This window comes from Somniosus microcephalus, chromosome 31 (genome assembly GCF_052327205.1).
Source record: "Somniosus microcephalus isolate GS21.2 chromosome 31, FLI_Smic_1.0, whole genome shotgun sequence".
Lineage (NCBI taxonomy): Eukaryota > Metazoa > Chordata > Chondrichthyes > Squaliformes > Somniosidae > Somniosus > Somniosus microcephalus.
In genome coordinates, this window is record NC_141017.1 from 5,540,419 (window position 1) to 5,612,507 (window position 72,089).

Consider the following 72,089-nt stretch of genomic DNA (forward strand, 5'->3'; position numbering starts at 1 on the left):
AAGCAAAATATGCGGGAAATCTGAAATAAAAACAGAAGATGCTGGAGACACTTAGCAAGTCAGGCAGCATCTGTGGAGAGAGAAACCGAGTTAACGTTTCAGGTCGATGACCCTTCGTCAGAACTGCCTGACCTGCATCTGCATATTTTGTTCCAGCCTTTTCTGTTTTTACCTCCAATTTAACATTCTCATCCTTGTGTTTAAATCCATTTATGACTTTCTTCTCCCTCTCTATGTATCCTCCTCCAGCCCTACAGCCTCTTCCCTACCCGAACTCTCCGTTACTCTGATTCTGGCATTTTATTCATCCCCTTCCTCTTTGCCCCACCATTGGAAGCTATGCCTTTACCTGCCTGGGCTCCATGCACTGAAAACCCACCTCTTTGACCAAGCTTTTGGTCACCCCCCATCCTAATATCTCTTTCTCTGGCAGGACCCATTTTTTTCTGATTAGACCTTTGTGCAGCACCTTGGGATGTTTATCTACATTAAAAGCACTATGTAAATGCAAGCACACACATTAAGAAGAGTACTATTTAATTTAACAATTTCATCGAAAAAAATAAAATAGTCACCAGAATTTTGCCTGTTGTTTTGGTAAAGATACTTATTTTATTATCCTCATGAAGAGGGTCCTTCCCTGGCAGAGCTGCCATTGACAGGGAGTATCCTGTGCTCCTCTGTAGGAAACATCAGAAGCCACAACTTCAGACTAACTTGGGAGCCGCCAGATCTCAAAGATGCATCTATAAACTGTACCAGGCCCATATGGCAGTGGGCAGCTCTCAGGCTGGTTTAACGTTGCACCTCTTCCCCCAGGGTTTTCTTTGTCAGTGAGGTTACCACCCAGCCTAACAAGGAGCGATCTTCAACCTGAGGTCTCCAGGCGTATAATAAAAGCGAGAGAAATTTCTGCTGAAACGTAGAAAGGCCATTTGACCCATCGCGCCCATTCCTTCCACAGCCCACTTACAATCTGCCCAATCATGGACTGCACCACAGCAGGTTAACCTTCTGCGGAGTTGATTCGGCACAATTACTCCCAGATTCATAAAAGTGATCAGGTGAAACTCCAGAATGTTTATCTATCCTCCAATATCAACTCCTCAATCCTGACCTGCTGCCCTCTCAACCAACAATACTCCCCGGTTCCCCAAGCCCAGCTCCAACAGCAGAAGATCTATACGTATCTCATGGAGAATTTGCTCATCTCAGTTCACCACCAGACGTTTTTCCAATTCTTTTTTGGAGGACTGATTAACACAGCCGCCTCTGTGTTTTCTGGGAGTCTTTCTGTGGGGCAGAAAGAAAACCACCAAAGGGGGAAAAAAAATGACCATTGCCTCTGTCTCATATGTATTTGCACAGGCTGTTTTTAATGCCATTCCAAATCAACAGCAAGAATAGATGGCAGGAAGGATGCGGTTGACAGGACAGTGGGTTGTCTGTACAGGGCAGGATGTGGCATCAGATGCTGACAAAATCCAGCAGCAAGTTTGCCAGCAGTTTACACTGGCACATGGCTGCTATGGGACTAGGGGCTGGCGCTGATTAGTGCCAACTTAGAATATGTAATTCAGGCAATTTATACTGGTAAACCCAGGGTAGATTTCAGTAAGACGGACTCAACTCCATTTACCATTATTAACATACTGTAAATTGCTCTGCGAATACAGTTAAACTCCAGTCTCAGTACCGTAGTCACTACAACAACAACTTGTATTTATATAGCGCCTTTAAAGTAGTAAAACATCCCAAGGTGCTTCACAGAAGCGTTATAAAACAACATCTGACTAAAGCACCAGAGTTTCCCAGATTGTTTATCTTTATGGTCTTTTTAGCTTTCAGGATTCCTGAATTAACGTCAATTCATAGAATCATAGAATAGTACAGCACAGAAGGAGGCCATTCGGCCCATCGAGTCTGCGCCAAGCAGATTTGCTGACAAGTCAGTGCTGTGGGCTGATAGGTTGAAATGCTCTGAAACTCATTTTATAAGACACCTGGCAGCTATTAGAGGGAAGAGTTTTGACCCGTTTGCCTGGACTGGATTGAAATCCATTCTGATCTAACGCACTCCCTATACGGTTCCTTTTAAGTGGTGAAGGAATATGGTGGAGGACGTGCAAATGAAAAATTGGCAATTGAAAATAAGAAATTAAACAAATTGTTAATGTTTACATTCAGGAACAGTAAAGCAGTGATTAATTGGGTTCCTTTTGTTTGATGTCAGCTGAAGTGATGATGTTGAGAGCTCGCTGATAGGGGTGTAAGGTCAGGGGTTGATCAGGTACATTTGAAAGGAGACAGGCGGCAAAACAGCATCCCTATAAGAATGGACAGTAATGGAATGATACAAAAATACAAAATGATTGCGTGCGACCAGCAGGTGGAAACGGTGGGACCTTGAGGAATGGGGAACATGAGGAGCAACAGAGGGAGCAGTAGAAGGGGACAAAAGAGAACAGAAAGGTTACCACACAAGGGGTGGACATTCTGAGACTGGTCAGAAGGTGGAAAAATGGGTGTCCTCAACGCATATGGTCTTCAGTCATATGGACTAGGAAGCACCCAGGTTCAGTACCTGGTCTGTGCTGAGTTAACGGATTTCAGCCAGGTTGGTCTCAGTACCACCAGACTGAGGAGAGGAAATACAGCCAGGTTTCCCCCACTTCAATGCTTTCCACTTGTCCCGGCTAGGAAGTGCGCATGTATGTATGTTGCTCGAAGACAGGATCGAGCTTGCGTGTGTTGTCCCGCACAGTAAAATAGCCTGATGCTACACACTGCCCAGGCTTGTACTCGGGCGATGTAAAGGACAATAGTCGATAAGGTTTTCCCTCATGAGCTAACATCTTCAGTAGAGGAGGGGAGAAATTGGGGGTGGAATATGGAAAGCAGAGGGAAGAAAAGTAAAAAGAAGCATAAAATTACAAAGCGATATTAACCGATTAAGTGAATGGGCAAAACTGTGGTAAATGGATTTCAATATAGGCAAGTGTAAGGTCCTTTGGACCTAAAAAGTATAGATTAGAGTACTTTCTAAATGGTGAAAGGCTAGAAGCAGTGGCGGTTAAAGAGACTTGGGGGTCCATGTATGTAGATCATCAACAGGTCATGGACAGGTACAAAAAATACTCAAAAAGGCTAATGGAATGCTGGTCTTTATATCTCGAGGACTAGAAAACAAGGGGTTAGAGGTCATGCCACAGCTATACAAAGCCCTGGAGCACTATGTTCAGTTCTGGGTACCACACTTTAGGAAGGATATATTGGCCTTGGAGGGAGTGCAGTGTAGATTTACCAGAATGATACCTGGACTCCAAGGGCTTATGTTACGAGGAGAGTTTACACAAATTAGGGTTGTATTTCCTAGAAATAAGAAGATTAAATAACAATTTGATCATAGTTTTCAAGATATTAAGAGGAACTGATCGGGTAGATCGAGAGAAACTATTTCCACTGGTTGGGGAATCTAGGACTAGGGGATAGAGCCTAAAAATTAGAACAAGATCTTTCAGGAGTGAAGTTAGGAAACACTTCTACACACAAAGAATGGTAGCAGTTTGGAACTCTCCTCCACAAATGACAGTTGATGCTGGGTCAATTATTAATTTAAAATCTGAGATTGATAGATTTCTGATAACCAGGGTATTAAGGGATATGGGGCAAAGGCGGGTATGAAGAGCTAGGTCACAGATCAGCCATGATCTCATTGAATGGAGGAACAGGTTCGAGGGGCTGAATGGCCTACTCCTGTTCCTATGTTCCTAGAAGAGAAAGAGAGAACAGGAAGAAACCTGCTGATAGAAAAGTGGTCAGGCGATCTGAGTCAGGAAGGACCTGTCAAAGGAACAGAAAAAAAAGAATTACAGCCGGCCTGTGGAAGATGAGGAAAGAATATTTCCAGCAAAAGTGCAAACTGAGGTGTCCTCAGCCACTGTCTTAAACATCCACTCCCTCTACCTCCAGCACACTGTGGCTGCAGTGCGCAGCCATCTACAGGATGCACTGCAGAAAGTCGCCAAGGCTTCTTCGACAGCACCTCCCAAACCTGTGACCTCCACCACCAAGAAGGACATGGGCAGCAGGCGCATGGGAACACCACCACCTCCAGGAAAGACTGGCATTTATTGCCCATTCCTAGTTGCCTTTGAAAGGGTGGTGGTGAGCCTTCTTCTTGAACCGTTGCAGTCAGTGTGGTGAAAGTTCTAACACAGTGCTGTTAGGTAGAGAGTTCCAGGAATTTGACCGAGTAATGATGAAGGAACAATGACATATGTGCAAGTCAGGATGGTGTGTGACTTGGAAGGGAACTTGAAGGTGTTGGTGTTCCCATGCGCCTGCTGCCCTTGTCCTTCTAGCTGGTAGAGGTCGTGTGTTTGGGAGGTGCTGTCGAAGAAGCCTTGGCGAGTTGCTGTAGTGCATCCTGTAGATGGTACACACTGCAACCATGGTACGCCATTAGTGGAAGGAGTGAATGTTTAAGGTGGTGGATGAGGTGCCAATCAAGCGGGCTGCTTTGTCCTCAATAGTGTCGAGCTTCTTGAGTGTTGTTGGAGCTGCACTCATCCAGGTAAGTGGAGAGTATTCCATCACACTCCTGATTTGTGCCTTGTAGATGGTGGAAAGGTTTTGGGGAGACAGGTGGTGAGTCACTCGCCGCAGAATATCCAGCCTCTGACCTGCTCTTGTAGCCACAGTATTTATGTGTCTGGTCCAGTTAAATTTCTGGTCAATGGTGACCCCCAGGATGTTGATGGTGGGGGATTCGACGATGGTAAAGCTGTTGAAAGTCAAGGGGCGGTGGTTAGACTCTCGCTTATTGGAGACAGTCATTGCCTGGCACTTGTGTGGCGCGAATGTTACTTGCCACTTATCAGCCCAAGCCTGAATGTTGTCCAGGTCTTGCTGCATGCGGGCACAGACTGTTTCAGTATCTGAGTAGTTGGAGCTGAACACTGTGCAATCATCAGCGAACATCCCCACTTCTGACTTATGATGGAGGGAAGGTCATTGATGAAGTAACTGAAGATGTTTGGGCTTAGGACACTGCTCTGAGGAACACCTGCAGTGATGTCCTGGGGCTGAGATGATTGGCCTCCAACAACCACAGCCATCTTCCTTTGTGCTAGGTATGACTCCAGCCAGTGGAGACTTCCCCCCCCCACCCGCCCCCCCAGTTCCCATTGACTTCAATTTTACTCGGGCTTCTTGATGCCACACTCAGACAAATGATGCCTTGATGTCAAGGGCAGTCAACTCACTTCTGGAATTCAACTCTTTTGTCCATGTTTGGACCAAGGCTGTAATGAGGTCTGAAGCCGAGTGGTCCTGGCAGAACACAAACTAAGCATCGGTGAGCAGGTTATTGGTGAGTAAGTGCCGTTTGATAGCACTGTCGATGACACCTTCTAACACTTTGCTGATGATTGAGCATAGACTGATGGGGCAGTAATTGGCCGGATTGGATTTGTCCTGCATTTTGTGGACAGGACATACCTGGGCAATTTTCCACTTTGTTGAATAGATGCCAGTGCTGTAGCTGTACTGGAACAGCTTGGCTAGAGGCATGGTTTGTTCTGGAGCACAAGTCTTCAGCATGACAGCTGGGATGTTGTTGGGGCCCATAGCATTTGTTGTATCTAATGTGCTCAGCAGTTTCTTGATATCACATGGAGTGAATTGAATTGGCTGAAGACTGGCGTCTGTGATGGTGGGGACTTCAGGGGGAGGCTGATATGGATCATCCACTCGGCACTTCTGGCTGAAGATGGTTGCAAATGCTTCTGCCTTGTCTTTTGAACTCACATGCTGGGCTCCACCATCATTGAGGATGGAGATGTTCATGGAGCCTCCTCCTCCCGTTAGTTGTTTAATGGTCCACCACCATTCATGACTGGATGTGGTAGGACTGCAGAGCTTTGATCTGATCCATTGGTTGTGGGATCACGTAGCCCTGTCTATAGTATGCTGCTTCTACTTTTTAGCATGCATGTATCCTGTGTTGCAGCTTCACCAGGTTGGCACCTCATTTTTAGGTACACCTGGTGCTGCTCCTGGCATGCCCTTCTACATTCCTCATTGAACCAGGGTTGGTCCCCTGGCTTGATGGTAATGGTAGGGTGAGGGATATGCCAGGGCATGAGGTCACAGATTGTGGTAGAATACAATTCTGCTGCTGCTGATGGCCCTCAGCACCTTCATGGATGCCCAGTTTGAGCAGCTAGATCTGTTCTGAATCTATCCCATTTAGCACGGTGGTTGTGCCACACAACACGATGGAGGGTGTCCTCAGTGTGAAGACGGGACTTCGTCTCCACAAGGACTGTGCAGTGGTCACTCCATGGACAGATACATCTGCGACAGGTAGACTGCTGAGGATTAGTCAAGTAGGTTTTTCCCTCATGTTGGTTCTCTCACCACCTGTCGCAGGCCCAGACTGCCAGCTATGTCCTTCAGGAATCGGCCAACTCGGTCAGTAGTGGTGTTACCGAGCCACTCTTGGCGATGGATATTGAAGTCCTCCACCCAGAGTACATTCTCTGCCCTTCCTACCCTCAGTGCTTCTTCCAAGTGGTGTTCAACATGGAAGAGTACTGATTCATCAGCTGAGGGAGGGCGGTAGGTGGTAATCAGCAGGAGGTTTCCTTGTCCATGTTTGACCTCATGCCATGAGACTTCATGGGGTCCAGAGTCAATGTTGAGAACTCCCAGGGCCACTCCCCACCGTGTCAGCACCTCTATTGAGTCTGTCCTACTGGTGGGACAGGACATACCCAGGGATGGAGATGGAAGAGTCTGGAAGGTATGATTCTGTGAGTATGACTATGTCAGGCTGTTTCTTGACTAGTCTGTGGGACAGCTCTCCCAATTTTGACACAAGTCCCCAGATGTTAGTGAGGAGGACTTTGCAGAGTCGACTAGGCTGGGTGCGCCTTTGTCGTGTCCGGTGCCTAGGTCGATGCCGGGTGGTCCATCCGGCTTTATTATTAATATACTTCTTTGTCGGGGTTTGGTATAACTGAATGGCTTGCTAGGTCATGTCAGAGGGCAGTTAAGAGTCAACCACATTGCTCTGGGTCTGGAGTCACTTATAGGCCAGACCAGGTAAGGGCGGCAGATTTCCTTCCCTAAAGGGCATTAGTGAACCAGATGGGTTTTTATGACAATCCGGTAGTTCCATGGTCACCATTACTGATACTAGCTTTTTATTCCAGATTTATTGAATTAACTGAATTTAAATTCCCCAGTTGCCGGGGTGGGATTTGAACTCATGTCTCCGGATCATTAGTCCAGGCCTCGGGATTACTAGTCCAGCAACATAAAAACCAAAGACTTGCATTTCTATAGCGCCTTTCACGACCCCAGGATGTCCCAAAGTGCTTTACAGCCAATGTGGGAAACGTGGCAGCCAATTGCGCACAGCAAGCTCCCACAAACAGCAGTGTGAGAATGACCAGATAACCGCTATGCTACCGTACCCCTATTGTAGCTGTGTACTATATATACACACACACACATTAAAAACTAACTCACATTGGCATCTTCAGCATTTGAGGTTTAATTGCAACAGCCAGCTCTTCTCTGAAGCTCACAAGCATTTCTATAAATCGGATTATTGCAGAGCTAACAGGACCAGCAGTGTTTATATCCGAGGCCTTTGAACCGCTCTACATTGGCCATTATACAGTAACAGCTGGAAGAAACACCGCATGTCCTTCAAAGTCATTAAACGAACAGATTTTAATGTCTGCAGTGCATTCTGCATGAAATGTTGTACTTATTAGATTTGTTCAAACGCACTTTAGCGCATACATCACATCAATGAGATTTTCTCGGGGAACAACTTTCAGCGACATCAGAGACCTGAGAGCCCCCCCATCCCTGTCCCCTGCAGATTATTGATTCTACAATTTACTCACGTTTCTTACCGATAAACTATTTTTCCTTTTCTCTCACAGCAACCTGCAGCACAGCAGTAAAAACAGAGGTTGCTACTTGCCTGCGAAGCCTGTGACGGGTAAAGGCAGGAGAGGACCAGGTACAGAAAAAGGCTGTACTGAATCCCAGGAACCATATCGCCTCTGCTCCTTTACTCTTAGGGAATGCCTTCAAGATCTGCACGTGTGTGGGTTTTTTCTCCCCCCTACACCGGGAAAACTCCTAGTTTTCACTGGCAGGTGCATTCACATTGGGCTCATTGTGGAGTCAGTCGGTTTCACTCCCTGGACAGGATGACGACAAGTGGGAGTTCAGCAAAGTCTTTCAAGGGAGCTTCTTTTCCAGACTCGACTGAATTCACATACTCAGGTTTGTTCCCTTGCTGCGGGACGGGAGTTGATCTCCACTGGACTGTGTGCTCAGGGTGAAGGATTGCTTTGGTCTCAGGTTCCTGTCAGAATGATATTGTCCCGCCCCTTTAAGGAGCTGGAGGGCTGGTGGAATTGAGACAAAAACAATTGCTTCAACTTTGCAGCTATTATTATCTTAAGGTAGCAAATCGCGCTTTAAACAATTACCTTGATGATACACGTTAGTGACAAGGGCTACATCATAACAACAACATAATAAGTATGTTGTCAAATAAGGACTGATTTACAATTGGTTTATATGCGCACACATACATGTAAATGTAAAAACAGAATATTGTAAGGGTTCTATGTACACTGTGGATTTATACATCAAACGATTTATGTTGCTTTCAGATTTCAAAATTGAGCCCCACAGACTGAGAATGTTAACAATAAAAGTTTACATCAACTGCATTCGTGCTTTTAAAACACTATCAAAATGGTCAGTGATAAGGTATCTTTTTAGCGTCAACAGGGATTAGAAAAATATTTTGATGTGAATCCTGTCAAATGGCATCATTTCCCTGCTTAGCTTTTAAATTCCAATTACTATGCACTTATAATAAATAATAAAATGATGTAGCAAAATATATGTAATGATACAGCACCTTATCACATGCAAAGCGTTTGACGACCAATGCAACACTTTTCAAGTGCAGTTTCACACACATCAAATGAGATGAAATGAACCTGTAAGCTGCTTTTGGTGTCTTTGGTCGAGGGGAAAAGGTTAGGACAGTGGGAGAATTCCCGGCTCTTTTCAAGTAAGGATTAGGGGATGGGTGGGGTGCTGGGCGGGTGGTTTCGTCTGTTTCCGACTACTGCCCTGTTACAAAGCCTTAAATGTAGTGTGTGTGTGTTTTTAAGTACCTATTGGGCATATGGATACATAATGAAATCACATTTCCCCTTCGTTTGAAACCGTTCTGCCAGGACTCCTGAATCAACATTGCAAGATGCGTGTGATTCAATTGTCCCTCGTGTCCATGAACATATCACCTGTATTGTATTGATTAAAGTAGTGATATTAGATTACTGTCTATCAGCTTTCTACTGTGAGTATCTGCTCTCTATATCCAGCAAAGAAAAAACCTTTCTGGGCTGTTTGATATGAAACGAATTCATCAGAAGGAGAGGAATGCGGCTGCTGCTAGTTTAACAGCCCAGAAAGGGCTGGATATAGAGAGAGCAGATACTCACAATAGAAAGCTGATAGGCAGTAATCTAATATCACTGCTTTAATTAATACAATACAGGTGATATTTTCATTTTCCAGGAATGCACACTTGAATTGACACCCATCTATGATATATATCACTGTTACAGCGAGGGGTGTGGGGTATATCACTGCTACAGTGAGGGGTGTGCGATATATCACTGTTACAGTGAGGGGTGTGGTATATATCGGAGTTACAGTGAGGGGTGTGCGATATATCACTGTTACAGTGAGGGGTGTGGTATATATCGGAGTTACAGTGAGGGGTGTGGGTTATATCACTGTTACAGTGAGGGGTGTGGGGTGTATCACTGTTAAAGTGAGGGGTGTGGTGTATATCGGAGTTACAGTGAGGGGTGTGGGTTATATCACTGTTACAGTGAGGGGTGTGGGGTGTATCACTGTTACAGTGAGGGGTGTGGGGCATATCACTGTTACAGTGAGGGGTGTGGTGTATATCGGAGTTACAGTGAGGGGTGTTGTGTATATCGGAGTTACAGTGAGGGCTGTGGGTTATATCACTGTTACAGTGAGGGGTGTGGGGTATATCACTGTTACAGTGAGGGGTGTGGGGTATATCACTGTTACAATGAGGGGTGTGGGGTATATCACTGTTACAGTGAGGGGTGTGGTGTATATCGGAGTTGCAGTGCGGGGTGTGGGTTATATCACTGTTACAGTGAGGGCTGTGGGGTATATCTCTGTTACTGTGCAGCGTGTGGGATATATCACTGTTACAATGAGGAGTGTGGGGTATATCACTGTTATAGTGAGGGGTGTGGGGTATATTATTTTACGGTGCGAGGTGTGGTTATATGTTCGAGGCCGGGACCCAGGAGTGAGGACGAGCCCAGCAGCGAGGTCAAGGCCCAGGAGTGGCGCAGCGTTGACCAGCAGCGGGGTCGGGGGTCGGGGCCCAGGGAAGGTGCAGCATGGGCCAAAGGCAAGGTCGGGAGGACCACAATGCATCCTACGAAACCCAGGCAGAGAGGACCTGCGGGAAGGAGGGAGGAGGACAGTAGGAGTATGTTTGTGTGTGTGTGCTAGGCCATTGTAGCAGAGCCTGGTCTCCAATTGTCTTGGATCCCCTTGCCAATGGACCAAGACCTTGCTCTGTCAAGCCCGTGTGGAGGCTGGTGTGCAACGGCCACCCCATGTTAAAAGAATTCACGCACAGGCATCTTCCACCCTTTAAAATGAAGTTCGGGACCTGGAACGTCATGGACAACCCCAACAGTGACAGACCGGAACGCCGTACTGCTATCATTGCCCAGGAGCTCAGACGTTTCAACCACCGTCTGCCCCACCTGTGACAGACTGTAGGTCCCGCATTGGACTCATCAGTCACCCGAGAACTCATTTTTAATGTGGAAGCAAATCATCCTCGGTTCCGAGGGACTGCCTAAGAAGAAGAAGATATTAAAAAAGATTTCTGTTCGTACAACCTTACTTCCTATTGTGACATTTTTGTCATACTTTTATGTCAACTTGTCCCCATTATAATTACTATGCCCACATTTGCCTATGTAAACATGTCACACTGTAATGACACCCTCCTGACAATGGTGGTGCTGTAGAGTCTCAATTTTCCAGCTCCCTGCTCCCCAGCCAAACTCGTATGTCCCAGGCAACTGTACTTCACTCCTTCCCAAACTACCACTGCTTTTGCTGTTTATAAATCAAAATATTAGATACAATTAAGAACAGAATGCATGACTTTAAAACGAGGATGATGTCTGCACACTGTGGTCCAGTTATCACCTGCTCTCTAACCTCACTTCACTTGAAGACTACGCTTAACCTTGACTCCCCATGTGCAATGCCACCGGTGGTCGACTAGTATAATAGCTGAAAAAATGCCAAGGGTTTTTTCATATCCTCCATTTATATCGCACCTTATCACGCCTCTCAGAAATACCTCAACACTTCACAAACAATGGATTACTTTGGCAGGAAGATCCCAAAAACAACAGTGAGATGAATGGCCAGTGAATCAGGTTGTGACGGTGTTGGTTGAGGGAGGAATACTGGCCAGGTCACCGGAATAGCTCCCTCCTTCTCTTACAATACGGGAGCTTTTAACATTCACGCAAAAGGCAGGATGGACATCTCTTTTAATGCCTATCCGGAGGGCAGGGAGATCACTTCAGGAATGGATCACCATTCATAACAGCGGCGAAGCTGGATGGAGGAAATCCAGCCCCACAATCTTTTTTTTGCTAAAAGGTACCCCTAAAATGCTTTGTAAAACTGATTACCCTAGTGCTGTACGTATCTGGATTGAGACGATGGTGGTGGGGCTACCTCATTGTCCACATAAAGCAGGACCCAGCTAAGGTCCAAATTGATAGAAGTTAGGCTACCCATTAATGGCTCATCGTGAGTCCCAGTGGATGGAGTGACTGTCCAGACACTGAGAGAAGGTGGGTGATCCAGGGCTAATTGGACACAAAGGGGAGGGTTAGTTTGAAGGCTGGGTTGCAGACGAGCCAAATGTGATAGCTAGCAGTGCCCTCCGCTGGTTGTTATCTGGAAGGACTCCACAATAAATAATCGACTTCAGAAACACAGCTGGTGAGCGTCCTCTGCCGGACAAGAGGAAGAAGTGGCGACAAGGTTCTGGCTTAAAGGGGCAGGCATGTACAGAAGCCTAACATCGGTAGTGGGGAAAATGCTAGAGTCCATTATAAAAGATGTAATAGCAGAGCACTTGGAAAGCAGTGACAGGATTGGACAAAGTCAACATGGATTTACAAAAGGTAAATCGTGCTTGACTAATCTACTGGAATTTTTTGAGGATGTAACTGGTAAAATAGATAAGGGAGAACCAGTGGATGTGGTGTATTTGGACTTTCAGAAGGCTTTCGATAAGGTCCCGCATAAGAGATTAGTGTGTAAAATTAAGGCACATGGGATTGGGGGCAAGGTATTGACTTGGATAGACAACTAGTTGGCAGATAGAAAGCAAAGAGTTGGAATAAACGGGTCGTTTTCCGAGTGGCAGGCAGTGACTAATGGGGTACCGCAAGGATCGGTCCTAGGACCCCAGCTGTTCACAATATATATTAATGACCTGGACGAGGGAATTGGATGTAGTATCTCCAAATTTGCAGACGACACAAAGCTGGGTGGGAGGGTATGCTGTGAGGAGGATGTCGTGAAACTCCAGTACGATTTGGACAGGTTGGGTGATTGGGCAGAAACATGGCAAATGCACTATAATGTGGATAAATGTGAGGTTATCCACTCTGGTGGCAAAAACAGGAAGGCAGATTATTATTTGAATGACAATAGATTGGGAGAAGGGGAAGTGCAAGGAGACCTGGGTGTTCTTGTGCACCAGTCGCTGAAGGTAAGCATGCAGGTGCAGCAGGCGGTTAAGAAGGCAAATGGTATGTTGGCCTTCGTAGCAAGAGGGTTCGAGTACAGGAACAAGGATGCCTTGCTGCAGTTGTACAGGGCCTTGGTGAGACCACACCTTGAGTATTGTGTGCAGGTTTGGTCGCCTTATCTGAGGAAGGATGTTCTTGCCATGGAAGGAGTGCAGCGAAGATTCACCAGACTGATACCTGGGATGGCAGGAATGACGTACGAGGAGAGATTGGGTCGATTGGGCTTGTACTCACTGGAGTTTAGAAGATTGAGAGGGGATCTCATCGAAACCTATAAAATTCTGTCAGGCCTGGACAGACTAGATGCAGGAAGGATGTTCCCGATGGCCGGGGAGTCCAGAACTAGGGGTCATAGTCTAATGATAAGGGGTAAGCCATTTAGGACTGAGATGAGGAGGAATTTCTTCACCCAGAGAGTGGTGAACCTATGGAATTCTCTACCACAGAAGGCAGTGGAGGCCAATTCATTAAATATATTCAAGAAGGAGTTGGATATATTTCTTAAGGCTAACGGGATCAAGGGATATGGGGAGAAGGCAGGGACAGGGTACTGAATTTGGATGATCAGCCATGATCTCATTGAATGGTGGAGCAGACTCAAGGGGCCGAATGGCCTACTCCTGCTCCTATGTTCTATGTCTATGTTTCTATGACAGATTCAAAACTGTTCTCTGGTGAGATCCTACACTGTTTCTTTTGTGAACAGCCAAGCTAATGGGAATCAGCAACATATTTCAAAAATCAACAGAGGTGTTTAGAGAGAGGGTCGATTGGTTCCCCAGTGATTGTAGCTCCAGATTGTACTGATGTGTTTGTCGAACTGAACTTCTTCAGGTTGGAGGTTTCTCCAGCCCTAGAAATGAACGGCCTAATGGATGATACACAGGAGAATGGAGAGAGAATGGAGGAACTGAAGAAAAGGTTAGTGCTGGAATCAGGATTGCAGAGGTCGAGAGCTCAGTTGCTCATCAACCTGAAACATTGGCCACCGATCTTTACTGGGGTGAGATTTCAAAGCAGGAGAGAGGAGTTCTGGTTGGGAGTGGGTTTTTTCAACATCATCCCCACCCGGAAGCCAGCCTGATTGACAGTGGGGTGGGGGGGGAGGCTGCTGAAAAGGCCGCAGCCCAGGAACAGGGATAGAGATCGCAAGGGTGGGGGGAGGGGGATACAGTGTGGCTTCGAGGGTCGGGGTGTTGGCGAGAGATTGGGGCAGAGATGAGGGCATCGGGAAGGTCGGTGATCACCGGGGGATCAGTGATTGTGGTGGGGGTGCTGGGGGAGGTCCGATCTTGGGGGGATCTGATTGTGGGGGGGTCCGATTGCATGGGGGCTCCGATCCCGGGGAATGAAGCAGGTTAGCTTGGGGGCCGGGGGGAAGCACACTTGCTGCTCCTGGCCCACAAGCTGGAAAGGCACTTCCAGCCTGTTCCTGTTCCATGCACCAGTCCTCCGTTTAACACCCGGGGAAACCCGGCCAGCCAGCGTTAAAGCTGGACAAGAGAGAAAATCTCAGGCACACATCCTCATTCAAATATTTAAATCAGCAACCTGCCTCCTGGGAGCGGGTTGGTTGCCTGTCCCCCATCCCACCACCGTTAACATTGGAAGTGGGCTGGCCCGAGGCGGGTTTGACAATTTTTTAATTTTCACATCCCACCCGAAACCCACCCGTTTTGCGGGGTTAGAATTACCCCCAAAGATGCTGCCTGACCTGCTGAGTGTTTCCAGCATTTTCTGTTTTTATTTCTGATTTCCAGCATCCGCAGTATTTGGCTTTTAACTCACTTGCTTACTTGATGCAGCACGGGAATACACAGCTAATAGACTACCAACACCTGACAATTTATATGCAAGATCCTTGATCAGAACCAAGTAAAATTGGTTCCACATCCCCAATGGCCCAGTGAGGCTATGCCGACTGGGACTGGCCTAGGCCTGATCTCCGACTGTGCGGAGTTAGCTGGCGTCCAACTGGACAGCGGTAACAGGGCTACAGTACCTCTGGGATTGGAAATGGGAAATCAGCCAGGGTTCCCCACTGCTGATTGCTATCCGGCAAACTCTGCTGGAAACGGATCTGTGCAGATGTTATGAAAGCAGATGATTGGCTGATGCCCCTTGTGGTCAAATAGCCTACCAACACTAACTGTCAAAGCTCACACATGATTAATGGGTCAGGTACCAGGGAGGGACCAGCATTCAAAGAACTAAAGCCAATGCCTTTAAGAGGAGTGGGAAAAAAAAGAAAATTGTTCTAATTTTTATCCAGTAAAAATGAATGCACCAGAGGACTGATGGTTCCACACGGCTAATGCAACTTATATCTTTAAGAAACAAATTGTCTACTATTTAGCAGTTTTGATTTAATGAAATCGTTACCTTTTTTTAATAAATTGATGGTGTCCTGTATTTATTCTTAATTCTTCACACGGCCTTGTGTGGATGAAACTGGTATTGTCCCCCTCTCCCTCAAATCTGCCGTCATCACCCCTCTCCTCAAAAAAGCAACCCTTGACCCCTCCGTCCTTGTAAACTACCACCCCATCTTCAACCTCCCTTTCCTCTCCGAAATCCTGGAACATGTTGTCGCCTCCCAAATCCATGCCCATCTTTCCCGCAACTCCATGTTTGAATCCCTCCAATCAGGTTTCCGCCCTAGCCACAGTACCAAAACGGCTCTCATCAAAGTCACAAATGACATTCCTTGTGACTGTGACAAAGGTGTAAACTATCCCTCCTTGTCCTTCTTGTCCTGTCTGCAGTCTTTGACATGGTTGACCACTCCATCCTTCTCCAACGCCTCTCCACCGTCGTCCAGCTGGGTGGGACTGCACTCGCCTGGTTCCTTTCAGGAAAGTGGTAGATGGAGTTTAATACAGAGAAGTGTGAGGTGATGCATTTTGGCAGAAGGAACAGGGAGAGGCAATATGCACTTAATGGCACAGTTTTAAAGAGTGTGCAGGGACAGAGGGACCTGGGAGTTAATGTGCATAGGTCCCTGAAGGTAGCAGGACATATTGAGAGAGTGGTTAGCAAAGCATATGGGATCTTGGGCTTCATAAATAGAGGTATTGAGTACAAAAGTAGAGAAGTTATGCTGAATCTTTATAAAGCGCTGGTTAGGCCACAACTGGAGTATTGCATCCAGTTCTGGTCACCACACTTTAGGAAGGATGTGAAGGACCTTGAGAGGGTGCAGAGGAGATTTACCAGAATGGTTCTGGGGATAGGGGATCTTAGCTACAAGGACAGGTTGGAGATGCTGGATTTGTGTTCATTAGAGCAAAGGAGGTTGAGGGGTGATTTGATAGAAGTGTACAAGATTATGACCGGTTTGGATAGGCTAGACGGGGAAAGGCTGTTCCCACTAGTTGATGGTACAAGGACTAGGGGACACAGATTTAAGGTTTCGGGCAAGAGATATGGGGGGACGTGAGGAAAAACTTTTTTATGCAGCGAGTGGTGAGGACCTGGAACTCGCTGCCGACAGAAGTGGTGGAAGCGGAGACACTTCTGTTGCCTAGGTCCTAAGCTCTGGAATTCCCTCCCTAAACCTCTCCGCCTCGCTACCTCTCTTTCCTCCTTTAAGTCGCTCCTTAAAATCCATCTCTTTGACCAAGCTTTTGGTCACATGCACTCATTTCTCCTTATGTGGCTCGGTGTCAAATTTCTTTGTCTTTTAATACTCCTGTGAAGCGCCTTGGGATGTTTTACTATGTTAAAGGTGCTATATAAATACAAGTTGTTGTTGTTTACAATAACCCCACCGTAGTAATAGAGATAACCAATCTGGTCACATTAGTGACGTTGCAAACATAGTGGGAAGATTTCCTGAAATTGCTAGTTCGAGCAAAACCTTGAAAATTTTGTAAAGCAATGTGTGCTCAGAGGAAATGGACTCCTTGTATATGGAGTTGATTTTCGCGGCCTCCTGCCCAGCAGGAACAGGATGATAATGGCAGTGGACCACCTGCTGCCCTCTTCCCAGTCCCAGTCTGGCCACTGCTGTTCTCGCCGGGGCCTTTCACCTGTTTCAGGCGGGAACCTACTTTTAGTACAGTCCCCGCTGCTTACAGTGGGCGCGTCGGTGTTAACGCGATTTCCCCTCTATACACGGTGGATGTTTAATGGATCCATTAAAAGCCCGTTAATCTCCCCCATTGCTGATTAACTCTCCTGTGTTAATCAGGAACACGGGAGGCACTGCTGGAACCCAGCGCTCTATAATTCCAACCCACTCACGCTATTCTCTGGTGCCAGGCACACTAATCATTCTGTAAAATTTTTGCACGATTCTCACACTGACGGGACATGGCAAAGAACCACGAACTCCTCACTGGCGCTTCCAGACTGATGCTGTCCGCAGAGATCAGTCAACTTCGCCCAGCTTCTCATCACCTGAATTCCTCGTCTGGCTCCACACAGAGAAACATAACAGGTAATTGCACCTTAACAAGGTGCGAACTACTCACTGAACACCTGTTTCTGCCCGAAATAACCGACGCTGTTAGCGCCAACTTGGTCATTTACAATAATGGTAATGACAAATTGGCTAGTGCTATTTACCCAATTTAAACGTGTGCATTTAAGTGATAGGGATTGTATACGAATCAGGGTCCTGGGAGTCCGTGTTTCATATTTATATCGAGTGTGAGAGGTTGCAGCCCCTCTTTCATTATTTGAAGGGGCTGCTCCTCAAGTTTTGGTTGCACTTCAGTCCCACGCTCTTGATCTACGGTCACCCGGTGCGGAGGGGAGAGGGCAGGTCGGAGGACCTCCTCGTGGGTCTGCTCCTGGGCCTGGCGAAGAAGGCCATTAATTGGTCCAGGCAGCGGGCGGTCGAGGGGGTCGTCCGGCCGGATTGCCTCCCTCTCTTCCGTGGCCATGTTCGCGCCCGGGTGGCCCTAGAGCTGGAGCACGCGGTGTCCGCCGGCGCGCTAGATCACTTTCGTGACCGGTGGGCGCCGCGGGGACTGGAGTGCATAATTGGGCTGGAGAACAAAATTTTAATTTGATTATTAAGGTTTATTTGAAGTTTTATTGGTTTATTACAGTTTTATTGGTTTATTTACAGTTTTAATGGTTTATTTACAGTTTTTTATCTGTCTAAATTTATGGTTTTACCAAAAGAGGATCAGGGTCCTGTGACGTACATAGGATCCCAATGTGATTTTGAGGTACCATTGGGCGGAGATGGGACCATGCGCACTACACCCATTGGAACCAGGCATGCAGCAGCCTCACCTGCAGTCCTTAAAGGAACTGCTGCATACTGCTCAGAAAAAAGTAAGTACAAGTTTTTTGAAGAGATTTCTGTGGGGCCGGAAGGAGCAGGAAAGTCACATTAATGAGGATATATGATAGACTGCCAGACAAAGGAAAGGAAGTTGTAGGTGAAATTTGCAGAGGGGCATGTGTTATGATAAGAGTTATAATTTTAGGAGATTTTAACTATCAAAAGTTAGGCTGAGATAGGAGAAATGTTTGTGGAAAGGAAATTGAGTTTTTTTGCAGTGTGTTCAGGATTGTTTTCTCAGTCGGTAGATTGCTATTCCAACAAGGAAGGCAGCATTGCTTGACCCTGGTTCTGTATAATTAAGCAGAGCGAGTAGACAACCCAGAAGTAGGGCAATGATCACAATATAATTAGGTTCAGTGTAAGAGTTGGAAAAGGAAAATGAAAAGCTGAGGGCCAGCGGTACTTGACTGGAAAAAGCAAATTGTAATGAGTTAATAAGAGACGTTGCCCAAACAAAATGGAAGGAAAAGCTGGCAAATAGAATCTCAGATCAGTAATGGGAAAGGTGCAAATCAGGCACATTCCAGTAAGGACAATGGCAGTGCATCGAAGGTTGGGGTCCTAAAGGTGAAAAAGGGGAAGTAGATCAAATTTGAAACTGAAAAAAGAACCGACGCAGATAATAAAAATGAAAGCCAGGACAGAGCATAGATAGGAAAACTACAACAAGGAAGACTAGAAAAGTCTGTGTGGAGTTTGCACATTCTCCCCGTGTTTGCGTGGGTTTCCTCCGGGTGCTCCGGTTTCCTCCCACAGTCCAAAGATGTGCGGGTTAGGATGATTGGCTATGATAAATTGACCCTTAGTGTTAGGGGGATTAAATACGTGGGGTTACGGGAATAGGGTGGGATATGTGTTGGTGTAGGGGTTACGGGGATCGGGTGGGATATGTGTCGGTGCAGGCTCGATGGGCCGAAATGGCCTCTATCTGCACTGTGGGGTTTCTGTGATATCTGTGAAAAGCTAGGAGGATGTATGTACAAAAATGAGCAAAAAGAACAAAAGAGGCAACAACTAGCCATCTTTGTATAGGTATATTATTCTTAATAGGAAAAGCCAGGTAGATGTAGAACCACCAAGAGACAAGGAAGCAAACTTGTATTTGAGAGTCAGGGAATACTAAATGAGTATGTTGGTTTCAAAGAGGAGGTGGATATTGAGATGTAGAACCATCAGAGGTAGATGGGTGGAGGGGAACTTATTATGTAAATAATATTAAAGAAGCTGCTCAACCTTAAGGTAGGCAACTCATCAGGACTGCATGGTTTACAGCTATGAATCATTAGGGAAGCTAGGGAGGAATAGCAGAGGCTTTGACTATAATTTTCCAAAATTCAGTAGAAGAGAAAATTGTGCCAAAATATGCCATCCTATTCAAAACAGGAGACGAGGACAAGGCAGAAAATTATAGTCTAGTTAGTCTTATTTCAGTTATTAGTAAACCACTCGAGTCTATAACATCTAAAAACAAAGGAATAAAATGGCCAAATAGAGTGTATGAGAATAGATTAGCAGCTAACATAAAAGAGAAACCAAAAGTCTTTTATAAACATATAAATAGTAAAAAGGTAGTCAAAGGAAGGGTGGGGCTAATTAGGAACCAAAAGGGAGATCTTCTTGGGGAGGCAGAGGGCTTGGCTGAGGTTCTAAATGAGTACTTTGCAATTGTCTTCACTAGAGAAGAGGATGCTGCCAATGTAGCAGTAGAGGAGGAGGTCGCAGCAATATTGGATAGGATAAAAATAGATAAAAATAGGAGGTACTTAAAAGTTGGCAGACCTCAAAGTAGAACAATCACTTGGTCCAGATCTTAGCATCATAGAATCATAGAATGGTTACAGCACAGAATGTGGCCATTCGGTCCGTCGAGCCCGTGCTGGCTCTCTGCAAGAGCACTTCAGCTAGTCCCACTCCCCCGCCCTTTCCCCATCGCCTTGCAAATTTCTTTCCTTCAGATACTTATCCAATTCCCTTTTGAAAGCCACGATTGAATCTGCCTCCACCACCCTTTCAGGCAGTGCATTCCAGATCCTAACCACTCGCTGCGTAAAAAAGTTTTTCCTCATGTCGCCTTTGGATCTTCTACCAGTCACCTTAAATCTGTGTCCTCTGGTTCATGACCCTCCGTCTGTTGAGTCAGAGTGTCCCAGATATGCTTATTCTAAATCACTGGGCACAGACAACAAGAATAACTTAAACAGGTCTTTACTAATCGATGTCAGGGCTGAACTGCTTAGCAAATTACTACACAGAGTTTATATACCGGTGTGGTCACCACCGGTACTACAATATACAGTAGCCAAGAGAATGCACAGCAGCACGGTGGCATAGTGGTTAGCACTGTTGCCTCACAGCGCCAGGGACCCGGGTTTGAATCCGGCCTCGGGTGACTGTCTGTGTGGAGTTTGCACATTCTCCCCGTGTTTGCGTGGGTTTCCTCCGGGTGCTCCGGTTTCCTCCCACAGTCCAAAGATGTGCGGGTTAGGTTGATTGGCTATGATAAATTGACCCTTAGTGTTAGGGGGATTAAATACGTGGGGTTACGGGAATAGGGTGGGATATGTGTTGGTGTAGGGGTTACGGGGATCGGGTGGGATATGTGTCGGTGCAGGCTCGATGGGCCGAAATGGCCTCTATCTGCACTGTGGGGTTTAAAAAAAGAAAAAAAAAGAAAGTAGTCCATCTCTTAAGGTAGTCTCTTAAGGTGGTACAGGTTACATACACCACAATTCCTCCCTTTTTAGCTTAACAGTGTACATGCCAATTTAAACACAACATGGATAACATATATACAACTTCATGCAAAACTGTTCAAAGATTCAGTCTCTGAGGAGGCCTCCTGATCCGAGTTGGATAACGCCTTTCAGGGGTCTCTGATTCTCGTTGCTGGGGTGACTCATCTAGTTGATCTCTTATGGATTGGACATCATCAGGTACATTGGCGTCTGAGGTAGATGCTTCAGGTTCACTAACTTCTTCCACTGGTGTCTCTGTCGTAGTCATGGGTTCGACCCTTGTTCTCGATTCTACAAGTTGGTCAGCATGACGTCGTATTACGTTTTCACCAATATCCACCGTGTACATCAGGGGTCCTTGTCTGGCACGAATTGTTCCAGATTGCCATTTCTCATTCTTATAGTCCCGGGCTAACACTGGTTGTCCTATTTCGAAACTCCGAGTGGTCTTGTTATTTATATGCTGGAACTGTTTGTTTTCGACTTCCCTCCGCACATTTGGTTTTAACAAGTCCAACCTGGACCGCAACCTCCTGTTATAGAACATCATGGCAGGGCTTTGATTTGTCACTGCATGAGTGGCGTTTCGATATGCCATTAGGAAATTGTCCACCTTGTGTTGTAGTGGAATCTGGTCTTCGCTCATGGCCTTTATCGCCTTTTTGAACGTTTGTACAAATCTCTCGGCCAACCCATTTGTAGCCGGATGATATGGGGCAGAGGTATAATGTTTCACCCCATTCTTCTTCATGAATTTCTGGAATTCTTCTGACACGAACTGCGGTCCGTTGTCTGAACATATTTGTTCTGGCAATCCATTTCTTGCGAATATCGTTCTTAGAACTGCGATCGTCTTTTCCGAGGTAGTGGTTGCCATCTTAATCACTTCTGGCCATTTAGAATGTGCGTCTACCGCAATTAAAAACATGGAGTCCATGAATGGACCTGCGAAGTCAATATGTACACGTTGCCATGGGGTTGAAGGCCATTCCCATGGATGCAGCGGTGCAATTGGAGGTGCATTTTGAACTTTTTGGCACCCTGAGCAGCTTTTAGACAGATCCTCTATTTGTTGGTCGATACCTGGCCACCACACATAAGCCCTAGCAAGGCTTTTCATCTTGACTCCCCCCAGATGACCTTCATGCAGTTTCTTTAGAACTCTCTCCCTTAATTTAGGAGGAATAATCACCCTTGTTCCATACATCAATGTTCCTTGACAGACGGACAGCTGTTCTCGTCTGGCTGAGAATGCCGGTAACAGTGGTTCACCATGAGCTGGCCATCCCTTCACTGTCACTTCGTAGACCCGAGACAGTGTCGGGTCGTTCCTGGTTTCTCTCTCAATACTTGCATTGGTGACTGGTAAACATTCGATGATGGTCGAGTGAAATAACTCAACAGGGCCAACTGTCGGTGCCTCTTCCGCTGTAGGTAGTAGCAGGCGCGACAGCCCATCAGCATTACCATGTTGCTTTGTACCTTTGAATTCGATCTGATATTGATGTGCCCCTAGGAAAAGGGACCATCTCTGGAGCCTCTGCGCTGTCATCACCGAAACACCCTTCTTAGGGTTAAAAATGGAAACCAACGGCTGGTGGTCTGTCAGCAGCATAAACTTTTGCCCTTGCAGGTAATGATTAAATTTTTTTACTCCCCACACAAGGCTGAGAGCCTCCCTATCTATCTGAGCATAGTTGCGCTCAGCGGAGGTCAATGATCTGGATGCGAACGCGACTGGTCTTTCCAAGCCATTTGGCAACTTATGTGAGAGCACTGCCCCAATACCATATGGAGAAGCATCACAAGCTAAACGAATAATCAGCGTTGGGTTAAAGTGAGCCAACACTTCCTTAGAGGTGATCAATGCCTTGCTTTTGTGAAAGGCCCACTTACAGTCCTCGCTCCACTTCCATGGCACTCCCTTCTGCAAAAGAGCGTTCAGCGGGTGTAGCACCGTGGATAAATTTGGCAGAAACTTATGGTAATAGTTAATCAACCCTAGGAACGACCTCAACTGGGATACATTCTCCGGAGCGGGAGCCTTCACAACAGCTTCGATCTTGTCAGGTGACTTGTGAAGCCCCTCCTGGTCAATGACGTGACCACAGTACGAGATTTTCTTCTGAAAGAACTCACATTTCTGGCGATTAACTCGAAGTCCATATTCTTTCAATCTGGTGAGCACCTGTTCCAAATTTGTAAGGTGTTCCTCATCATCATCTCCTGTAATCAGAATGTCGTCCAGGTAGCATTGTGTGCCTGGAATTCCCTGTAATACCTGCTCCATGGCCCTTTGCCAAATCGCTGGAGCCGATGCCACTCCAAAAACCAGTCTATTATACCGATATAAGCCCTTATGCGTGTTGATCGTGAGATACTGGCGTGACGCTTCATCAACTTCCATCTGTAAGTACGCCTGCGCCAGGTCTATCTTGGTGAAGTGTTTCCCGCCAGACAACGAAGCAAAGATATCCTCAATCCGTGGAAGCGGATATTGCACCGTGTGAAGCACCAGATTAACAGTGATCTTGAAATCGCCACAGATGCGAACCTTCCCCGGTTCCCCCGGCTTGTTACTCGATGAACGCTTCATGACGGGAACAATGGGCGTAGCCCATTCACTCCAGTCCACCTTTGACAGTACTCCAGAACGTTCTAGTCCCTCCAGCTCAGCTTCCACAGCAGGTCGTATCGCATAAGGTACCGGTCTAGCTTTCAAAAATTTCGGGTTTGCATGTTCTTCAACCTTGATGTTTGCCGTAATTCCTTTCAGTGTTCCCAGTCCCTGCTGGAACACCTCTTTAGCATCGTCCAATATGCTGGACAGTCGTTTAGGTTTGACATCGTCCTTTTTACCGGAATCTACAGTTAGTGCTTTTAAGGAATGCCAGTCCATATTTATTCTCCTGATCCATTCCCGTCCCAGTAGTGGTGGACCTCCCTCAGGTAACACATATAAGTCCATTCCTCAGCTTTCTTTACCCTTGTGGACCACCTTTACCTTTATCTTTCCGATGGGGTATACTCTTTGCCCCATGTATGTTTTCAATACAATCTCCGTATCCCTTAGGGGAATGTGTGGAAATAACCTTTTGTAATCTTGCTTATTCATAACCGTCAATGCCGATCCAGTGTCCAATTCCATCTTCACTTGGACTCCTGCTATCTGAAGTGTGACCCAGATAGTTTGGTGGTCTGCTATGTTACCCACATTATGTATTCTTAGACAACCCAGTTCCTTACTGCTGGAGTCTGAATCCGTCTTCTGTTCATCCGAACTGTTCTCTGTCACCTTGTGTACCTTTTTGCACTTTTCCTGCGGTGACTTTTTGTTGCTGGTCTTCTTTCCTGACCGGCATACTTTAGCTATGTGACCTAGCCTGCCACATTTTCTGCATTCCTGATTTTTGAACCAGCACTGGTTCTGATCGTGTGTTGTCCTTCCGCAACGATAACACTTTACTGCACCCAATGCCATTCGATTGGTGCTGAGTTCCGATGACCTTAGCTGCATTTCCGCGGTGCCTCTTGCTGTGGCCTCGTGCGATGCTGCAATGGTGACAGCTTTATCAAGCGTAAGGTCCTTTTCCTCTAGCAGTCGCTTTTGAGTTCCTTCTTTTAGTAATCCACACACGAATTTATCTCTCAGAGCGTCTGCTAGTCCTGTACCAAACTGAAAGTACTTTGATAGCTTGCGCAGTTCAATTAAGAATTCAGCGTTGCTTTCCTCTTTCAGCTGCGTTCTTCTGTAAAATTTAAATCGTTCCGCTATCAGCAGCGGCGTGGGGTTTAAATGTTCTTGCAGGATAGTAACAATATTCGCGAAAGTCTGATCCGCCGGTTTATCTGGTGTTACAAGGTGCCTCAATAACCCGTACGTCTTCGCACCCATTGAGTTTAATAAGGTTATTGCTTTCTTATCATCTGGTACCTCATATTTGCTGTACAATAAACTCCAATGCGTTCTACATACGTGGCCCAATCTTCAACATCGCTATCAAAAGCAGTGATGTTACCGTGTTTAGGCATCCTTGAGAGTTTCTTTAAATATTTTATTTTCCCAAAATGGCGGCTTCCCGCGCTTGTCTTCTTCCCCCGCCGACTACAATGGCGGCTTCCCGCGCTGGTCTTCTTCCCCCGCTGGCTACAATGGCAATTACCGCGCTGTTGCCGTTCTCGCCTCCCAGCGGTTCTTAATTTCCCCGATGCTGCTTTTGTTCCCCCGCGGTTCTCGTGGGCATTAACGCTTCCCTTGTTGCTGCGCCTCTCAGCCCCGATTGCAGCCCGGCCCTTTACACCGGCTGCGGTCGAGTTCTCCGCGGTTCTCGTGGCATTAACGCTGCCCTTGTCGCTGCGCCTCTCGGCCCCGATTGCAGCCCGGCCCTTTACACCGGCTGTGGTCGAGTTCTCCGCCCTTTTTCCTCCGGTTTCCCTCCCCTTCTCCACTGACAACGCGGCCGACTTTCTGCCCGTGTCGCTAGATGGGCTTACCCACCACCGTGGTAGAAGGATGATCACTGCCTGTCGCTGATGGAGGACTTCGTGGTCAGTAATTTCAACCCGGGTTCTCGATGCCTCCCGTGCAATGCGGTGCTCAGCAGGATGATGAAGGCGGATGCCTCTTCTCGACGCCCATTCTGAGGACGAAGCTGCCTTGGATGCAAAACTGCCTCAGGGTAAGATCGGACTCGTCACCACTGTTGAGTCTGAGTGTCCCAGATATGCTTATTCTAAATCACTGGACACAGACAACAAGAATAACTTAAACAGGTCTTTACTAATCGAAGGTCAGGGCTGAACTGCTTAGCAAATTACTACACAGAGTTTATATACCGGTGTGGTCACCACCGGTACTACAATATACAGTAGCCAAGAGAAAATAGTTCATCTCTTAAGGTAGTCTCTTAAGGTGGTACAGGTTACATACATCACACCGCCAATGGGAACAGTTTCTCTCTATCTACTCTGTCCAGACCCCTCATCTTGGACGGTAGCGAAAAACATGCATCGGCCGCCCGTTTCACCTGTCTGAGATCCGATAACTCAGCACAGACTGCAGATTAAACAAGGAGCTGAAACCCGTCCTGGGCGGGAGCTCGATTTTCTTCTCTATTGACTCCAATGGAACCGGGCGGAGTGTAAAACGGGCAGCCGATCCGCTGTCGCACGAATTGTGCTGCCGTCCAAGACAAATTTCACCCATTGGGTCCTTCCTGGTCTGTATGGTTTAGTTCCACAATGCAGGAGAACTTACCAACTGAGACAACTGTGGATTTTCAAACATATTTTTAAACCAGGGGAGTCATTGTGACTTTGGCGGGTAGTATAAAACGGGCGATATCCGATCAGCCGCTCGTTATACATCTCTCCCGATTGTCATTTCTATTGAAGAGATGTATAACGGGCGGCTGATCTGATATCTGCCAAAGTCAAATTTACCCCGAGGTGTGTGTAGTGATCAATAGCATGTCATTCTATAGTGGACACTAGGTGGAGCCGTAGAGCTGTATATAGCTGTATGTAAAAGACTACACTACCCAGCTATATATTATATGAAGACTACATTACCCATGAGGCTAGGCTACCCACAAGGCAGCAGTCAAGATGAAAGCCTCTACAAGATGCTGTACAAGTCCACATGTGCTCAATAAAAGTAGCTAGCAAAAGCTAGCTGTGTTCATAATAAGAATGTCTATTTATTAATGAACATAACATGATACCAGGGTGGTGAAGATCTGCTGAAAATTGTGAAAAGCGACATGGAGAATTTGAAGACACCAGAGCGTTTGAAACTCACAGAAAAAATCGACTACAATTGGCAGACTTTTAAACAGCAATTCGAACTCTACATTGCAGCCATCGGATTCGGTACGAAGCCAGATGCAAGGAAGATAGCGTTGTTGCTTATGGTTGCAGGCCCACAGGCGATAGAGGTCATAGAGTCATAGAGATTTACAGCACAGAAAGAGGCCCTTCGGCCCATCGTGTCCACGCTGCCCATCCACCCCTGTCCTGTCTAATCCCATTTTCCAGCATTTGGTCCATAGCCTTGTATGCAATGGCATTTCAAGTGCTCATCCAAATGCTTCTTGAATGTTGTGAGGGTTCCTGCCTCTACCACCCTTTCAGGCAGTGAGTTCCAGATTCCAACCACCCTCTGGGTGAAAAAGTTCCTCCTCAAATCCCCTCTAAATCTCCTGCCCCTTACCCTGAATCTATGCCCCCTTGTTATTGACCCCCCTACTAAGGGGAAAAGTTCCTCTTTATCTACCCTATCTATGCCCCTCATCATTTTGTACACCTCAATCAGGTCCCCCCTCAGCCTTCTTTGCTCCAAGGAAAACAACCCCAGCCTGTTTAGTCTTTCTTCATAGCTGAGGCGCTCCATCCCAGGTAACATCCTGGTGAATCTTCTCTGCACCCTCTCCAAAGCAATCACATCCTTCCTATAGTGAGGCGACCAGAACTGCACACAGTACTCCAGCTGTGGCCTCACCAGCGTTTTGTACAGCTCCATCATAACCTCCCTGCTCTTATATTCTATGCCTCGGCTAATGAAGGCAAGTATCCCATATGCCTTTTTAACCACCTTATCCACCTGTTCTGCTGCCTTCAGAGATCTATGTACATGTACACCAAGGTCCCTCTGACCCTCTGTACTTCCTAGGGTCCTACCACTCATTGTGTATTCCCTTGCCTTATTTGTCCGTCCAAAATGCATCACCTCGCACTTTTCAGGGTTAAATTCCATTTGCCACTTTTCCGCCCATCTGACCAACCCGTTTATATCGTCCTGTAGCCTGAGGTTTTCCTCCTCGCAATTTACCACCCCACCAATTTTCGTGTCATCTGCGAACTTACTGATCATACCTTTTACATTCTCATCCAAATCATTTATGTAGATCACAAACAACAAGGGACCCAGCACCGATCCCTGAGGTACCCCACTGGACACAGGCTTCCAGTCACAAAAGCATCCTTCGGCCATCACCCTCTGCCTCCTGCCACTCAGCCAGTTTAGGATCCAACGCGCCAAGGCACCCTGGATCCCATGGGCTCTTACCTTCTTGACCAGTCTCCTATGCGGGACTTTGTCAAAAGCTTTACTGAAGTCCATGTAAACCACATCCACAGCATTTCCCTCATCCACCCCCCTCGTCACCCCCTCGAAAAATTCAATCAGATTTGTCAGACATGATTTACCCTTGACAAAGCCATGCTGACTATCCCCGATTAATCCTTGCCTCTCCAAGTGGAGATTAATTTTGTCCCTCAGAATTTTTTCCAATAATTTCCCTACCACAGATGTTAGGCTCACTGGCCTGTAATTCCCTGGTTTATCCCTGCTACCCTTCTTGTATAGTGGTACTACATTAGCTGTTCTCCAGTCCTCTGGTACATCCCCTGTGGCCAGAGAGGTTCTGAAAATTTGTGTCAGAGCCCCTGCAATCTCCTCCTTTGCCTCCCACAGCAGCCTGGGATACATCTCGTCCGGGCCTGGGGATTTATCCACTTTTTGGCCTGCTAAAACCGCTAGCACCTCCTCCCTCTTGATGCTAATATGTTCAAGTATGTCACAGTCCCCTTGCCCGATTTCTATGTCTGCATCGTCTCTCTCCATAGTGAACACAGATGCAAAACATTCATTTAAAACCCCGCCTACATCATCTGGCTCTACACACAGATTGCCACTTTGGTCCCTAATGGGCCCTACCCTTTCCCTGGTTATCCTCTTGCCCTTAATATACTTATAAAACATCTTAGGATTTTCCTTTATTTTGCTCGCCAGTGTTATTTCATGGCCCCTCCTCGCCCTCCTAATTTCTTTTTTAAGTATGCCCCTGCACTTTTTATACTCCTCTAGGGCTTCTTCCGTCTTTAGTCTTTTGTAACTGCCAAAAGCCCCCCTTTTATTTCTAATGCATTTTTGTATATCCCTTGTCATCCAAGGTTCCCTTTGCTTGTTGGTCCCACCCTTGACCTTTACAGGAACATGTTGGCATTGTACTCTCTCTATTTCCCTTCTGAAAGTCTCCCACTGTTTTGATGTGGATTTTCCTGTAAGTAGCTGCTCCCAGTCCACTTTGGCCAGATCCTGCCTTATCATATTAAAATCGGCCTTCCCCCAATTTAGAACCCTTATTTCCGGGCCGTCTTTGTCTTTTTCCATGACCACCTTAAATCTCACCGAATTATGGTCACTATCGCCAAAATGCTCTCCTACTGACACTTCCACCACTTGCCCGGCTACATTCCCCAGAATTAGGTCCAGTATCGCCCCCTCTCTTGTAGGACTTTCTACATGTTGGCTCAAAAAGCTCTCCTGGATGCACTTTAAGAATTCTGCACCCTCTAAGCCTTTCACACTCTGACTATCCCAATTTATATTGGGGAAGTTGAAATCCCCCACTATTATTACCCTATTATTTTCGCACTTTTCTGAGATTTGCCGACATATCTGTTCCTCTATCTCCCCCTGACTGTTTGGGGGCCTATAGTACACTCCCAGCAAAGTGCTTGCCCCCTTTTTGTTTTTAAGTTCTACCCATATGGCCTCATTAGAGGAACCCGCTAATATATCATCCCTCCTTACAGCAGTAATTGACTCCTTAATTAATATTGCAACACCCCCTCCCCTTTTACACCCCCCTCTGTCTCGCCTGAAGATTCTATACCCCGGAATATTGAGCTGCCAGTCCTGACCCTCCCTCAACCATGTCTCCGTGATAGCAACAATATCGTACTCCCATGTATTCAACAACAACTTCAGTTCGTCCACCTTATTTGCAAGACTCCTTGCATTAAAATAAATGCCTTCCAGCCCTGCCATATTCCCTTTTGCCTTCGCATATTTGCTCTGCCTTGTTTTTTTCTCTGTATTTGGCTGTAAATCACCCCCTGCTATAGCTCCACTCTGTACCCCATCCCCCTGCCAAGTTAGTTTAAACCCCCCCCCAGCAGTGCTAGCAAACCTCCCCACAAGGATATTGGTTCCCCTCTGGTTCAGGTGTAAACCGTCCGACTTGTACAAGTCCCACCTTTCCCAGAAGCAGACCCAGTGATCCAGGAAACTAAAGCCCTCCCTCCTGCACCATCCCTTTAGCCACGCATTCATCTGTTCTATCTTCCCATTCCTATACTCACCAGCACGTGGCACCGGGAGTAATCCAGAGATTACAACCTTTGAGGTCCTGCTCTTTAATCCTTCACCTAGCTCCCTAAATTCTTGCTGCAGGACCTCATCCCTCTTTTTACCTATGTCGTTGGTACCAATGTGGACCACGACCTCTGGCTGTTCACCCTCCCCCTCCAGAATGCCCTGCAGCCGCTCAGTGATATCCTTGACCCTGGCACCAGGGAGGCAACAAACCATCCTGGATTCACGTCTACGGCCACAGAAACGCCTATCTGTTCCCCTTACTATAGAATCCCCTACCACTATTGCTCTCCCACTCTTTTTCCCCCCTTCCTGGGCAGCAGGAGCACCCCCAGTGCCAGGAAGTTGGCTGCTGCTGCCTTCCCCTGGTGAGTCATCCCCCTCAACAGTATCCAAAGCGGCATACCTGTTTGAGAGGGGAATGGTCACAGGGGTCTCCTGCACTACCTGCCTGCTCCTATTGCTCCTCCTGGTGGTCACTCATTTCCTATCTTCCTGTGCAGCCCTTCCCTGCGGTGTGACCAACTCAATAAACGTGTTATCCACGAACCTCTCAGCATCGTGAATGCTCAACAACCCATCCACCCGCAGCTCCAGCGCCTCAATGCGGTTTGCTAGTAGCTGCAGATGGATGCATCTCTGGCACACGTGGTCATCAGGGGCACCGGCAGTGTCCCTGAATTCCCACATAGAGCAAGAGGAGCATATCACGGGGCTGGGCTCACCTGGCATGACCTTCCCTTTACTTAATTTAAATTAATTTACTATCACCAATTAAAAATATCTCTAAGGCGCTTGTATAGTCTACCAACAGTCCCTGCTACACCAGAAAAGACCCTAGTAACTATAAACTACAGAGTTAAAGTTTAAAAAAGAGAAATACTCACCAACCAATCACTTACCTGCTCCCTGGTGACATCACACTCTGATTACTTTTTACCTCTCTCCTCTGCTGTTGATTTGGTACGCCTCTGCTGAACCCGCCGGTTTTAAGTGCCGCCGGTCGCGCTGCTGCTCTCCCACAGGTCCAATACATTTGTATTTAATCCAGCGGAGAACAGAGACAAATTAGACGATGTGCTACAGAAATTTGATGCACATTGTTCTCCCAAAAAGAATGAGACGTATGAAAGATACATCTTCCGTTCTCGGACACAGCAACAAAATGAGACTTTTGATAGCTTTATAACTGATCTGAAACTGAAAGCACAGACATGTAATTTCTCTGAGCTCAAAGCATCCATGATTCGTGACCAGATTGTGTTTGGTATTCATGATAAAAAAGTCAGGGTACGTCTGTTGAGAGAAACCGAACTAAATTTGGAAAATGCGGTGAAAATATGCCAAGCCAGCGAGCTAGCTCGAAAGCACGCGCAGACTTTCAGTGAAATCAATAATGAAAAGCAATCGGAGGATGACATTTTTAATTGTAAACGCTGTGGTTACAAACACCAGTTAAGACAATGCCCAGTGTTTGGAAAAATGTGCACAAAGTGTAATGGAAAGAATCACTTTGCCAAACAATGCTTTTCAAAAGTACAAACTAAGAAAGGGCAACGAGTTAATGTAATTGAGGACGCTGATTTAAGTGAGACATTTTTTGTAGGAATGGTGTCATGTGACAATTTCAAAAAGGATACAGAAAATGTGCAGCCCTCAGAAATGGACAATGCTGAACATAAAGTTAATGCAGTAAAAGAGGACAAATGGATGATCCCACTGCAGGTAAATGGAGCATTAGTTACCTTGAAACTAGACACTGGGGCAAAAGCAAACTTAATCAGTATGAGTGACATTAACAATATGAAAGAAAAGCCCAAAATACAGAAAAAGTCAGTACTACTGAAGGACTATAATGGACAGAAAATAGATAGCTTAGGTGTATGCAGACTTAAAGTGACTGTCAAAGACAAAGTGCATCATCTCATGTTTTCTGTTGTGGCTGAAAGGCTTGATTCACTACTGGGTGACAAAGCTTGTGAGGACTTAGAACTGGTCAAAAGAGTCTACCGTATAAACTGTGCCATAAGCAGACCAGATGACTCGGTGGATTCTGTAGTGAATAATTTCCAGGATGTGTTCAAAGGATTTGGAGTTCTACCATTCACTTACAAGATCCAGCTAAAGCAGGATGCTCAGCCAGTGGTACATGCTCCACGAAGAGTTCCAGCACCCCTGCGTGACCGGCTCAAGAATGAACTGGACAGAATGACCACACTAGGAGTCATCAGGAAAGTCGAAGAGCCAACAGACTGGGTTAACTCCATGGTATGTGTAAAGAAAAAGAACAATGATCTAAGAATATGCATGGATCCAAAGGACTTAAATGCAAACATAAAACGCGAACACTACCAGATTCCTAAGCGAGAAGAAATCACCAGTGAAATGTCAGGTGCCAGATACTTTACAAAGCTCGATGCCTCACAAGGATTTTGGCAACTAAAACTGGATGAAGAGAGCACCAAATACTGTACCTTCAACACACCATTTGGCAGGTATTGTTTCCTCAGAATGCCTTTCGGGATAATATCTGCATCTGAAATCTTTCATAGAGCGATGGAACACATAATTGAAGGTCTGGAAGGAGTTCGGGTCTATGTTGATGTGGTAAACCACTGTTATACCTGTCTGTAGAGGTATGTGTATTCCACTAGGTACAGGTCTGGACATGCCTCGGCTGACTCCTCCCACTATTCCAGGTATATAAGTGACTACCTCCCAGTCCCTTAGTATTCTGGACGGGTCGACCACTCGAGACAAGACCTTCATTCTTTAGTTAATAAAAGCCTGATTGTTACTCGCTCAACCTCAGTCTTTTGAGTAATTGATGGCGCATCAATTTTATTAACTAAATTTTTATAATGGAGAAGATCCTCACACCAGCATGCCTGGGCCTGGACAGTCGGGAAGCGGACGCTTCCACCAAGTTTGCTCACTGGCTCATGTGCTTCGAGACATTCCTGACTGCCTCCACTGCGGTCACAACGGATGCGGACAAACTGTCTGTCCTGATCTCCAAGGTGAACCACCGAGTGTACTCAGTCATCCAGGACGCGACCTCGTACACAGACGCCCTCCAGCTCCTCAAGACCCAGTACGCGCGCCCTGTGAACGAAGTGTACGCCAGGCACCTCCTGGGGAGTCGCAAGCAACAACCTGGGGAATCGACTGAGGAATACCTCCAAGCACTGTCCGTGTTTGGCCGGGCCTGTGGGTGTAAGGCGGTAACGCCCGCTAAGTACACGGAGGAACTGATCCGGGATGCCTTCATAGCGGGCCACAGGTCCAACTACACCCGACAGCGTCTGCTGGAGCAGAGCGACCTCAACCTCAACAAAGCCTCTGAAATCGCACTAACGCTGGACGCAGCCTACCGGGGCATGGATGCCTACTCCTCTGCACCGTGGACGCCGCGGGGAACGACAACCTGGGACACGGTAGGACAGCCCCATAGCACCGTGCCACCCCAGCCACAGCCCAACAACAGCCCAACTACCGCAGCAGTGTCCCAAAGCCAGACAGCAGTATCCCAAGGCCAGAAATGCTACTTCTGTGGCCAGGCCAAACACCCCAGAGCGCGCTGCCCGGCGAAGAATGCGACCTGCTCGGGCTGCGGGAAAAAGGGACACTACGCCAGCGTCTGCAAGGCCAAAGCCACCCCGAACGCCAGCAGCGCCGCGTGTGGGCCGGGTGAGCCGCCATCTTGGGCCCCCAACAGCGCCGCGTGTGGGCCGTGCGGGCCGCCATCTTGGGCCTCCCCAGACATGTGCGAACCACCGCAGCAGCAGCCCTCTTGGACGACTCCAGCCACATGGGAATCATGGACGCCGCCATCTTGGACACCAGCCGGGACGCAGCAGACCGCCAACCCCCCCCCATCTGATACCCGCAGCGACACACCGACCCCTACGCTGGCCTCTGTTACGCTGGACCAAACGAGACCGCACCAACTAGCTCGGTCCAAAATGGATGTTAAGGTATACGGCTATGCAATAAACTGCCTTTTTGACTCCGGGAGCACAGAGAGCTTCATCCACCCCGACACGATGCGGCGTTGCTCTCTCCCAGTCCTGCCTGCGCACCAGCGGATTTCTATGGCCTCCGAGTCCCAGTCAGCGGACATTGGCGGCTACTGCGTGGTGACACTAGTAGTAGACGGGACTGTATTCAATAATTTTAAACTCCTGGTCCTGCCCGACCTCTGCGCTGCCGTCCTACTGGGGTTGGATTTCCAGTGCCACCTCAAAAGCGTTACGATGGCGTACGGTGGCCCCCTCCCCCCACTCACAGTCCGCAGCCAGCAGCCTCCAAATTGCCCGCCGCGCACCAGATGCAACCTACCACACTCATAGTCCCACCCCCCCCCCCACTGTTTGCTAACCTCACCCCCGACTGTAAGCCCATCGCCACAAAGAGCAGGCGATACAGTGCCGGGGACAGGGTTTTCATCAAAACCGAAGTGGAGCGACTCCTGAAGGAGGGGATTATTGAGGGCAGCTCCAGCCCCTGGCGAGCCCAGGTTGTGGTCGTTAAGACCGGCGAGAAACAACGCCTGGTCATCGACTACAGCCAAACAATAAACCGCTGCACCCTGCTGGACGCCTACCCACTCCCCCGCATAGCTGACATGGTCAACCAGATCGCGCAGTACTGCGTCTTTTCGACCATTGACCTGAAATCAGCGTACCACCAGCTCCCCATCCGCCCTGAAGACCGCCAGTATACTGCTTTTGAGGCAAACGGCCGCCTCTATCACTTCCTTAGGGTTCCCTTCGGCATTACCAATGGGGTCTCCGTCTTCCAAAGGGAGATGGACCGGATGGTCGATCAAAACGCGCTGCAGGCCACTTTCCCTTACCTAGACAATGTGACCATCTGCGGCCAGGTCTTGCAGGACCATGACGCAAACCTCGAGAAATTCCTTCGCACCGCCCAACTCCTGAACCTGACATATAACAAGGAGAAGTGCATATTCCGCACAGGCCGCCTCGCCATCCTTGGCTGTGTTGTGGAACACGGGGTCATCGGTCCCAACCCGGACCGGATGCGTCCCCTTATGGAACTCCCACTGCCCCACTGCCTAAAAGCCCTGAAGAGGTGCCTAGGGTGTGGCGACACGCCACCACTGGACATAATCCGCTCACGGCGGCACAGACAGTCTAAGCAGAAGCCCCCAGCCGGGGGCCCTTGCCTCGGAATGTCGACAAGGAGGCCGTGGGCGCGTAGGAAGTCGGCGCCGATGAGTGGGCAGAGGACCTTGGCTGTGAGGAACTCCCAGCTGTAGCGGCGGCCCGCGAGGTCGAGCGTGACCATGCGGGTGCCATATGTGCGGATTTCAGAGCCGTTGGCTGCAGCCAGTGTGATACCCCGTGTGCCGCGTTGGATCTCGAGGGCGGAGGCGGGGGTGATGCTGTGCTGGGCCCCTGTGTCGCACAGAAATCGGCGGTTGGTTCTGTCGTCAGTGACGTACAGTAGGGGCTCCTTCTGCCCCGCGGCCATCGCAGGGGCCGGTGCGGGGGGGGGGTTTGAAGGTACACGGTGGCGTGCAGCGTTGAGCCCTAGCGCCAAAACGGGTGTGGTAGTAGCAGTGACCCGGAGTGGTAGGGCGGTTGGGCCTAGCGGCCCGGGAAGACCGCGTGGTCGTTGCCGTGAGGTCGGGCGCGACGTCGCGAGCGGCCTGTGCAGAGAGCAGCCGGTCGGCCTTTTCGGCTATATCATTCAGGTCCGTGGAGTCAGACTCCACAATGAGCGGGCGGATGCTGGCGGGGAGCTGCCGAATGAAAAGCGTGCGAAAAAGGGCGCCGGGGTTTTTGTCGTCTGAGAGGGACAGCATGTGGGAAAGCAGGTCTGATGGTGAAGCGTCACCAAGGCCGGGGAGGTCCAGGAGTTGGCAGTGGCGCTGGTAAGAGGACGTTTGAAATTTTTTAAGTAGCGCAGCCTTCAGATGTTCGTACTTGCCCTCCGTTGGTGGATTCTGCAGCGCTGCCCAAACCTTGGGGACTGTAGCGTAGGTGAGCGAGGCGATGAGGTAGTCGTACTTCGTGGCGTCGACTGTAATGCCTTTCAGCCGGAATCTGGACTCCGCTTCAACGAACCAGGCTTCGGCGAGGTTCTCCCAAAAGTCTGGTAATTTAACCGTGACTGCGTTTGTATCCGCCATGCTAGCTTAGGATTTGTCCTGAGCGTCGGGGTCACCAGTGTTGAGATACCGCGGCAAACGTGGGAGTCGAGAACAGAGCTATTGAATACACAACTGCTTTATTCTAACCACATGGCAAACAGGAAATAGAAAAGCCCGCGCATCCACTTAAATACTTCCCAGACAGGAAGTGCTCCCGGCAGCCTGTCCCTGCGGGAAGCAAGTTGCTGGAGGAAAGGGCCCCCGGCTGGGGGCTTCTGCTTAGACTGTCTGTGCCGCCGTGAGCGGATTATGTCCAGTGGTGGCGTGTCGCCACAGAGCTCCCCCCAGAATCCGCTTAGGAGGAGTGGACGAGTCGTGACGGTGGTCTAATGGTTCTGCCGCAGCGGCTCTGAGTGGTCGCCGGTCTGGGTGGTTGGGTCGGCCGGTTCGCCGCCGGCTGTGCTGGCTTGCCGGGGGGGCGGCCTCTAGTTGGAGGCTGGGCCACGGGGACCTGTTCCCCTGGTTCTGTGTGTGCTGGTTTGAGCCGGTCGATGGAGACTGTCTCGACCCTGTCGCCGAGTCGCAGCTTGAAGACCTTGTCCCCGGTTTGTAGTACCTCGTACGGACCGTCGTACGGGGGTCGCAGGGGCCCGCGGTGCGCGTCGTGTCTCACGAAGACGAAGCGCGCCTGCTGTAAATTTGGTGGGACGTGAGGTGCGAGTTCGCCGTGTCGGTTGACCGGAAGTGGGGCGAACTGCTGAGCGGAAGAGAAAGAGTCGAGCCGCTGCTGTTCGGCCGACCAAGGCTTGGTAGGCTCCGGAAGGAATTCGCCTGGGACGCGCAGCGGTTGTCCGTAGACTAACTCCGCTGCCGAGGACTGGAGGTCTTCCTTGACCGCGGTGCATAGGCCGAGTAGCACCCACGGTAGGCGGTCAGTCCAGGTACTGTCCTGCAGGCCGGCGCGGAGTGAGGCCCTGAGTGACCTGTGGAAGCGTTCACAAAGTCCGTTGGCCTGCGGGTGGTACGCCGTGGTGTGGTGGAGCATCACCCCGAGGTTGCGTGCTCTGGCCGTCCAGAGTTCGGAGGTGAACTGGGCGCCTCTGTCGGAGGTTATGTCGGCCGGTACGCCGAACCTCGCAACCCAGGTGTTAACGAACGCCCTGGCGATGTCGGCTGTGGTGGTGGAGGTCAGCGGCACTGCCTCAGGCCAGCGTGTGTAGCGGTTGACCATCGTGAGGAGATAAGTTTGGCCTTGCGATGGCGGCAGGGGACCGACGATGTCGACGTGTACGTGGTCGAAGCGGCGGCTGGGTACCTCGAAGTCTCCCAGGGGTGCTTTGGTGTGCAGCTGTACCTTAGCCCGTTGGCAGGCGAGGCAGGAGGTGGCCCAAGTCCGAACATCTCTGCTGAGGCCGCGCCAGACGAAGCGCTTGGAGAGGAGTTTGACGGATGCGCGGGAACCCAGGTGAGAGAGCCCGTGGAGCGCGTCGAAGACGCGGCGGCGCCAGGTCTCAGGGACGACCGGCCTGGGCTGGCCGAGTGAGACGTCGCACGTGACTGCCGTGGCTTCGGGCCCGTGCGCGACCTTGGCTAGGCGTAGCCCTGGCAGGCTGGTAGCCGCCGAGAGGAGGTCTGGGTCCGTGAGCTGGGCCGCTGCTAGTTGTGCATAGTCGACCGCAAGGTGATTCGCACAGACGGCGGGACGGGAAAGGCAGTCGGCGACCACGTTGTCTCTACCGGAGACGTGCTGAATGTCCGTAGTAAACTTGGAGACGGCCGCGAGCTGGCGTTGCTGCCTAGCGGACCAGGGTTCGGTGTGCTTGGCCATCGCGTATGTGAGTGGCTTGTGGTCCACATACGCGGTGAAGGGGCGGCTTTCCAGGAGGAACCTGAAATGGCGGACCGACAGGTGGAGTGCGAGAAGCTCGCGGTCGAAAGTGGAGTATTTGACCTCCGGGGGGCGCAGTTGGCGGCTGTAGAAGGCAAGTGGCTGCCACGCGCCATTGACCCACTGCTCGAACACGGCCCCGACCGCGTGGTCAGAGGCGTCGGTGGTGAGCGCGACCCGGGCATCGGCCCTCGGGTGCGTGAGCAGAGTGGCGTTGGCGAGCGCGTTTTTGGTGGCGTCGAAGGCGGCTGCCGTGTCAGTGGTCCAGGCTACGTCCATCTTGCTGGATTTTCCTCGGAGGGAGTCGTATAGGGGCTTCATGAGGGCTGCGGCTCTGGGGATGAACCTGTTGTAGAAGTTCACCATCCCGAGGAACTCCTGGAGGCCCTTGATGGTTGTGGGGCGGGGGAATTGCTGGACGGCCTGCACCTTGTTGGGCAGGGGGACGGCCCCAGCAGGGGTGATGTGGTGACCGAGAATATCGATCTTGGTTAGGCCGAATTGGCACTTCGCCGGGCTGAGGATGAGCCCGTGTTGGGCTAAGCGCCCGAACAGGATGCGAAGGTGTTCGAGGTGTTCCTGTTTGGAGGAGCTGGCCACGAGAATGTCGTCTAGATAGACGAATAGGAAGTTCAGGTCCCGGAGGACTGAGTCCATAAGGCGCTGGAAAGCCTGGGCTGCATTCTTGAGGCCGAAGGGCATCCTCAGGAACTCGAACAGGCTGAATGGGGTGATGACGGCCGTTTTGGGGATGTCCGCGGGGTGTACGGGGACTTGGTGGTAACCGCGCACCAGGTCGACTTTGGAAAAGACGGTTCGTCCGGCCAGTCGGGCCGAGAAGTCCTGGATGTGTGGCACCGGGTATCGATCGGGGGTGGTGGCGTCGTTAAGGCGGCAGTAGTCCCCGCAAGGGCACCAGCCTCCGCCGGGCTTGGGGGCGATGTGGAGGGGCAAGGCCCAAGGGCTGCTGGAGCGGCGGATGATGCCGAGTTGTTCCATGGTGGTGAACTCGGCCCGCGCGATTTCCAGCTTGGCCAGGTTGAGTCTGCGGGCGTGGGCAGAAACTGGGGGGCCGGTGGTGGGGATATAGTGTTCCACACCGTGCTTGGCGGCTTTGGCCGAAAAGGTCGGGTTAGTGAGGGCGGGAAACTCAGCTAGGAGTGCCGAGTAGTCGTCCGTGGCTCTGGCGAGGCAGTAGGTCGTCAGGCCGGCCGAATGGGCCGGGGTAAAGGCGCCGGGGATGGGGGCCATCGTGTTTTTTTCCTACTACGCTCAGTGGGTCCCCTACTATGCAGACAAAGCCCGTCCGCTGATCAAATCCACCTCTTTTCCCTTGATGGCAGAGGCCCGCTCGGCCTTCCACCGCATCAAGGAGGACATTGCCAAAGCCACCATGCACGCAGTGGAGGAATCCATCCCCTTCCAGGTGGAAAGCGATGCGTCCGACTTCGCTCTGGCCGCCACCCTTAATCAGGCGGGGAGACCTGTGGCATTCTTCTCACGAACCCTCCAGGGCCCGGAGACCAGACACTCCGCGGTCGAGAAGGAGGCCCAGGCTATTGTGGAGGCTGTGCGTCATTGGAGGCACTACCTGGCCGGAAAACGATTTACCCTGCTCACTGACCAGCGTTCAGTTGCTTTTATGTTCAACAACAAGCAGAGGGGCAAAATCAAAAATGACAAGATCTTGAGGTGGAGAATCGAACTTTCCACCTACAACTACGAGATCTTGTACCGGCCTGGGAAGCTCAATGAACCCCCAGATGCCCTATCGCGTGGCACCTGCGCCAGCGCGCAGATCGATAGGCTGAGGGCCCTCCACAATGACCTCTGCCACCCGGGGGTCACCAGGTTCTTCCACTTCATCAAGGCCCGCAACCTGCCTTACTCCATCGAGGAGGTCAGGACCATGACCAAGAACTGCCAAGTCTGCGCTGAGTGCAAACCGCACTTTTATAGACCAGACAGAGCCCACCTGATAAAAGCCACTCGCCCTTTCGAACGCCTGATCGTCGATTTTAAAGGGCCTCTCCCCTCCTCCGATCGCAATGTGTACTTCCTCAACATCATTGACGAGTACTCCCGTTTCCCGTTCGCTATCCCCTGCTCGGACATGACCAGTGCCACGGTCATTAAATCTCTGAACAGCCTCTTCACCCTGTTCGGTTTCCCCAGCTATATCCATAGCGACCGGGGCTCATCGTTTATGAGTGACGAACTCCGCCAGTACCTGCTCGCTAGGGGTATAGCCACAAGCAGGACCACCAGTTACAACCCCCGGGGGAACGGACAGGTGGAAAGAGAGAATGCAACAGTTTGGAAGGCCGCCCTACTAGCCTTAAAGTCTAGGGGCCTTCCGACCTCCCGCTGGCAGGAGGTGCTCCCCGATGCGCTCCACTCGATTCGGTCACTGCTCTGCACTGCTACCAATGCCACCACTCACGAGAAAATGTTTGTCTTCCCAAGGAAGTCCACATCGGGGACATCGTTACCGCCATGGCTGACGTCCCCAGGGCCGGTACTACTGAGAAGACACGTGAGGGCCAATAAAATGGACCCCCTGGTCGAGAGGGTCGCCCTCCTCCACGCCAACCCCCAGTACGCTTACATTGCGTACCCGGACGGGCGGGAGGACACAGTCTCCATACGAGACCTCGCACCCTCGGGGACCGCTGTAGGGCGGGAGGACACAGTCTCCATACGAGACCTCGCACCCTCGGGGACCGCTGTAACCCACTACCCATTACCACCCCCCCCCCACGACCCGATATCCAACCCCAGCAGCCGGCTCGCCTTGGACCGTCACCCACGAGGACTACACTCCAGTGCCCCAGCCTACACGGGACGCGACGCCGGAAACTCCACCACCCCTGCCATCGCCACGTCGATCACAGCGGCAGACAAGACCTCCGGAGAGACTCCAATAAACGAACTTTTAAATACACTTCACCCCGCCGGACTCATTTTTAAACAAGGGGTGAATGTGGTAAACCACTGTTATACCTGTCTGTAGAGGTATGTGTATTCCACTAGGTACAGGTCTGGACATGCCTCGGCTGACTCCTCCCACTATTCCAGGTATATAAGTGACTACCTCCCAGTCCCTTAGTATTCTGGACGGGTCGACCACTCGAGACAAGACCTTCATTCTTTAGTTAATAAAAGCCTGATTGTTACTCGCTCAACCTCAGTCTTTTGAGTAATTGATGGCGCATCAGTTGATGACATCATCATCTGGGGCTCCACACTGAAAGAACACAATGAGAGACTGACTAAAGTGCTACAGAGCATACGCCGGAATGGACTGAAGCTCAACAAAGCCAAGTGTCAGTTTGGCGTCCAGGAAGTCACTTTCCTAGGAGATAATCTATCTGGTAGAGGAATAAAGCCAGATATGGAAAAAGTAAACGCCATACTCAAAATGCCCTGACCCACTGACAAAAAAGGAGTGCTACGCATCATGGGGGTGATAAACTTCATTGGAAAGTTCATTCCTAACTTGTCAGCCAAGACAGCCTGTCTGCGAGACCTGCTACATAAAACAAATGAGTTCGCATGGACAGAAAGACATGAACAAGAGTGGATAAAGCTCAAAACAGTGCTGACAACCACACCTGTACTCACCTCCTTTGACCCAACCAAAAGAATCAAAGTGTCAACGGATGCATCAAAAGATGGCCGAGGTGCGGTCTTGCTACAAGCAGAGGGTGAAGATTGGAAGCCTGTTGCCTATGCCTCCAGGTCTATGATTGATACTGAGTGTCGATACGCCCAGATTGAAAAGGAATGTCTAGGCTTGGTAGTTGGACTAGAACAGTTTCATGGCTACATATATGGACTTCCCACCTTCACAGTTGAGACAGACCACAGCCCTCTGGTTGCCATCATAAAAAAAAACCTGAATGAGATGTCTCCAAGGATTCAACGACTCATGATGAAGCTGCAAAGATATGACTTTGAACTGATCTACACACCTGTAAGATTCGAAATTTTCCAGAATTCAACCACGCAACAAAACAGGGTTGATAAGACAGTTTATTGACCAAGAGAAAGCTTGTACAGAAAAACCTTTGATAAAAAGGGGCATACAAAATGGCCACTGGACCTCGTGATCAGTTTCTGGGACCATTTGATTTCTGTTACTGCAAGCCAGACAGGCTTGTGGATTGAGGACAGTAAGCCCGCGAAAGCCAATATCGGGAAACCGAAACTCAGGGAACTGAGCATACATATTAATTGGATTCTAAGTACAAGACAGTTTCAAGTAACAGGATGGGACCCATCAAGAAATGGGCGGACAATTGAATGAACACTTAAACCCATTTACTGTACAAAGGAAAGACCGTTTAACAGCCATCAAGGGCAATCTCCAGACCGATCAATATGCGAACCGAGTTACGGTGACAAAGTAAAAGACATTACCGACCAGGAAGGCCAGTTAAGCTATCACCGGCTCCCGTTACAAGACAAAGCGCCCCTGCAGAGATTTCTGCCCGCCAAAAATATTACAAAGACTGGACTATGATTTGGCGGGAGATAAGACTGTCCCAAAAAGGTATAACTATGGATTGAAAAGTCCATCAGAACGTTTAACGCTTCAGAACTTCGTCAGGAGCTTTGGAACTCAAACGGTTCTTCTACGGTGCGCTTCTTCTGGAATTCAAGCTTCACCTCGGGTTTTCATTTCTTCAACGCACCGGGACAGACTCTCCGGTTAAGACAGCACTTCGGTTTCAGGACGTGGTCGATGTTCGGCCAGGCAAGGCTCGGCCACGACGAGAAGATGACGAGGGTGGCCCGGGTACTTTTGTCGGGAGATCATCGACGACCCAGGCCGAAGAAGAAGACACCCTCAGGAAAACCGACGATCCAGGCCGGAGAAAAAGGACATTCCGGGCCTAGCCCTCCAGGGCCTCAACATACCATTCGACCATGGATCGGTGACTGAGTCCCCCATGGACATCCAGTTCTTCAACAACTTTTAACGGATTCAGTCATGACGAGCGCTCATCGAGGCTGTGTCCGCTGCCTCATCGCCTGAGAGAGAGAAAAACAAGCTGCGCCAGAAGTTTCCAAATCCACGTGACGACGGAAAGCTGTGCCAAAAAGGCTGCAAACCCCCTCTTTTGCGAATCTGAAAGTGGCGAGCATGATTCCAAGTTCCTCAAGTCGAAACTTAGTCTAGGTCTAAGGGAGGGGGTAAGGGTAATCGTAATGTGTTTCCCCTTTTACGATGTGCCGTGTGTTCCCCATTTCCATAGAGTTAAGTTTATAGATATGTGTATGCTTGCAGTTACATTAATCTGTGCTTATGACATGTATTTCTTAATGCTGCAAACTGTTTAATAATAAAAGCATCCATTTCGTGCTATTCAACCTGGTCTATTGAGTTTTTCTCTGCACTACAGTTCCCTGCACCTAAGTCCAAGGTCTAGAACCGTAGGGGAGAGTGGGTCGAACCACTCAAGGGTAATTATTGCACGAAGCCTGGTAGGAGACCAGAACGAGCAAGAGAAACCCCCTACAAACCAGGCAAATACATAGTGTTAGCAGATGCACTATCCCGAGCACCCACAATGAGTCATGGGAGCTCTACTGAAGAAGACATGGATGTTCATGTGAGTATGGTCACTGCTGTGCTGCCCGTGTCAGACACAAAATCAAAGCAAATAGTAGAAGAAACAGTAAAAGATACAGTATTACAATCAGTAATAGAGAATATTCATCATGGTTGGCCAAAAGGTTCCTGTCCAAAATATTTTCACATAAGGTCAGAATTGAGTGTCGCAAGTGGACTATTACTAAAACAGAACAGAATAGTCATTCCACAGGCTCTATGTCAAGACATGCTCAAAAGGATTCATGAGGGACACCTCGGAATTGAAAAATGCAAAAGGAGAGCAAGAGACACTGTTTAATGGCCTGGCATAAATAAGGACATTGAGAACATGATAGGCAAATGTGAGACATGTCAGAAACACCAAAACAAACAAGCAAAGGAACCAATGATAGTAGCTGACATACCAACAGCAGCATGGCAAAAGGTTGGTATGGACCTTTTTCATTTAAATGGTAAAGACTATCTAATAGTGATTGACTACTATTCTAACTATCCTGAGATGGCGCTGCTCTCAAGCACCACAGCAAGCAGTGTCATAATGCATGTGAAATCCATCTTCGCCAGACATGGAATTCCCAGAATTGCCGTTAGCGACAATGGTCCGTGCTTCAACTGTAAGGAGTGGCAACAGTTTGCAGCACATTATGACTTTCAGCACATCACATCCAGTCCTTTGTATGCTCAGTCAAATGGTAAGGCAGAGAAAGGTGTTCAAGTTCTCAAGCAGCTACTGAAGAAAGCGACAGAAAGCAAGTCTGATCCTTATCTCGCCCTGCTGAGCTACCGAGCCTCACCTTTAGACTGTGGTTCTTCACCTGCTGAACTACTAATGGGTTGCAAGTTGCACACCACGCTACCCTGCTGTGCAAAAGAACAGCAAAGTGAGGAACTGAGACAGAGACTTCAACTGTTAAAGCTGAAACAGAAATCATACTATGACAAGTCATCCAAAACTCTAAAACCATTGACAAGGGATGATGTTGTCAGGATTGAGGATCCAGATGCATGGAACAGGAAAGCTACAGTTCTTGAGGAAGTAGGACCAAGGTCATACACTGTGAGAACTGAGGAAGGACAGATTCTCAGGAGGAACCGCCGTTCCCTCCTAAAAACACAAGAGACTATTCAAGACCAGATTGATGACAATGCCGCAACTGCATCTTGTCATTCACCGCCAGAACAATCTCAGGAAGACACATCAGACTTACCCGTGTTGAGAAGATCCATACGTGAAGTAAAAGAGCCTGATAGACTTAATCTTTGAGTACAATGTAAAGCTTTGAAAATGTGTTGACTGTTTTGAAAATGTTTATGTTTATAGAGCACTAACAAAAGTGTTACTGATATTATCTTTATTGTTTTCTTGAAAGTTGATTGATATTGATTTTGTTAAACCTCAAAGAAAAGGGGGATGTAGTGATCAATAACATGTCATTCTATAGTGGACACTAGGTGGAGTCGTAGAGCTGTATATAGCTGTATGTATAAGACTACACTACCCAGCTATATATTATATTAAGACTACATTACCCATGAGGCTAGGCTACCCACAAGGCAGCAGTCAAGATGGAAGCCTCTACAAGATGCTGTACAAGTCCACATGTGCTCAATAAAAGTAGCTAGCAAAAGCTAGCTGTGTTCATAATAAGAATGTCTATTTATTAATGAACATAACAGTGTGGGCCTGCTAATGGAAGCTGCCTTTTACAGTGAGAACAAGGAAAGAGTTTTGGGAGTGAGGCTGAATTGTAACATACAGAACAAGCCACTCCTGACACGTCACCAATGTTATTGCTGTATTACTGGGGAATTTATCAGCCTCACAGTCTGAGCGCTGGAATCATTTATAAAATGGCTGCCCCAGGTGTTCAGACTTCCCTGGAGCCGACACTCAGGGAGTTGATGATTTCTAAATCCATCACAATGTTGGAACGAAGAAACAATTCCAGAATCAATTAGCTGCTTTTTGTCTTCAGCATTTAATATTTCTGCCTAAAGTATTCAAAAATATCTTCAGAATACAGCATAAAAAGATCTGAACTCGCTGCTCAAACACCAGATCCACCTGAAGGTGCAGAGTCATTCAGTGCGTTCAACAGTGATCAGAGTGGACACCAAGAGGCTGAGACTCTGCTTAACTGTGTCTGTCCTACTCGGGCTTGTAATTGTGGCAACAGGAGCAGATCAAGAGATGGCTGATTTCTGCCATGAAGTTTACTGCCTTGAGCCCTTAGGGACCATTTCATTCAAAGTCAGTATAGTCAGGAGCCCACTGTTTGCTGCCATGTTTGTGCCAGCTCATTTTACTTTTGTCACTGAGAGACAGAAAGACATTTTGTCAGTGCTTGATTTTGTGTCTTGTGGAAACATTTAAGTCATGTTCTACAGAGGGGGAGAAACCTGCTTTAAGAAATTATGTTAAAATCTACCTTCTGTTCCAAAAAGGATCTTTCATCTAATTGATAAAAACATTCCTGCTTGTCCATTCAATGAGAGGCTTGATACAGTCCCATCATTAAATTATCTCATCAATAATTCCCATAATTCGTGATGTGTATCAGGAAATTGAAGTTTTATTGCCTCCAAAATAATGTCTCTTTGCTTCCTGACATAATACACCAATCCGAATCTTTACTCCTTACACCAAAACATATTCCCATTTAATTTCTAGATTTTCATTTGTTTGCCTGATATAAAACTTGGGAACCAATCATTTAACCCCTTTTGATCTAATTAATTAAACCAAAACCTCCATACAAAGTACACATAATTGGCTTTGTGATCAATTGTTTCTTATAGTCTTTGTTGTTCTGATACAACATCACCTGTCTGCCTATTTATTCCATTAAACAGTCCCTTTAATTGCTTGTACATGATTTATCATGTCCCCACATTCTCCTTATGTCAATTCACCTGATTTCCTTCCCAAATTGCACTTAGTAAAATCGTGTACCATTTCTCTTAGCACTGGATGATGAAATTCTACAATCATACGCTTACATCAATCGGAAAGCAAAGGTACCAAGAAAAATTTAACAGAGTAGGAAAATTTGTGTGACATCAATACTTTCAAACACACTTCCTCCAATTGCCATCAAACTCAGGGGTATTTTAAGATCTCAGTTTTAACTGTTCGATTTGTTCTTGCGGGTGTTATGGGATATGGAAATTCTGTTCTATCCCGAACATTGTGCACATTTCTTTCATGACCCAGCCCACAAAGCATTGTTCATTATCACCAGCGATCGCCTCCAACTCCCGACTTCAAAAGAACTTGTTCCACAAGAATTTTCGCAGTCGTGAGCCTGGTGGTATCGCTTCGAGCTGAAACTTAAAAACCTAATACAACTTGTCTTTACATTCAGCAATTCAAGGTGGCAAATAGAAGTAAGGGGTTAATTACTTGTTCACTGTGAAAAGCCCTTGGGGGTGGGGAGGAGTCAGCCAGCACGGTGGCAGTTTCAGACGTGCTGTTTAAGTCAATAATAAAACTGCTTTGAAAAAGATCAAATTGTAACTTTGTAATTCTCCAAAGCTGCCTTTTTATCCTCTTTAAAAAATCTCTTTGTGAATTTCAACAGCGGTATATTATAAATCCGGGTCAAAATAAATCCACACCAGTGTCTTTGTATTGGCCCCGATTTTGCGGTCCATGATGACGGCGAACTGGCAGTGTTTGCCATCATTTTGCCTTTGAAACTAACTGAACTTCATGATTTAGTGCAGGCACAGCCCAATGCAGAAATCCAGAAGTTGCGGTCTGTCATTCACTGCTCCTCCACAGGCTGCGCTGTTCCCCCCCCCGGCCCACCACACAGAGCTGGCAATCAGTGTACTGCCCCTCCGACAGTGCAGCACTCCCTCAGTACTGCCCCGCCGACAGTGCAGCACTGCCTCCAGTATTACCCCTCCGACAGTGCAGCGCTCTCTCCAGTACTGCCCATCCGACAGTGCAGCGCTCTCTCCAGTACTGCCCCTCCGACAGCGCAGCACTGCCTCAGTACTGCCCCGCCGACAGTGCAGCACTGCCTCCAGTATTAACCCTCCGACAGCGCAGCGCTACCTCAGTACTGCCCCTCCGACAGCGCAGCACTACCTCAGTACTGCCCCGCCGACAGTGCAGCACTGCCTCCAGTATTACCCCTCCGACAGTGCAGCGCTCTCTCCAGTACTGCCCATCCGACAGTGCAGCGCTCCCTCAATACTGGCCCTACAACAGTGCAGTGCTCTCTCAGTACTGGCCCTGCAACAAGACGGCGCTCCCTCAGTAATGCCCCTCTGACAGTGCAGCGCTCCCTCAGTACTGCCCCTGCAACAGTGCAGTGCTCCCTTAGTACTTGTTATTGACAGTGCAGCGCTCCCTCAGTACTGCCCCTGCAACAGTGCAGTGCTCCCTCAGTACTTGTTATTGACAGTGCAGTGCTCCCTCAGTACTGCCCCTGCAACAGTGCAGTGCTCCCTCAGTACTTGTTATTGACAGTGCAGCACAGTACTGGCCCCTCCGTCAGTGCGGCGCTCCCTCAGTACTGCCCCTCTGACAGTGCAGCACACCCTTCAGTACTGCCCCTGCAACAGTGCAATGCTCCCTCAGTACTGCCCCTCCGACAGTGCAGCGCTCCCTCAGTACCGCCCCTCCGATAGTGCAGGGCTTCCTCAGTACTGCCCCTCCGACAGTGCAGCGCTCCCTCAGTACTGGCCCTCCGACAGTGCAGCGCTCCCTCAGTACTGGCCCTCCGACAGTGCAGTGCTCCCACAGTACTGCCCCCCCGACAGTTCACCGTTCCCACAGTACTGCCCCTCCGACAGTGCAGCGCTCCCTCAATACTGCCCCTCCGACAGTGCAGCGCTTCCTCAGTACTGGCCCTGCAACAGTGCAGCGCTGTCTCAGTACTGGCCCTGCAACAGTGCAGTTCTCCCTCAGTAATGCCCCTCCGACACTGCAGCGCTCCCTCAGTAATGCCCGTCCGACAGTGCGGCGCTCCCTCAGTACTGCCCCTCCGACAGTGTAGCGCTCCCGCAGTAATGCCCCTCCGACAGTGCGGTGCTCCCTCAGTACTGCCTCTCCGACAGTGTGGCGCTCCCTCAGTAATGCCCCTCCGACAGTGCGGCGCTCCCTCAGTACTGCCCCTCCGACAGTGTGGCGCTCCCTCAGTACTGCCCCTCCGACAGTGCGGCGCTCCCTCAGTACTGCCCCTCCAACAGTACGGTGCTCCCTCAGTACTGCCCCGCCGACAGTGCGGCGCTCCCTCAGTACTGCCCCTCCGACAGTGCGGCGCTCCCTCAGTACTGCCCCGCCGACAGTGCGGCGCTCCCTCAGTACTGCCCCTCCGACAGTACGGCGCTCCCTCAGTACTGCCCCGCCGACAGCGCGGCGCTCCCTCAGTACTGCCCCTCCAACAGTGCAGCGATCCCTCAGTACTGCCCCTCCGACAGTACTGCCCCTCCAACAGTGCAGCGATCCCTCAGTACTGCCCCTCCGACAGTGCAGCAATGAACGGGTTAAACGTGAACTAATGTGGTAGGTTGGGGTTAGAGTAACACTTTTGGGGGGAAGGGAATTTACTTGCACCTTAAGCACATTTTGCAAAGATAATAAGGCGTATTATATCTGCGAGGGCTTGTATCAATGAGCTGTGTTATATTTTTACCCTGTCTCAGTCATGTGTTCTATAACTCCATCACATTTTCTGTATTTCAACTAAAGAGAAACAGCAAGAGAGAGAGGGAGAGAAAGAGAGGGGGAGAGAGAATGAGAGACAGTACTGAAGGGCAGTACAGTTGCCACGATTACCCTCCCATGGGCGTATGATCATTTTTAGAAAGTGCAATCTAGGTCACGGAACACTTTCCAGTAATGCTACAGGAGACCTGCTGGTATTTACAGATGGACTTTCTTGGCACATCACTAAGTGATATTGCATTCTTCTGCATAGTTTCTTATCTATCATAACTTCCTTATTATCTCAGAACATTTTTCATTGCTTTGTTTTTTGAGTGCTGTATATTTTGCATTTCAGGTTTTACAGAAGTCGGCAACAAGATGGAGATTAATGAGGAAGAGTTTTCCGAAAGAATTACAAAGTATTTACAGCACAGAAACAAGCCATTCGGCCCGTCAGCTCCATGGCAGTGTTTATGCTCCACACCAGCCTGCTCCCACCCTTCTTCATCTCACCCCGTCAACATATCCTTCGATTCCTTTCTCCCTCATGTGCTTATCTAGCTTCCCCTTAAATGTATCTCTGCTATTCGCCTCAACCACTCCCTGTGGTAGTGAGTTCCACATTCTCACCACTCTCTGGGTAAAGAAGTGTTAGCGGATTTCCCTGTGGTTACCATCGCAACAAAGATTGCCCTTCAGTACTCTCTCCCTCTTTCTATCTTTATCCCTCAATCTCCCTCAAGTAAATTCCCTCCCCCAAAAAAGTGTTATTGTCACCCCAACCCATGCCAGTTCATTGCTGCACTGGCAGAGGGGCGGCACTGAGGGAGCGCTGCACTGTCGGAGGGGCAGTACTGAGGGAGCGCTGCACTGGCAGAGGGGCAGTACTGAGGGAGCGCTGCACTGGCAGAGGGGCAGTACTGAGGGAGCGCTGCACTGGCAGAGGGGCGGCACTGAGGGAGCGCTGCACTGTCGGAGGGGCAGTACTGAGGGAGCGCTGCACTGTCGGAGGGGCAGTACTGAGGGAGAGCTGCACTGTCGGAGGGGCAGTACTGAGGGAGTGATGCACTGTCGGAGGGGCAGTACTGAGGGAGCGCTGCACTGTCGGAGGGGCAGTACTGAGGGAGTGCCGCACAGCCGGAGATGCAGTACCGAGGGAGCGCTGCACTGTCGGAGATGCAGTACTGAGGGAGCGCTGCACAGTCGGAGATGCAGTACTGAGGGAGCGCAGCACTGTCGGAGATGCAGTACTGAGGGAGCGCTGCACAGTCGGAGATGCAGTACTGAGGGAGCGCTGCACTGTCGGAGATGCAGTACTGAGGGAGCGCCGCACAGTCGGAGATGCAGTACTGAGGGAGCGCAGCACTGTCGGAGGGGCAGTACTGAGGGAGCGCTGCACTGTCGGAGGGGCAGTACTGAGGGAGCGCCGCACAGTCGGAGATGCAGTACTGAGGGAGCGCAGCACTGTCGGAGGGGCAGTACTGAGGGAGCGCTGCACTGTCGGAGATGCAGTACTGAGGGAGCGCTGCACTGTCGGAGGGGCAGTACTGAGGGAGCGCTGCACTGTCGGAGGGGCAGTACTGAGGGAGCGCCGCACTGTCGGAGGGGCAGTACTGAGGGAGCGCCGCACTGTCGGAGGGGCAGTACTGAGGGAGCGCAGCACTGTCGGAGGGGCAGTACTGAGGGAGCGCTGCACAGTCGGAGATGCAGTACTGAGGGAGCGCTGCACTGTCGGAGGGGCAGTACTGAGGGAGCGCTGCACTGTCGGAGGGGCAGTACTGAGGGAGCGCTGCACTGTCGGAGGGGCAGTACTGAGGGAGCGCTGCACTGTCGGAGATCTATAATCATGTGTAAGGATTAAATGTAGAAGTTTATAATCATTAACTGCATACAATGATAACCTGAATTATGTATAACATGTAACCCTTTTTCTTATGCTTAAAAATCTGTGAGTAGGCTTTCACCAGACAACCTGGGGTGAGCAAGAGATTGCCACGGTCGAATAGACTGCAGTTAGCCTGGGGACCAAGGTCAGCTGCAGTTGCCATTGCATTGGAATGTTATAACCTCTGCAGTGAATTAAAAACAAAGGCCATCAGCAGGGGCCGTGTCTCAACCTGTGGAGACATGTTCCGATTGTGTTGCCATAACTACCCCAGATATGAGTCTTGATGGTCAAAAACAGATGATGTCAGGGGGTCATAGGACCAGAACTTGTGTAAGCCCAGGTGCTGCAGACGGGCATCTTTATGATTGGATTTTGGGTTTGGGTGTCAGCCAGTGATCGGTTCAGGAGGACGCCATAGGTTTTGAATGAGAGTACGGGTATAAGAGGGGGCGGGGGTGTCTTGACAGCCACAAATTCTAGAAGATTTCAGGAGTAGAAGATTTCAGGAAGGATCAAGGAGACACCTGGGAGGCGATGAGAGACAAGAGACACAGGGTGCAGCTCACTCACGGCTGCTGCTTCTACCCAGTGTATAACGGGGTAATACAAGTCTCAATTATACTCTGTAAACTGCTGCTCGAATACTGTAATGTATTAAATCTTGCTTGTGCCGAATAACGTTTTATCACTGTCACCAATACGGGTCAAGCTCGAATCATTTGGAACCAGGGTCTCTCTGGGATCTTATAAATTCATAATTTTCCTTCTATCTCTTTTTATCTCTCTTTCTCTCTCTCCCTCTTTCCAAAGCGCATGTGCCTCTGACCAGCGCCAGTGCTGGCAATGATCATTGCATTGACGTTTACAAGTGATCAACGGAATCGGAATCTTGGCATTTCTTAACCGACACTTGAAATGTCATGAGGGTTCTACCTGCTCCCTGAGCCTCAACTGTCAAACATTCGAGAGGGGCAGTACTGAGGGAGCGCTGCACTGTCGGAGGGGCAGTACTGAGGGAGCGCTGCACTGTCGGAGAGGCAGTACTGAGGGAGCGCTGCACTGTCGGAGGGGCAGTACTGAGGGAGCGCTGCACTGTCGGAGAGGCAGTACTGAGGGAGCGCTGCACTGTCGGAGGGGCAGTACTGAGGGATTGCTGCACTGTCGGAGGGGCAGCACTGGAGGGTGTGCTGCACTGTCGGAGGGGCAGTACTGAGGGATTGCTGCACTGTCGGAGGGGCAGCACTGGAGGGTGTGCTGCACTGTCGGAGGGGCAGCAGTGGAGGGTGTGCTGCACTGTCGGAGGGTCAGTACTGATGAGCGCTGCACTGTCGGAGGGACAGTACTGAGGGATTGCTGCACTGTCGGAGGGGCAGTACTGGAGGGTGTGCTGCACTGTCGGAGGGTCAGTACTGAGGGATTGCTGCACTGTCGGAGGGGCAGTACTGGAGCGTGTGCTGCACTGTCGGAGGGTCAGTACTGAGGGAGCGTTGCACTGTCGGAGGGGCAGTACTGGAGCGTGTGCTGCACTGTCGGAGGGTCAGTACTGAGGGAGCGTTGCACTGTCGGAGGGGCAGTACTGAGGGAGCGCTGCACTGTCGGAGGGGCAGTACACGGAACGCCGCACTGTCGACGGGGCAGTACTGAGGGAGCGCTGCACTGTCGGAGGGACAGTACTGAGGGAACGCTGCACTGTTGGAGGGGCAGTACTGAGGGAGCGCTGCACCTTCGGCAGGGCAGTACTGAGGGGGGGAGGGGGAGGGGGGAGGGGGGAGGGGGAGATGGGGGGAGGGGGGTGGCGGAGGGGGAGGGGGGAGGGGGAGAGCGGTGGGGGGGAGGGAGGGAGGGAGTGGGGGGAGGGGGGGAAAGCAGGACCGGTGGGGAGAGCCGGGGGGGGGGAGCGGGGGGGAGAGCAGGGGGCGAGTGGAGCGGGGGGGAGAGCGGGGGGGAGAGTGGGGCGGGGGGGAGAGCGGGGGGAGAGTGGGGCGGGGGGGGAGAGCGGGGGGGAGAGTGGAGCGGGGGGAGAGCGGGGGGGAGAGTGGGGCGGGGAGGAGAGCGGGGCGGGAGTGGGGGGGGTGAGCGGCGAGTGAGCGGGGGCAGAGCAGGGGGGAGAGCGGGGGGCAGTGCAGGGGGCAGAGCAGGGGGCAGTGCAGGGGGCAGAGCAGGGGGGAGAGCGGGGGGCAGAGCAGGGGAGAGAGCAGGGGGCAGAGCGGGGGAGTGAGCGGGGGAGGGAGAGCGGGGGAGTGAGCGGGGGAGGGAGAGCGGGGGAGAGAGTGGGGGGCAGGGCGGGGGGCAGAGTGGGGGCAGGGCGGGGGAGGGAGAGCGAGGGAGAGAGTGGGGGGCAGGGCGGGGGCAGAGTGGGGGCAGGGCGGGGGGGGGAGTGAGAACGAGAGTAAAAAAAAATCTAGGAGTGACATCACAGGATAGCAGGTAGGTGATTGGTTGGTGAGTCTGACAGTGTTGTTTCGTTCTCAAAGCTAGTGCAGTGGTTTAAATTAAGAGCTGGGGAACTATAACTATTACGTTAATAAATAATAACTTAACTAGATAAACTAATTAATTAATATAACTATAAATAATCATTTGATTAAAAACTTTAACTAATTAAATAAGCAAATAAAATAATAAAGTCTAGAGATGGCAGGGACTAAGGGTCAGGACTGTAGTGTGTGGGAGTTTGTGGACAGCGAGACTGTCTCGGATTCCCACATCGGCAGGAAATGTCTCTGCCTTCAGTCACTCCGGCTCAGAGTCATTGAGCTGGAGTGCGCGTTAGAGACACTCCGAAACATAAGGGAGGGGGAGGAATTTCTGGACAGTTTTATCCTGAATACAGTCACACCTCAGAGGAAAGCACAGGTTCAGGAAGGGGAGGGTGTGACTGTTTGGGAGACGGGTAGTGCGGACTTAGGAGAGGTTGAGAAGGAGGTCCGGCAGACGCTGGTCCTGTCCAACAGGTACGATGTACTCGCTACCTGTGAGGACAAGGAGAAAGACTGCGGGGAGGAGAGCCACAATGCAGGCCAAGGCACCGTGGCTCAGAAGGCTGTCCAAGGGGGGGAAGAGCAGAATGGAAATGTGGTAGTGATAGGAGATTCTATAATTCTATAATCCTCTGCAGCCAAGAACGAGAATCCCGATTGGTGTGCTGCCTACCCAGTGCCAGGGTAAGGGATATCTCACAGCAGCTGAAGAGGAACTTGAAAAGGGAGGAAGTAAATCCAGTTGTCGTGGTCCATGTCTGAACAAACGACATAGGTAGGAACAGGGAGGAGGTCCTGCTGAGGGAGTATCAGGAGTTAGGAGCAAAATTAAAAAGCAGGACCTCGAGGGTAATAATCTCTGGATTACTGCCCGAGCCTCATGCAAATTGGCATAGAAACAGACAGATCAGGAGAATTAACACATGGCTAAAGGGCTGGTGTGGGAAAGAGGGGTTCCTTTTCATGGGACAGGAAGGAGCTGTACCGATGGGACGGGCTCCACCTGAACCGGGGTGGGACCCGTGTCCTAGCAGAAATGGGAAATAGGGAGGTGACAAAGGCTTTAAACTAGTAAGAAGGGGGGAGGGATCGACAAGAAATGAAACCAGCCTAAATATAAACAAGGAAAGGAGAGCATAGGAAAGAGTAAAGAAAGGGAGGACATTGATGGCTAGGGAATAAATAGAGTTAAAAAACAGGAGTTTAAAAAGATGGTTAAAAATAAAGTGAGAGGAACTACTATTAAAAATGAGTTAAACTGTCTGTACAACAATGCACACAGTGTCCATAATAAAACAGGGGAGCTGGAGGCAATCATGCGTTGCGAGGAACCAGACATAGTAGGGATTACTGAGACACGCTAAATTCAGCGCAAGTTTAGCGGCGGCAGTAACCGGTACCACCCCACTCCGCTGCACAGGCGATGACGATGTCATCACCGTGCGCAGCGCCCAGTTTTCACCCTGCCTGCAAAATTGGCCGCACGTCCCCTGAATCTGTGCTGGACGATGACAGCAACCGACTTAAGGGGCAGGAACGGACAACAGGAGGCGCGTGGGGCGGTTAGTAAAGGGGAGGTGGCGAGGGGGGAAAAATAAAATTGGCCGACTTGCTTGTTGTGGCTCGTTGCATCTTTGAGCGCGGGGTCCGTGCCGCGATCTGGCAGCCCAGCACTTCACTTGTGTGCCGGGCTGCTGGCACGGCACCCCGCTCCCCGGTGGTCCAGGTATGGCCCCACAGAGTTGTGGGCTTGGGCCCTCCCCTTTAATGAGGGGAACAGCCCTTCCAATACACAGCACGACGTGGCCCAGTGCAAAGCGCTGCAGAATGCACTGCCCCGATATTCGGGGTTAGTGCTCTAAGAAGGAAGTGGAGCATTTGAATTAGCGCTCCACCTCCCTCTTGGGGTGCTAGAACTGAAGTTAGCGATCGCCGGCGCTATTTTTGCGCCGGGCACTAAATTTAGCGCCCAGGCGATGTTGGTTGCTAACGAACTTTTCCCCCATGGACTTTCAAAAGGCATTTGATGAAGTATCACATAATAGACTTATTCAGAAAATAGAAGGATATGGTATCAAAGGGACAGTGGTAACTTGATACATTATTGGCTAAGGGATAGGAGGCAGAGAGTAGTGGTGAACCAATGTTTTTCTGACTGGAGGGAAGTGTGCAGTGGGGGTCTCAAGGGGTCAGTATTAGGACTATTGCTTTTTTGTTATATATAAATGACCTGGACTTGAGTATAGGGAGCACAATTTCGAAGTTTGCGGACTATACAAAACTTGGCAACGTAGTAAATAGTGAGCAGGGTAGTAGCAGATTTCAGGAGGACATAGACAGACTGGTGAAATGGGCAGATACATGGCAGCTGCAATTTACTGCAGATAAGTGTGAAGTGATGAACTTTGGAAGGAACAACATGGAGAGGCAGTATAATCTAAATGGTACTATTTTAAGGGGGTGCAAGAACAGAGGGACCTGGGGGTACATATTCACAAATCCTTGAAGGTGGCAGGGCAAGTTGATAAGACAGTTAAGAAAGTGTATGAGATACATGGCTTTGTAAATAGGGCTATTGAATACAAAAACAAGGAAGTCATGCTAAACCTTTACAAATCATTGGTTAGGCCTCAGCTGGAATATTGTGTCCAATTCTGGGCACCGCACTTTAGGAAGGATGTCAAGGCCTTGGAGAGGGTAGAGACGAGGTTTATCAGGATGATACCAGGGATGAGGGACTTCAGTTATGTGGAGAGATTGAAGAAGCTGGGGTTGTTCTCCTTAGAGCTGAGAAGGTTGAGGTGAGAGCGAATAGAGGTATTCCAAATTGAGGTGTTCTGATAGATCAAGTAGGGAGAAACTGTTTCCTCTGGCAAGTGGGTAGGCAACCAGAGGTCATAGCTTTCATATAATTGGTAAAAGAACCAGAGGGGAAATGAGAACTTTCTTCACACAGAGAAGGTCTGTTAAGGTCTGAACGCGCTACCTGAAAGGGAATCAGATTCCATAAGAATTTTCAAAAGGCAATTAGACATGTACTTGAAGGCGACTAATTTGCAGAGTTATGGCGGAAAAGTTGGGGTGTGGGATTAATTGGACAGCTCTTCAAAGAGCCGGCATGGACATGATGGGCCGAATGGCTTCCTTCTGTCCTATCAGATTCTATAATTCCATGACTGTGCCATTGAGGCAGATTTACTGTAAAATATGTGGCTTTGCTCTGCAAATTTCAGTGTCAGCATCGAGTGCTCCCAGGGCAGGCACAGCACTCGTTAGATATAGTGCCGAGCTCCCACTTAATAACAAAGTAACTCGAGGCTTTTCTGCTTGTGCCAGGATGGGAATTTCCCACATCCTGCGCCCTGAACAAGTTGATACAAGTTGTTCAGACGGGATTATGTTGCCAGCTGTCAGGATAGTTTGATTGCTGTTTTGAATGACTCAGTATAAACTCTGAGAACAGTTCCCGAATCACTCCAAAAGACTCTTTAAACCACAAGTGAGTTGATCTTTTTGACACTGCATCAGCACACACTGGGTTCTTGCTCCTAATAACATGTGTGTACGTGTGCCTTTACTGGAACAGTTTATTACTGAAATATAGACTTGCATTTATATCGTGCCTTTCACCAACTCAGGACGTCCCAAAGCGCTTTACAACTAATGAAGTGTAGTCACTGTTGTAATGTAGGAAACTTGGCTGTCAATATGCGCACAGCAAGCTCCCACAAACAGGAATGTGAGATGACCAAATCAACGGATTTTTAGTGATTTTTTTAGTGATGTGGGTTGAAGGATAAATATTGGCCACAGGACACTGGGGAGAACTCTCCTGCTCTTCTTCCAAAACTGGGCGTGGGATCTTTTACGTCCACCTCAGAGGACAGAAGGGACCTCGGTTTAATGTCTCATCTGAAAGAGGGCACCTCTGGCAGTGCAGCACTCTCTCAGTACCGCCCCTCCGACAGTGCAGCGCTCCCTCAGTACTGCCCCTCCAACAGTGCGGCGCTCCCTCAGTACTGCCCCTCCAACAGTGTGGCGCTCCCTCGGTACTGCCCCTCCAACAGTGCGGCGCTCCCTCAGTACTGCCCCTCCGACAGTGCGGCGCTCCCTCAGTACTGCCCCGCCGACAGTTCGGTGCTCCCTCAGTACTGCCCCTCTGACAGTGCAGCGCTCCCTCAGTACTGACCCTCCCACAGTGCAGCACTCCCTCAGTACCGCCCCTCCCACAGTGCAGCGCACCATCAGTACCGCTCCTCCAACATACTGACCCTCCCTCAGTACTGCCCCTCCGACTGTGCAGCGCACCATCAGTACCGCCCCTCCAACAGTGCAGTGCACCATCAGTACCGCCCTTCCAACAGTGCAGTGCTCCCTCAGTACTGCCCCTCCAGCAGTGCAGCACTCCCTCAGTACCGCCCCTCCCACAGGGCAGCGCACCATCAGTACTGACCCTCCCACAGTGCAGCGCACCATCAGTACTTCCCCTCCAACAGTACGGTGCTCCCTCAGTACCGCCCCTCCAACAGTGCAGTGCACCATCAGTATTACCCCTCCAACAGTGCGGCGCTCCCTCAGTACTGACCCTCCCACAGTGCAGCGCTCCCTCAGTACGGCCGCTCCGACTGTGCAGATCTCCCTCAATGCTGGCACTGGGGCAATGTCGGGAGTTTCAGAGAAGGCACGGGGGCAATTGGACAAGGGGAGAGCTTTTTCAGACGGAGGGTCACAGTGCCAAAGATGTGCGGGTTAGGTTGATTGGCTATGATAAATTGACCCTTAGTGTTAGTGGGGTTACGGGGATAGGGTGGGATATGTGTCGGTGCAGGCTTGATGGGCCGAAATGGCCTCTATCTGCACTGTGGGGTTTCTGTGATTCTGTGATTCTGTGCCTATCTATTCTAATCCCATTTTCCAGCACTTAGTCTGTAGCCTTGTATGCTATAGCATTTCAAGTGCTCATCTAAATGCTTCTTGAATGTTGTGAGGGTTCCTGCCTCTACCACCCTTTCAGGCAGTGAGTTCCAGATTCCAACCACTCTCTGGGTGAAAAAGGTTTTCCTCAAATCCCCTCTAAACCTTCTGCCCCTTACCTTGAAACTATGCCCCCTGGTTATTAACCCCTCTGTTGTGTATGTAATAGGTATGTTACTTTAAACCTATGGCCAGGGCAGCACTACTTTGTAGGGCGTAGTGATACCGTAGTACCACTCCTGGCCATAGGGGTATAAATAGTACTGTGGGTACTGATCTCCCCTCAGTTCCCACCTGTTGGTATTAAGTAAAGACCTACGTTGAATCTTCCAAGCTGTCTCTTCATTATTGGATTAAGTATAGACACATACTTTACACTAGCGACGAGTAAGGTTCGAACTCACCAGTACACGGTGCAACAAAGGAACGGCAGCAGTACAGAGAGAGAAGGAGAGAGGTTTCTTACCAGCCAGCCTGCAGAGTCCAGCGTCGACCGAAGGAGGCCGCCCAGCACTCCGGGTTCGGGAGGAGCGGCAGCAACGGAGCGAGAGAGAGAGGTTTCCAGCGGAGGCTGCAGCAGCTGAGAGAAGAGGCTGAACGGGCGCTCCAGCCACGGGGCAAAAGTCCACCCAGGGCCAGGTAAACTGAAATCCTTCCCGGGGAACGGGAGCTGCAAGGGCCAGAACGGGCAGGTGATCTGGGGAACAAACGGAGCCACGAGGACTAGCAAGCCACGAGAGGGGAAGGTCTTTGTTAATAGCGGCGGTGGCAATAACGGGAGCTGCAAGGGCCAAAAATAACGAAGCTGGAGAGAGGTCGTTAGCCGCAGCAGGAGAAAAGGCGGGAAAAACGCCATCTAGTGGACAAAGGGGAAAAGTTTTTTTTTTCTCTTCAGCAGTTTAAAATAAAAAAAAATAAAAACGCCATCTAGTGGAGAAAGGCGGGAAAAGCTCTTCAGCAGTTTAAAATGTCTAAGGCAGGTTGGTTGTCAGCATTTGTTGAGGACACAGAAGAGTGGGATGCCTATATCGAAAGGCATGAACTTTATTGCATAGTAAACAAGGTGGAAGATGACAAAAAGGTAGCAACCTTATTAAATTGTATGGGGGCAAAAACATACGGTCTGCTGAGGAATCTTCTTACTCCAGAAAAGCCAGCAGACAAAACGTATGCCCAAATTGTTGATACGTTAAAGGTACATTTAAACCCTAAGCCACCATTTATAGCAGAAAGGTACCGCTTCTACAGACGCGACCAAAGGAATGATGAGTCGCAGGCAGCCTATTTAGCTGAGCTCAGAAAGTTGTCCAAACATTGCCAGTTTGGAGCCATATTGGCGGACGCGATCAGAGACAGATTTGTCTGTGGCATGTTAAATGAGAGTACACGAAAACGGTTGCTAGCCAAGAAATAGCTCAGCCTAGATCAGGCGATTGAAATAGCATCGGTCCAAGAAGCAGCAGCACAGGGTGCTGCTCAAATGCGACAAAACACAACCTGCTATGACACATATGAGGTGACATTTCACAAAGGTAAATGCTACCGTTGTGGCAAAACCACCCACGACCAAAGTAATTGTTGGTTTCATGAAAAAATATGCCGGCAGTGTGGAAAAAAGGGGCATATAGCGAAAGTTTGTCGGTCGGGTACGAAACCCAATAGTGGGGGCAGTCCGAGCAGTACCAAGGCAAGGAGAAAAATACATAAGATGTCTGACAGTGGATCATACGAGTCACAGGAAGTCACAAAAGCAGAGCCTTAAAGGTCTGGGATGTCTCAAGTTATATGGTGTAGACAAAACGGAGGACCACAGCACCATGTGGGTTAAAATGAAGGTAGAATACGTCGAAGTTAATATGGAGCTGGACATGGGTTCAGCCCTATCAGTAATTAATGAACAAGATTATAACAGGCTGTTCCAACGCATTCCCTTAAAGGATACGGAAATTAAATTAAAAACATATACGGGACAAAAAGTTTACCCGAAGGGAAAAATGCAAGTAACAGTTAAATACAACGGCAGGAAAGTGCCAGGACTTTATCTTTACGTCCTACCAAATGGTGGACCACCACTTTTGGGTAGGGAATCGATAAGAAAAATCCATTTCGACTGGAAGTCGATACACGAGTTAAAAGTAGAGACCACCAAGAATGATACAACCATTACAAGCAGGCTGTCGAAAATATCGGCAAAAACGCCAGAGGTGTTCCAACAAGGGCTGGGGACCTTAAAGGACATTAGAGCAAAAATAACTATTGCTCAAGATGCAAACCCCAAGTTTTGTAAGGCCAGACCGGTGCCTTACGCCATTCGGCCAGCTGTGGAAGCAGAGCTGGATGCCTTAGAGAGTGCAGGCATCCTTACAAAGATTGAGTGGAGTGAGTGGGCCACGCCCATCATCCCAGTTATAAAGAAATCTGCAAATAACACACCGGGGGAACCAAAGAAGGTTCGCATTTGCGGGGATTTTAAGATAACTATTAACCCAGTCCTGCACACGGTACAGTATCCGCTGCCGCGGATAGAGGACATATTCGCATCGTTAGCTGGGGGTAGACACTTTACGAAGATTGACCTTTGTCAAGCTTATTTACAGATGGAGGTGGAACAGGACTCGAAAAAGCTCCTAACGATTAACATACACAAGGGATTGTACCAGTACAATCGCCTGGTATTTGGTGTGGCATCCGCCCCGGCAATATGGCAGAGGACCATGGAACAGGTCCTACAGGGCATTCCAGGAACGCAGTGCTACCTGGATGACATCCTGGTGACAGGACAAACGGATAACGACCACCTCGCTAAACTGGAGCGAGTACTTCAGCGGCTGCAACAATACGGACTCAGGGCGAACAAGCAGAAATGTGAGTTTTTCCAGGAACGTATCTCATACTGTGGTCACATTATAGATAAGGAAGGCCTGCATAAGTCCCCGGAAAAGATCGAGGCAGTAGTGAAGGCCCCGCCCCCTGAGAATGTATCTCAGTTACGATCATTCTTAGGCCTTATAAACTATTACCATAAGTTCCTCCCGAACTTATCGTCCATTTTACATCCACTAAATTCATTGCTGCAAAAGGGAGTCTCCTGGAATTGGGACGAAGCGTGTGAGGCTGATTTTAAAAAGGGTAAACAACTCATTACATCAAAGGAAGTGCTCGCACACTTTGACCCAAAAATGCCAATGAGGTTGGCATGTGACGCCTCCCCGTACGGTATAGGGGCAGTGTTGTCACACAAATTTCCCAACGGGACGGAGAGGCCAATAGCATTTGCCTCAAGGTCGTTAACTACAGCCAGAAGAAACTATGCGCAAATCGACAGGGAGGCCCTCAGTCTGGTGTGGGGTGTAAAAAAATTCCACCACTACCTGCATGGGCAACATTTCACACTACTGACGGATCATCAACCGTTGGTGTCGATATATAGAGTCATAGAGTCATAAAGTTTTACAGCACAGAAAGAGGCCCTTCGGCCCATCGTGTCCACGCCACCCATCCATCCCTGTCCAGTCTAATCCCATTTTCCAGCATTTGGTCCATAGCCTTGTATGCAATGGCATTTCAAGTGCCCATCCAAATGCTTCTTGAATGTTGTGAGGGTTCCTGCCTCTACCACCCTTTCAGGCATTGAGTTCCACATTCCAACCACCCTCTGGGTGAAAAAGTTCCTCCTCAAATCCCCTCTAAATCTCCTGCCCCTTACCCTGAATCTATGCCCCCTTGTTATTGACCCCCCTACTAAGGGGAAAAGTTCCTCTTTATCTACTCTATCTATGCCCCTCATCATTTTGTACACCTCAATCAGGTCCCCCCTCAGCCTTCTTTGCTCCAAGGAAAACAACCCCAGCCTGTCCAGCCTCTCTTCATAGCTGAGGCGCTCCATCCCAGGTAACATCCTGGTGAATCTTCTCTGCACCCTCTCCAAAGCAATCACATCCTTCCTATAGTGAGGCGACCAGAACTGCACACAGTACTCCAGCTGTGGCCTCACCAGCGTTTTGTACAGCTCCATCATAACCTCCCTGCTCTTATTTTCCATGCCTCGGCTAATGAAGGCAAGTATCCCATATGCCTTTTTAACCACCTTATCTACCTGTTCCGCTGCCTTCAGGGATCTATTGGGAACAGTTTAAGATAGAGCAAAGGAGGGCAAAGGGCATAATCAAGAGGGGCAAAATAGCTTACGAAAACAAGCTGGCGGAAAATATAAAAACTAACTCCAAAAGCTTTTATAAGTATATCAAAAGGAAAAGACTGGTGAAAACCAAAGTTGGTCCATTGCAGTCAGATACGGGGGAATATATAATGGGAAATAAGGAAATGGCAGATCAACTAAATGCATACTTTGGGTCAGTCTTTACGAAGGAAGAAACAAAAAACCTCCCTGGGATATCGGGAAAAATAGGGACATTGGCAAAGGAGGAACTGACGCAAATCAATATCTCTAAGGATATGGTGTTAAGGAAGCTAAAGGGATTGAAGGTGGACAAATCCCCAGGGCCTGATAACATGCATCCTAGGGTACTGAAGGAGGTGGCCCTAGAGATAGCGGATGCACTAAGGATGATTTTTCAGAATTCATTAGACTCGGGAACAGTGCCGATGGATTGGAGGGTAGCTAACGTTACCCCACTATTCAAAAAGGGGGGTAGGGAAAAAGCAGGTAATTACAGACCTGTAAGCCTTACATCAGTTGTGGGCAAAATGCTGGAGTCCATCATTAAGGATGAAATAGCGGAGCACTTAGCAAATGGGGACAGGATAGGACAGAGTCAACATGGATTTACAAAGGGTAAATCGTGCTTGACTAATCTATTGGAATTTTTTGAGGGAGTAACTGGTAGAATAGATGGGGGAGAGCCAGTAGATGTGGTGTACCTGGACTTCCAAAAGGCCTTCGATAAGGTCCCACATAAAAGATTAGCATGGAAAATTGAGGCTCATGGGATAAAGGGGAAAGTTTTGGCGTGGATAGGGAACTGGCTGTCAGATAGAAAACAGAGAGTTGGAATAAACGGCTCATTTTCTGAATGGCAGGCAGTAACAAGTGGGGTACCACAGGGATCTGTCCTGGGCCCCCAGCTGTTCACAATTTACATTAATGACCTGGATCAGGGAGTCGGATGCAGCATTTCCAAATTTGCAGACGACACTAAACTAGGAGGGGGGGTGGGCTCAGAGGAAGAGACCAGGAAGCTCCAGAGCGATTTGGACAGACTGGGCGATTGGGCGGATAAATGGCAGATGCACTATAATGTGGACAAGTGCGAAGTTATCCACCTTGGGTGCAGGAACGGGAGGGCAAATTATTATTTAAATGGCAATAGATTGGGAGAGGGGGAAGTACAGAGAGACCTGGGTGTTCTTGTACACCAGTCACTGAAGGCGAGCATGCAGGTGCAACAGGCGGTCAAGAAGGCAAACGGTATGCTGGCCTTCATAGCAAAAGGGTTAGAATACAGGAACAGGGATACCTTGCTGCAGCTGTACAGGGCACTGGTGAGACCACACCTCGAGTACTGTGTACAGTTTTGGTCGCCTCATCTGAGGAAGGATGTTCTTGCCATGGAGGGGGTGCAGCGGCGATTCACCAGGCTGATACCAGGAATGGCGGGAATGACCTATGAGGAGAGACTATGTAGTTTAGGGATGTACACACTGGAGTTTAGAAGATTGAGAGGGGACCTCATAGAAGTGTATAAAATTCTGACAGGTCTAGACAGACTGGATGCAGAAGGAATGTTTCCCTTGGCGGGTGAGAACAGAACTAGAGGACATAATTTAAGGATAAGGGCTAAACCATTTAGGACAGAGATGAGGGGGAATTTCTTCACTCAGAGAGTGGTGAACCTGTGGAACTCATTGCCACAGAGGGCAGTGTATGCCAGCTCATTAAATATATTTAAGAGGGAATTAGATATATTTCTACGGGCAAAAGGGGTTAAGGGTTACGGAGAGAAGGCGGGGACGGGATACTGAATTAAAGGATCAGCCATGATCTCATTAAATGGCGGAGCAGGCACGAAGGGCCGAATGGCCTACTCCTGCTCCTATCTTCTATGTATCTATGTATCTATGTACACCAAGGTCCCTCTGACCCTCTGTACTTCCTAGGGTCCGACCACTCATTGTGTATTCCCTTATCTTATTTGTCCGTCCAAAATGCATCACCTCGCACTTTTCAGGGTTAAATTCCATTTGCCACTTTTCCGCCCATCTGACCAACCCGTTTATATCATCCTGTAGCCTGAGGCTTTCCTCCTCGCAATTTACCACCCCACCAATTTTCGTGACATCTGCGAACTTACTGATCATACCTTTTACATTCTCATCCAAATCATTTATGTAGATCACAAACAACAAGGGACCCAGCACCGATCCCTGAGGTATCCCACTGGACACAGTCTTCCAGTCACAAAAGCAACCTTCGACCATCACCCTCTGCCTCCTGCCACTCAGCCAGTTTAGGATCCAACGCGCCAAGGCACCCTGGATCCCATGGGCTCTTACCTTCTTGACCAGTCTCCTATGCGGGACTTTGTCAAAAGCTTTACTGAAGTCCATGTAAACCACATCCACAGCATTTCCCTCATCCACCCCACTAGTCACCCCCTCGAAAAATTCGATCAGATTTGTTAGACATGATTTACCCTTGACAAATCCATGCTGACTATCCCCGATTAATCCTTGCCTCTCCAAGTGGAGACTAATTTTGTCCCCCAGAATTTTTTCCAATAATTTCCCTACCACAGATGTTAGGCTCACTGGCCTGTAATTCCCTGGTTTATCCCTGCTACCCTTCTTGAATAATGGTACTACGTTAGCTGTTCTCCAGTCCTCTGGTACATCCCCTGTGGCCAGAGAGGTTCTGAAAATTTGTGTCAGAGCCCCTGCAATCTCCTCCTTTGCCTCCCACAGCAGCCTGGGATACATCTCGTCCGGGCCTGGGGATTTATCCACTTTTTGGCCTGCTAAAACCGCTAGCACCTCCTCCCTCTCGATGCTAATATGTTCAAGTATGTCACAGTCCCCTTGCCCGATTTCTGTGTCTGCATCGTCTTTCTCCATAGTGAACACAGATGCAAAAAATTCATTTAAAACCCCGCCTACATCATCTGGCTCTACACACAGATTGCCACTTTGGTCCCTAATGGGCCCTACCCTTTCCCTGGTTATCCTCTTGCCCTTAATATACTTATAAAACATCTTAGGATTTTCCTTTATTTTGTTAGCCAGTGTTATTTCATGGCCCCTCCTCGCCCTCCTAATTTCTTTTTTAAGTATGCCCCTGCACTTCTTATACTCCTCTAGGGCTTCTTCCGTCTTTAGTCTTTTGTAACTGCCAAAAGCCCCCCTTTTATTTCTAATGCATTTTTGTATATCCCTTGTCATCCAAGGTTCCCTTTGCTTGTTGGTCCCACCCTTGACCTTTACAGGAACATGTTGGCGTTGTACTCTCTCTATTTCCCTTCTGAAAGTCTCCCACTGTTTTGATGTGGATTTTCCTATAAGTAGCTGCTCCCAGTCCACTTTGGCCAGATCCTGCCTTATCATATTAAAATCGGCCTTCCCCCAAATTAGAACCCTTATTTCCGGGCCGTCTTTGTCTTTTTCCATGACCACCTTAAATCTCACCGAATTATGGTCACTGTCGCCAAAATGCTCTCCTACTGACACTTCCACCACTTGCCCGACTACATTCCCCAGAATTAGGTCCAGTACCGCCCCCTCTCTTGTAGGACTTTCTACATGTTGGCTCAAAAAGCTCTCCTGGATGCACTTTAAGAATTCTGCACCCTCTAAGCCTTTCACACTCTGACTATCCCAATTTATATTGGGGAAGTTGAAATCCCCCACTATTATTGCCCTATTATTTTCGCACTTTTCTGAGATTTGCCTACATATCTGTTCCTCTATCTCCCCCTGACTGTTTGGGGGCCTAGAGTACACTCCCAGCAAAGTGCTTGCCCCCTTTTTGTTTTTAAGTTCTACCCATATGGCCTCATTAGAGGAACCCGCTAATATATCATCCCTCCTTACAGCATTAATTGACTCCTTAATTAATATTGCAACACCCCCTCCCCTTTTACACCCCCCTCTGTCTCGCCTGAAGATTCTATACCCCGGAATATTCAGCTGCCAGTCCTGACCCTCCCTCAACCATGTCTCCGTGATAGCAACAATATCGTACTCCCATGTGTTCAACAACAACTTCAGTTCATCCACCTTATTTGCAAGACTCCTTGCATTAAAATAAATGCCTTCCAGCCCTGCCATATTCTCTTTTGCCTTCACATATTTGCTCTGCCTTCCCAGCTGACTTGTTTTTCCCTCTGTATTTGGCTGTAAATCACCCCCTACTATAGCTCCACTCTGTACCCCATCCCCCTGCCAAGTTAGTTTAAACCCCCCCCAGCAGTGCTAGCAAACCTCCAACAAAAGGGGTGCCCCTGATGACGGCCCAAAGGCTACAGAGATGGTCACTGTTCTTAGGAGCACACCAGTACCTTATCGAATATAAGGGTACCAAACAGCATGGCAATGCGGATGGCCTGTCGCGGCTACCCTTGCCTGCCGAGATCGAAGAGATAGTACAGGACCCCGTGGAAATATATCATATGGCTGTTATGGAACTCTTGCCCATCACCAGCCAATGTATCGAGCGGGAAACACGGAACGACCCGACATTGGCAAGGGTTTACGAGTTAACCGTGAAAGGCTGGTCGGCGCAGGGTGACGCATTATTGCCGGCGTTTTCAGCAAGGAAGGACCAGTTGTCCGTCTGCCGGGGCACATTGATGTGCGGAGCCAGGGTGGTGGTCCCTCAAAAATTACAACATAAAGTGTTGCAGGACTTAAACGAAGGTCATCTGGGGGGTGTCAAAATGAAAAGCCTCGCCAGAGCCTACGTCTGGTGGCCCGGCATTGACAGGGACATTGAGGAAGTAGCAAAAGCGCGCCAAGGGTGCCAGATGGTACAGAACGTACCACCACAAGCCCCATTACATCCGTGGGAGTGGCCCTCAACGCCGTGGCAAAGGATCCACGTGGACTTCGCTGGCCCCTTCCTGGATGCGATGTTCCTTATTGTAGTGGACGCCCATTGAAAATGGCCGGAGGTCATAAAGATGTCATCAACGACAGCCGAAAAGACGGTCGCAGTCTTAAGGACCATTTTTGCCCGAAACGGGGTGCCTGAGCAAGTCTGTTCGGACAATGGGCCACAATTTGTGGCAGAAGAATTTCAAGCATTCCTAAAAAGGAATGGAGTGCGACATTATACGTCCGCACCATATCATCCGGCTACAAATGGGCTGGCAGAGCGCTTTGTACAGACTTTTAAAAAGGCCATCAAGGCGATGGGGGAGGAAAGGTTGCCACTACAACACAAGGTGGACAACTTCCTATTCGCATACCGTAATGCTGCACATACGGTGACCAACCAGGCCCCCGCCGTCATGTTCTTTAATAGAAGGTTAAGGTCTCGCCTTGAATTGCTCAGACCAAACATTCGGAGAGATGTGGAAAACCGAGTATTTCGTAGGGCTCCTGACAGACAGACACGGAGCTTCGAGGTGGGGCAGCAAGTGTTGGCCCGTGATTATCGGAATGAAAAGTGGCGGTCTGGTACGATAAAGGCCAGCCAGGGACCCTTGATGTACACAGTTGAGACAGGGGAAGGCATAATCAGACAACATGCTGATCAACTTGTGGAGTCCAGAAACCCAACTGATTCACTACCTCAAACGTCTCAGCACATTGTTACAGCGGAATCACGGCCCAGCTCGTCATTACAGAGGGCTCAGGATTGCGAGGAGTTCAGCACTCCAGTGATCTCCACGGCACAGGATGTGCCATCAGATACCGACGAGTCCAGCGATGAAGGGGTGACGGAAGTACTGCCGCCTACACCGAGACCGACTAGAGAAAGACGTTATCCTAGTCGAGATAGGAGGCCTCCTCAGAGACTGAATCTATAACATGTTTCTGTTTATATATATATAAGTAGACAACTCTTGATGTAAATATGTTATGTATATTGTGTTACCAAATGTTATTAGCCCTAGTTATGGGGCATCTATTGACTTAATTGCACGGGTACGTTTTAATTAAAAGGGGAGGAATGTTGTGTATGTAATAGGTATGTTACTTTAAACCTATGGCCAGGGCAGCACTACTTTGTAGGGCGTAGTGATACCGTAGTACCACTCCTGGCCATAGGGGTATAAATAGTACAGTGGGTACTGATCTCCCCTCAGTTCCCGCCTGTTGGTATTAAGTAAAGACCTACGTTGAATCTTCCAAGCTGTCTCTTCATTGTTGGATTAAGTATAGACACATACTTTACACCCTCTACTAAGGGGAATAGTCCTTTTCTATCTACCCTATCTATGCCCCTCATAATTTTGTACACCTCAATCAGATTCCCCCCTCAGCCTTCTCTGCTCTAAGGAAAACAACCCCAGACTGTCCAGTCTCTCTTCATAGCTGAAACGCTCCAGCCCAGGTAACATCCTGGTGAACCTCCTCTGCACCCTCTCCAATGCAATCACATCCTTCCTATAGTGTGGCGACCAGAACTGCACACAGTATTCCAGCTGTGGCCTAACTAGTGTTTTGTACAGCTCCATCATAACCTCCCTGCTCTTATATTCTATGCCTTGGCTAATGAAGGCAAGTATCCCATATGCCTTCTTAACTACCTTATCTACCTGTCCTGCTGCCTTCAGGGATCTATGTAAATGCACACCAAGGTCCCTCTGATCCTCTGTCCTTCTTAGGGTCCTACCATTCATTGTGTATTCCCTTGCCTTGTTAGTCCTCCCAAAATGCATCACCTCACACTTTTCAGGGTTAAATTCCATTTGCCACTGTTCTGCCTATCTGACCAGCCCCTCTATATTGTCCTGTAGCCTGAGGCTTCCCTCCTCACTATTTTCCACTCTACCAATTTTCGTGTCATCTGCAATCTTACTGATCATACCTCCTACATTCATATCTAAATCATTAATGTACACTACAAACAGCAAGGGACCCAACACCGATCCCTGCGGTACACCACTGGACACAGGCTTCCAGTCATAAAAACAACCTTCGACCATCACCTTCTGCCTCCTGCCACTAAGCCAATTTTGGATCTAATGTGCCAAATTGCCGTGGATCCCATGGGCTCTTACCTTCTTGACCAGTCTCCCATGCGGGACTTTGTCTAAAGCCTTACTGAAGTCCATGTAGACTACATCAACTGCATTACCCTCATCCACACACCTAGTCACCCCCTCGAAAAATTCAATCAAATTGGTTAGACATGATCTCCCCCTGACAAAGCCATGCTGACTATCCTTGATTAATCCTTGTCTCTCCAAGTGGAGCCTAATTCTGTCCCTCAAAATTTTTTCTAGGCCTGCACTGCCATTAAGAAGTATCACCATGGCGAACTTCGACCCTAGAGCTGAGTTCAGTGCTGGGTCCTAAGCTCACCAGGTAAACACAGTGTGAATACAGACTCACAGAGGCGCTGTCAGCACCTGTTAAAGGGACACACACATCGTTCAAGTAAGTTTGCATTTAAGCTTTTGGACTGTTTTTTAAAAAATTTTGCTGAAGTAGTGGCTTGTTGCAATAGATGATAAAAGTTTTTTAAGTGTGCAGGGAGTGCTGCTGAATGTTTGCAAGGCCTCGGATAGTAAAGGATGGCCTCTGAGAAGACAAAAAATGCTGCAAATACTCAGTAGGTCAGGCAACATCCGTGGAGAGAGAAACAGAGTTCACGGTCGGGAACCTGCTGTCAAAACATGCCCACCTGCATTTCCTGATGTCAGGTTTGCCAGCGCTGAGCCGTCCCCAACAGGCAGCGGCGGGGGACCCAATTCAAATCATTAACAATGCTTTTTTCCCCAGCTTTTTGAATTTGGCAGTTTGCCCACCCGTTTCCTGCAGTGCCTAGACCTTGTCTTTGAAGCTGAGGCAGGAGGTCACTTGCCATTGAATCAGATGTGGAGTTGACAGCTTCAGATGTCAAGTCAAAGCTCCCCGCTGATTGAGAAATGTTCCCTTAACCACTAGCTTCTCTAAACTGCATTTCCACTACAGATTCACAAGTCTCCATCCAGTCTGACTTCATTACCTCTCCCACCATTGACAGATCGCTTCTGTCATCTCTGTTTCACCTGCCATCTATTCCATCAGCATGGGTGTACTTTATATTGTCTCACCTTGGTCCTCAGAATCTGACCACGATCAGCCCCAACACCAGCATCACCAGGCACACCAGCAGCACCAACAATCACACCAACCTTCTCCGCAATCACCTGATGCTGCACAGAACAGAGAGCATCAGCACCCGACCAGATTTCTGCCCGGGACGCCAGGGATGGCCTCAACAATGCCACATTTACTTCACTTGACACTGCACACCCTGGCTGCCACATGATGTGCCAAGTTGGCACCATCCCACACCAACAACATAATGCATCCCTACAATGCCCAAGCCATAGAAAAGCAGAGTGTTTTTTGAATGTTGAGAGATTGGGAAATATTGGTATTCAGAGGGACCTGGGTGTCCTTGTACATGAATCATTGAAAGTTAACATGCAGGTACAGCAAGTAATTAGGAAAGCAAATGGTATGTTGGCCTTTATTACAAGAGGATTTGAGTATAAGAGTAAAGACGTCTTACTGCAATTATATAGGGCCCTGGTGAGACCCAACCTGGAGTATTGTGTACAGTTTTGATCTCATTACCTAAGGAAGGATATACTTGCCATAGAGGGAGTGCAACGAAGGTTCACCAGACTGGTTCTGGGATGGGGGGTTGTCCTATGAGGAGAGATTGAGTAGACTAGGCCTATATTCTCTAGGGTTTAGAAGACTGAGAGGCGATCTCATTGAAACATACAAAATACTTACAGGGCTTGACAGGTTAGTTGCAGGGAGGATGTTTCCGCTGGCTGGGGAGTTTAGAACCAGGAGTCACAGTCTCAGAGTATGTGTCGGCCATTTAGGACTGAGATGAGGAGAAATTTCTTCACTCAGAGGGTGGTGAATCTTTGGAATTCTCTACCCCAGAGGGCTGTGGAGGTTCAGTCATTGAGTATATTCAAGACAGAGATCGATAGATTTTTGAATATTAAGGGAATCAAGGGATATGGGGATAGTGCAGGAAAGTGGAGATGAGGTCGAAGATCAGCCATGATCTTATTGAATGGCGGAGCAAGCTGAAAGGGCCGAATTGCTTACTCCTGCTCCTGTTTCTGATGTTCTTATGTTCTTATTTCTTTCACACTCATCACCA